Source organism: Lissotriton vulgaris, chromosome 1_2 (assembly GCF_964263255.1).
Source record: "Lissotriton vulgaris chromosome 1_2, aLisVul1.2, whole genome shotgun sequence".
In the NCBI taxonomy this organism is placed as follows: Eukaryota; Metazoa; Chordata; class Amphibia; order Caudata; family Salamandridae; genus Lissotriton; species Lissotriton vulgaris.
The window spans coordinates 226,547,851-226,619,939 of NC_141686.1; the positions used below are offsets into that span (position 1 = coordinate 226,547,851).

At 44.2% G+C, this 72,089-nt stretch overlaps 1 protein-coding gene across 1 annotated transcript; it reads right to left on the bottom strand.

The window, feature by feature from the left end:
• Window positions 1-12,196: 12,196 nt before the first annotated feature.
• On the bottom strand, window positions 12,197-47,300 carry LOC147735096 (olfactory receptor 5J3-like). Its single transcript, XM_086952619.1, has 2 exons — window positions 47,199-47,300; window positions 12,197-13,159 (listed from the first exon to the last, which is right to left on the bottom strand). The coding sequence occupies exons 1-2, from the start codon at window positions 47,298-47,300 to the stop codon at window positions 12,197-12,199; spliced, it is 1,065 nt and encodes a 354-aa protein (XP_086808745.1).
• Window positions 47,301-72,089: the final 24,789 nt, after the last annotated feature.

The window sequence follows — 72,089 nt, forward strand, 5'->3', positions numbered from 1 at the left end:
GGTCACTCCTGAGTGGCATAGACTCTGTCCCCTCGGCTTGCAGGTTCTTCACATCTTGAATCTACCTTTGGTTTTTACTGGACACTTTAATCTTCTCTAGCAGTGGCATCTTTCTGAAGTCTCCCATTGAGCTTGACAACGGTTTCCGATACCACTTCACACATTCACACCTATGCACCTGGCTTCCTTGATGTAGGTATCCTGGTTGCTAAGGTATCCACGGGTGGGGTGGCTCTCCAACCTCTTGTCTTACACTGGATTTCTTCTGGGTCCACTTGAAAGGGTCCTCGTTCTTTAAAATTGCAACAGCAACCTATATATTGATTTGTACGGAGAACACAGTTGTGTTTCTACCCTGCACACAACCTCCATGGGGCTCCTAGACACTCACCTTGGGTGGTTACTTGGGTCCCCAGCACTTCTACGTCCTCTGACTATTGTCTTGACTCGAGTAGTGGTACGCGTACCACTATTTTAGTATAAGGTTTGGTCTCCCGTTGGGGACCACTGTTTATTCTGTGGTACTTACTATTTTCTTTTGAAAAGCATTGTGTATATCCCAGGATAGAAGTTATCTGTATGTGTTAGTGAGTGTCTTAAAATCAATACATATTTTTATAAATCCACTGTGGGGTTCTTTTAAATTTTGTTCTGGTAAAACAAGCTGCTTTACACTCCTTCAGAACTAAACATAGAGCTTTCTATGGTTGTCTAAGAACACTAAAATCAACACAAGGGATGCCTGGATCAGTGTACATCATATACCGAGCCAGCCTCTCACAATAATTATGTGTAATAGTACTGTTGTACTCATTATGCTAGTTCTTTTATGGGAATTGTTATTTAATTTATTAGTATAAGTTTTTGAAATGTGGTTTGCGTAATTATTTTTTGCCACTTTATTGTTACTTATAGAAACTATTAATTTGTTTTGTAGTTAGGCTGATGAATGATAGAAGCATTTTTTATTATTTGATTTTTATTTCTTAATTGTATTAACTAATATATTTTTCAGGTGACATAATTATTTTCTTTTATTGGATATTGAAATATTTTTAGTGGAGGAGTGTGGTTCAGTGATTAGAGCGGCAGACCCTGATGCAGAGGTCTTGCCTGGGACCAGGGTTCAGTTCCTGACCCGGCAGGATCCTGAGCCCAAAAATGTCCATGGACTTGATAATTCTCGCCTCGGTGCTTATGTGGAGAAGTGTGGCTCACTGGTTAGAGGAGGCCTCTAACCAGTGAGCCACACTTCTCCACATAAGCATGGAAGTAGAGGTCATCCCGGGACCAGGGTTCAATTCCCGGCTCGGCGGGGTCTTGAGTCCTAAAATGTCCATGGACTCGACAATTCTTGCTCTGGTGCCTACTCGATTCACAGGTTCACACTCGCCGACTTTGGGCAATAGCTTGCTTAATCTCCACAATGGCCCCTTGCGTTGGGATGCCTGGCTTTCACCTTGCGTATACCCTGCTGGGTGTCTCACAAGGGAATACCAGGACGGGTTCCCTAAGCAAGCGCCTTGATGCCTTCGGGTGATACGTGCGCTATATAAATCGCAATACATACATGCTAATCATGGGGTCCCATGCAGGCAATAGCTTGCTTAATCTTCACTACGGCGGCCCACCCGCTGCGGGATGCCTGGCTTTCACCTTGGGGATGCCCGGTAGGGGTTATCTCACAGGGAAAAAGCCAGGACGGGTTCCCAAGGCAAGCACCTTGATGCCTTCGGGTGATATGTGCGCTATATAAGTCGCAATACATTTACATTAAATGATTAAGATTTGTATTTCTTTATATGTAGTTCCTTTGACGTTCTGCAGTTTCTTTACTGTTGCTTAGATTGGAGTAGGAATCGTAAATCTAACCCCTTATCTACTGTTGTTTAGATAGGCAATAATAAATCTAACCCCCCTGAAATCCAAACCTTTCTCTACTGTTACATAGATTGGAGTGGGAATATTAAATCCAGCCCCTCTGAAATCTGCCATTCCTATTGTTGGGGAAACTGGGCATATATTATTATGTATTTGTATCTTTAATTTTAATATTGTTTTGTTTATATTTATTGTAATGCTTATTTTAGGTTTAATAAATTGTGATTTTTGTACAGTTAATCATTTTACCATTTAATAAATTGGTCTGATTAATTCTTATATTTTACAATGATACTGTTTTTTTTTACTGTGTGTTTAATTGTGTATATACAGTCTATGATTTATACATACAGCTTTAAACATATTATTTTATGGCCCAGATATACTAATTGCTGGCCGGCATTGGCGGCGGTGGTGGCCAAACGCAATCTAGCCAGGTGCTGGGGTGCCCAGTCTATACCAGAGGCGGACAATTAGCAGATAGATCTAGATTGTTGTGGGTTGGCAGAATGTACTATTTATCAAAGCAGAGGCTGCTCAAAGAAATGATGAAAAAGAAAGAGATGAATTTTTGCGGCTGCAAAATATATTAGCATCGAGCCCTTTCAGGGCTACTTAATCCAAAAATTAATAGGCATTGGTTCCATCGTTAGATATAATGATGTAATGAAATGAATACAATGGTAAACATCAACTTTATTTTGGTTAGAATGTTTATTGTAAATTACATGTTCCAAGATGGCGGGACTTTGTTGAACATCAAGTCCATTGTCTATGTCAATGTAACACTGATGACGCTGTCAGCTTGTATCATATTTAAAAATGGCCGCGATGCGTTATGTGGTGCAATAGCAAAAGGCTAAGTGCCGAAACGCATCTTGCTGGTGCTTGAAGGTTTCAAATAAAACACCGGAAACCTCCCCCTCGTGAGTGCTTTCGTCTTTCTTGGCGGCTTACGTTACCGCATTTTGGAAAGGACTTTGGAAGCTTGTATTCTACAACGGATACACCCCTGCTTTGGTAGCACCCGCTCGTGAGTGCAACCGTCTGGTGGTCATTTGGAGCAGTGGATATTGTCTGCTGGCTGCAACGTGGATTTGCCTAAACAACATGGATTGGGAATGTATGTGCACACCGATAACACTGAAAACTGGGAATGTCTAAAATTGTGTTTTTTTCATCATTGAAAACATCTACGGCATTTGAATAACCGGTAAGGTGCCAGTGGCACAACAATACTTCCTTGTACACAAACAGAGCGGAGGGGTTAAGAACAAACTTGAGATTACTATCGGCTTTGCGATAGTGTGAGTATCATGTTTTGCGAAATGGAGCGCAAAGAGGCGGCACTGGGAATGTTCAAAAAGAAACAACCTAATGGTACCAAATACACTGACACTAACAAAAGCAGCGGTAACACAACTACCCTAAATGCAAGGTTGACCACACTGGAGCGCTTGTATGAACGCAAGATAAGAAAATGATGGGAGGCAGTCTCCATGCAAAATTACATTGAGGTCAATCGCGTACCAAGGGGACTCAGGATATATACCATTCCGTCTTATGAAGATCCATATCCGCAAGTGTTAGATGCCTGGGCGGAGCATACAGCAGAGTCCTGCAAAGGCATGTTAGTAATTTTGGTATGGTTTGCGTGGAGCGACCGAGAAAAGGCTTTAGCCTGAATCAAAGACTTTGGAAGATGATTTAACTAAAGAACAAGATCAGGAGACTTTAAAAACAAAAAGAGAATCAATGAAAAAACGATTAGAAAAATATGAACAAGAGATAAAACAATGAAAGGAAGAAAAATTTGACAGTACAAGGAAGGAAAAAAAACAGGCAGGACCGTCGGTGGTGGTACCAGAAACTTCTGAATCCTCAGTCACAGCGGATGAAGACTCTTCCGATGATGTTATGGGTGACCCGTCTCCTTTTCATGAGGAGTTCAAAGTTATGAGGAAGGAGCAATTGGAGGGCGGCAGGGAAAAGCCACCAGAAACAAGAGCAGCAAGAGGAAGACGAGGAGGGGGGCTGGGGCAAGAAACGTCGTAGGATCACCCCCCATGACTCGCAGCAAGAAGACCTACAACAAGAGAAATTGATGGATACAGATAATTTGACTATCATTAACTTAACAACGAAAACATTAACCCAAAAGGAAGAATCAATTTTAAAACTAGGTATTTCATTTTGTCCTTAAAAAAGTTTTGAATTCACCCAAACAAGGATTGATCTATTCAAATTTACAAAAAAGCTTAATTTACACATATCTTTCAAACACAACCAAAATCAATCACAGCGAAACCCATACTGGAATGTGAGAGTAATACCTTGAATGTATTTTCATGCAAAGACCTGGGCGGTATAAAAACTATGGAATAACGAAGAATGGAAGTGAATGAAGGCAGTGACATTGAACTCAGATCCACACAACTGTTGGCAGAAATGGAAATTCAACAAAAAGGAGGGTTGAGTACTTTTAAACCTACATCAGGATTCATACCGCCCTCGAGCATTGATGCTATTGATACCTTTGCAGACGCAGTTATCAAAGATCTCTTACGATTAAGACACGATACACAATACAAAAGTAAACCTAAAAACGTTTCAATGACTCAACAACTAGCCTTGAAGATATTATGCGATGATTCCTCCCTAGTGTGCAAACCCTCAGATAAAGGGGGGATTATTGTGTTAATGACTAAACAATACTATGAGTTGGAAGCTTCACGTCAACTAAGTGATGTTTCTTGTTATGCCAAGATCACTAATCAAGTCTACCAACAAAGTATCATGGATTTTCATGAAATGATTAATAAATGGTACAAAATCGACATGCTAAATGCGTATGAATTTTTGTATTTAAAATGTCTGAATCCAGTAACACCTACGTTTTATCACCTGCCTAAGGTGCATAAAGACAAAAACTTTCCACCAGGGAGACCTATTGTGGCTTATCAAGGGGGTCTCACTGAACATCTTTCTGTTTATATTGATTCCCTTTTGTCTCCCTTTGTCATCTCTCTGAAATCCTACCTCAAGGACACCACCCATTTTCTGAACTGTATGCATAACATCAAATAGCAGGACGGCTTTTGTATGATGGTATTAGATATTACGAGTCTATATACCAGTATAGCCCATGACATTGGTTTAAAAGCTGTGCAAAGTTTTCTGGAGACTAGACCGGTCAGGTTCTATGAACACAACAAAATGCTGATTGAGTTCCTGACGTTTAGTCTCCAGAATAACATCTTTACATTTAATGGTCAACTATATAGACAACTGTTTGGGGTGGCTATGGGTTCTTGCTCCTCCCCCAGTTTCGCGAATTGATTCGTGGGCTGGTGGGAGGAGCGGGTGGCCTGGGCAGACACCAATGACAGTTGGTTCAGGAGAGTCATAACATGGCATCGATACATAGATGATCTTTTCATTATTTTTGAGGGATCCATTGAAGAAGCTGCAATCTATGTAGAAATGTTGAATGACAATGAGGTAAATTTGAGGTTCAGTGGAGAAATTAGCAATTCAAGTGTGAACTATTTGGACTTAACTGTATACATCGAAGATTGACAATTACAAACTAAATTGTTTCGAAAAACAACAGCAGGGAATCCAACACTATTTGCCACAAGTAACCATCCTAAAAAACTAATTAATAACATTCCATATGGGTAGTTATTAAGACTCAAAAGAAACAACTCTGACACTAAAGAATTTCAGAAGTCAGCCAAATGCAGCATTGATTGTTTTAGGACTCGTGGCTATAATGAAGGAGTTCTACAACAAGCCTTAAATAGAGTCAATAACTGAAAACGTGAAGCGCTATTAAAAATTAAACCAAAAATAACTTCGGAGAACAAGAGTTTTAGACTCATAACTACTTTCTCTGATCATGCAGGCGATTTGAAAAGGATCTTGAAAAAACATTGGAGTATCCTATTAACTGGTAACAGTATCAAAGAGGATTTGCCAACTAATCCGCAAATCACTTTTCGTAAACCTAGAGCTTTAAAAGATCATTTGGTACACAGTCACCATGCCACAGAAATTACTAAACCCAAGACATTACAACCATTAAAGGGATTTTATCCCTGTGGCAGGTGCAAAGCTTGCAAAATGAGCAAACGAACTTTGAGTTATAAAATTCCAGGCATTCAGAAACCTAGAAAAATTAACAAATTTATAACCTGCTCGACACCATACGTAATCTACTGTTTAATATGTCCTTGTGGCAGTACGATAAATCCAGTTAAACTCTGCATATTGGAACATATGCTTGCGATCAATAATGTTGATGAAGCGTACCCTGTCGCCAGACATTTTAACAAAGTTCATGGGCACAATAGGGACCTATTGGCCTATTACTGTCTGGACCATATACCCGTACATCCCAGGGGGTGAGATCGCTTACAAAAGTTGAGACGTTTAGAGTCCTGTTACATTATTGATCTTCAAACGTAGAGTCCATTTGGTTTAAATAATCATGAAGAATTAGCTTCACACTTGGGCTAAAACTATTTGTTCTGTTGTTCTTTGGTTTTGCATGATTTAACTTCTGAAATTTGTAAAATGAAAATATTGAAATGCATTGATAGGTTGTTTCTGATTTAATGGATTTATATAACTATTATTCTTTAAAGACCTAACAAGCTGTCATGTATTGTCATTGGATGTTTGACACACAAGCCCATCTATGGGCAAGATTTTGATTAATTTTTGCGGCTGCAAAATATATTAGAATCAAGCCATTTCAGGGCTACTTAATCCAAAAATTAATAGGCATTGGTTCCATCGTTAGATATAATGATGTAATGAAATGAATACAATGGTAAACATCGACTTGATTTTGGTTTGAATGTTTATTGTAAATTACAAGTTCCAAGATGGCGGGACTTTGTTGAACATCAAGTCAATTGTCTATGTCAATGTAACACTGATGACGCTGTCAGCTTGTATCATATTTAAAAATGGCCACAATGCGTTATGTGGTGCAATAGAAAAAGGCTAAGTGCCGAAACGCGTCTTGCTGGTGCTTGAAGGTTTCAAATAAAACACTGGCAACCTCCCCCTCGTGAGTGCTGTCCTCTTTCTTGGCGGCTGACTTTACCGCATTTCGGAAAGGACTTTGGGAGCTTATATATATATAAGAAAAGAAAAAAACAAGTACAAAAAAGCATACAAGGAAATAGAAAAATAAAATACTTATTACATTTATATGAATGTTAATGGTCCAGCTAACAGGTCCTTATTCCTGAGAAGCTGATTTGATCCATATTAACTTGTTTTTTGATATGTTTTTGCACTATTATCACTTTATTATGGACATGGAAGTAAATAAATGTAGAACAGCAGAAGAAGGACTATATAGCCAAATAAGATTTTCATGTGGGTTGAGAAGAGCACATTTAATGAATTGTCTAAGGATAGAAATATGTTTACATTTACATTACAAACTTGCTTTAATTTGCACAACCAATGTTATAATTTATCAATAGATAGTTATCACAAGGGTGTTATTTTTGCATTATTGCAACAATTTCAATCAGGCATTCAAGCACTGAGGCAAAAGCACTTTAATGTAAATAATGTAAATATACGATTGTATAATAGTAGTATTTATTCTATTTTTGTATATAAATTTTTCATAAGGCAATTTTCTATTACAGAGTGATATATATTTTTGTATTTGACCCATAAAGACTAAGCTCAAAAATATCTACCCATTGTAAACTAAAGAGTATTTTACTTTTGTATACAACATAAATCAATTGTGCGTTTGATTTGCCATCCGAAATATAATTGTGATATCTCTGAAAGCAAGTCGAAGCGGAAAGTGTTTCTTCCATGTCTATTTTTAAACCAAGCATGTGACCAATAACTTCTTTTCAACAAGTGGCTGTCTCTTTAAAAGAACGGCTCATGATGTTTGACACTGTCATGTGAACAAGGCTCCTTGGAGCCGAAACGTCATGAAATAAACTGATTTGCACATACTTGGACCGTGTCTGCGTCTTTCTGAGGAGTGGGGAGACGCCTCACCCTGCGGAGATCAAGCGTGGATTTCTTGGATATATATATATATATATATATATATATATATATATATATATATATATATATATATATATATTTTACTCCCCAAACGCCGGTAAACAAGTTGGGCTGTCAAAGGGCGGTCCCGCCAGGCCACCGGCAGGCATGAAATGTATCTCCAAAGTCTTTCTCCGTAATTGTAGAAGAAATGCAGGACACCCAGAGCTTTAGTAAAGGTATTTTATTCCAAGCAGACGGAAAAGGTCTCACGACGCGTTTCACCACTTAAGGCTTGATCACGCTCGCCTCAAATGTGCTGCCAGCCATATTTAAACCCACAACACCACGTGTGAAGACATCCAATGCATAAAATAGACGGACGTGTTGTAATGTGCAAAACAAACTGAACATACTTCCTAATCAGCATTGTAGTACATTAGAGCAACCTTAGTTTCATTGTACTTTCATATCAATAAATAATAACCAACTGATGGCGATTATTTCACAAATCATGGAAAAATCCGTGAAAAAAAGAAGAATTCATGTTTAAATTGCATTGTTAATTTGCAGGAATATGTTCGTTCATATATTATTCATGGTGACAGCAATAAACCACTATTTACACAGAAAAACGCCTGATTAGCAGCATTCCGCCGACGAAATGCAACACTCGCCGTGATTGGTCACATATTAGAAAACAGTGTTCCCATTGGTTGTAGCGTTACCATGGCGCCTGTAAACACCAGCAACGATCTTATGCGAAAAAATGTAAACCAATTAAACGTGGCGTGTCTGTGATCGTATTGCACATATTGTCTAAGACGGGCACAAACCATTCTGAAGTTAATGTGCAGCTAGTCCAAGAAATGACACAATTCAAAATTACACTGACATTATTGAGTTGCAACTTGTCATTGAATACCGCCCAAGTGGGCATGCAGATTAACATCCAAGTATCGCCCCAGTGGGCAAATCAGTAGAAATCCAAGGACAGCATTAAGGTCTTGCCCAATTAGGTAATAGTGTCAAAACAATGTCCATCATAATATCAAAAAGTTCATAGTGTCGTCAATTCGTCCGTTATCATGCATTGAATGAAATCTAAAACAATAGAAAATATAACATTAAAATAGAGTTGAAGACCTGCGACAGTGTACATATCAGATCACATACTTATTCATGCAGATGTATTGCCAATTCTTCACTGTTATTTAACCCTTTGGGATTAAGACAATCGAAGTCCACAATGTATTTTGATTCCAATTTTCTAAGAGACAGTTCCCTATCTCCCCCACGTATACCAAGATCCACTGCATCAATAACCACCATGCGGACTAATTTCTCATTCTGCATATGTTTCTCACAGAAATGTCTTGCTATGGGGTATTGTTTATTGTTGTTATGGATTGCGCGTGGATGTTCTAGGACTCTTTTCTTGGCTTCGTGTTTGGTACTGCCTACATACCATTTGTCACAAGGACAAATTAGTACGTAGATACTGTAGGGCGTAGTGCAGGTTAGATGTTTGCGTATTGTGAATTGTCTGTTAGTGTTGGGGACTTTCAAAGACGTACAGTCAAAACTTTGTTTGCATGCTTTGCATTTGCGACAACATTTAAAGCCACCTCCATTTCGATTGTTGTCACTGACTTTAGAAGTCACATAGTTATGGCTTAACTCATTTTTCAGTGATCTCCCTCTCCGAAAAGTAATTTGGGGATTATCACTGAGATGTTTTTTGAGATGTGTGTCGGTTTGCAAGACATGCCAATGTTTTTTGAAAATGCCACGAACTTGGTTGGCTTGCCCAGAAAAGGTTGTGATGAATCTCACTTTTTGTTCATCTTGTTCCACTACTCTGGGATGCAACAATTCCTCTCTATTTTTTCCTTCAACGCGTTCTTTGGCTCGAAGGATCATTTGTTTGGTATATCCTCGACAAAGAAATCGTTGGCACATGATCTTTTTCTCTTCCTCATAAGCTTCCTGGGTACTGCAGTTACGTTTTGCACGGAGTAGTTCTCCATATGGGATACTACACACCAGATTTCTAGGGTGACAGCTATTGGCATTTAATATGCTGTTGCCCGCAGTTTGTTTACGAAATAGTCTGGTATTGAGTTGTCCATTGGAGACTTCCACTTTTATATCCAGAAATTCGACAGTTTCTTTACTGAAATTGTCGGTGAGGGTTAGATTAAGAGTGTTACAATTCAATTTGCCAATAAATTCGGTCAGAGAAGTTTCATCTCTGCACCAAATGAAAAAAATATCATCTATGTATCTAAGCCACAGGGCAACGTTGTCAAATTCTGCCATCTCCCGGACGACCTGCTCCTCCCACCATCCCATGTACAGATTGGCATAGGATGGCGCATAAGTGTTCTTCATTGTATACATTTCTATATTTTTGATTGCCTATCAGAGAACAGTGAACAAGTGTATGTGAACTGCAGTAAGCTATACATATCTGATGTTATGCATAGCTCATATACCACAAACACATATCAATATCAAAAGTTACCATTACATAAGTGATTAACTCTACATACTTTGTGGTTGGGTTTTTTAGCATTCAGCTGTATTGTACAGTGATTTTTATTTCGGCACGTAATAAGGTAACTCCAATATGGACCTCAGTCCTTCCCAGTGATGCATGGAGGTCTGCAAGGCTCCACTTCATAAACGCCTGGGCAAGTTTCAAAGCCTTATGCCCCGTCAAAACCTAGTTTATGTCTGCCATGGTACGTTTTACCAATCATTCTTTGTTTGCACTGATAGAGTGTCAAGGTGGGAGATCGGTATTAGCAATTTGGCACTGAAGGAGCATTAACTTCATTAGGGGAGTTCAAAAGATGACATGGGCACCCTCCTGTGAAGTGGGAAATGATGGTCTTTGTAGAAACATCTGAGTTCCTGGCAGGGTTGGTGAAGCTACCAGGTGAGTCATAGGCTGCTGTACATACAACCTCTGTCATCAATCCCAACAACTGTAAAGGTGGTACCTAAAATAACCACGCAATGATTGTTATTAAATGACAATCTACTCTGGTAGCCCCAGATGTAAGATAATTCTGGTGTGCTGGTTTTGCATTTATCCATGTCCCAGAAGATGGCCTGATCTTCTCTTCAACCTGGATCTGCACTGAAGATAGCTTTCAGGATGAGTGATTCCCTCCTGGAAATTCGGATCATTCTCCAATTGTTGAATAAACATGGAAGTCTAGGTTTTTGTGCAACAAATACTGGAAGAAATGAGAGTCAACACATCATCATGATGAGCATATTACTGGTAAGCACAATGAAATATCGTTCTCCCTGTCTCCACCTGTGGAACCATATATAGGGAGACAAGGTTGACATGACCTGTTAAAACAGCATGAGACATTGGTCATGAAAGAGGTTGGGTTTTCATGTGAGTCATTGTGTGAAATACCATGACTTGAACACACCTATTTGGCCCTGACATAGTGTAGGCCAATGTGGCCTATCACACTTTCATCCTACCTCACTTGTGTAGAAGGAAGGATTGTATATGCAAGGCAAACCTGGAGATAAAGAGTAAGATAGACAATGTATTGACATTGCTAGAGAATTGTGAGTTGAAAGTTACATATGTTATTCGTGTTGGCACAGAACACATGGAGATAGGCTTGATGTGTTCTGTGACATCCATTTGTAAATAGAAGGTTATGTAAAGAGAAGAGGCTGCAAGTATGGTTGATGAAATGACAATTACATAACTAAATGGCTCGGAAGTGCACATTAGTGCACTGTATTATGGGCAGCCCAGCGTCTATGCTGGTATACCGCCACCATTGGTATTAACAGAGATGCATTTACAACTTAGAAAAATTATTTTGCAGCATTTGTCGAAAAGGTTTTATACCACCTCAACAAAATGGAATGCTTTGCATAGAAATAGGGCCTACATCACCACTGTGGGTGCTTCAATCTCCATCACTTGGCATTTGTTCACTGTAAATGCAGTGGTATTTTACATAATATGCATATTGCCAGGACTCCGTCTGTCAAACCTCATAATGTCCTTTGCTCTTTATTCACTTTTGTTGTCAAGTCTTTTAAATGTAATCTTCCATGATATTTAACAGTTGGTAGCTTCTAAATGTCCAGTTCAAAACAAGCGTATCAATAATGGCAACATACATTTTTCAAGCGTACACATTACCTTTCTTTCAAAAAGTAAGTAGCATTTATGATATTGAAAATATATCCCATGGTAAAGTTAGCTGTGAGGCATCTTCTCTATTGTTTAATCTGTAGCACATCTTAAAGCCTTTTTCAGAGCTCCCTTTATCTCATGGTTCCTCAGTGCATAAATCAAAGGGTTCACTAGAGGGGTGATGACAGTATAGATCACGGACAGTAGCCGGCCTTCGGACATGGCATAACTGGAAACAGGGTGGAAGTAGGTGAAGAACATGGCTCCATAATAGAAAGTAACCACAGTGAGGTGGGACGTGCAGGTAGAAAAAGTCTTGAATCTACTCGTCCTGGAATTGATTCTTAATATTGCAGCAATTATATAGATATAAGAAATAATAGTTATGATAAAACATCCTAGTCCCACGATTACACCAGAAATAAAAATAAGCACAACATTTATGAAGGGGTCAGTGCAAGACAATGTCAAAACTTGAGGAACATCACAGAAAAAATGATTGATTATTCTTGAGCTGCAAAACGATAATCGGCATATGGCGATTGTGTGCTTCAGTGAACAGAGGAAACCACCAACCCAGGATCCAGTAACTAGTTGGCCACACAGCCTCCCATTCATGATGGCTGCATATCTCAAAGGGTGACAGATGGCAACATGGCGGTCATAAGCCATTACACTCAGGAGAAGACATTCTGAGCTGGCCAAAAAAATGAAGAAGGAGAATTGAGCAATGCAACCAGAAAAGGATATGGTCTTTATGCCCAATAAGAGGTTCATGAGCATCTTGGGTACAGTGACTGATGAGCTACATATGTCCATTAAGGAGAGATGAATAAGGAAGAAATACATAGGAATGTGCAGCTGGACTTCCACCCAGATCAGGATAATGATGATGAGATTTCCAAGCAAGATTGCCACGTAAATCAGTAGCAGCCCACAAAAGAGTGGAACCTGAAGTGCAGGCAGGTCCGATATTCCCGAAAGGATGAAGTTATTCTCAGCTGTATAGTTCTTCATTAAAGTAACTCCAGAAATATTTCTCTCTATAGAAAGCTGCATTACAGAAGTACTATTCAAAAAAGAAAATGATTCCATTTAAAAGGTATATATTTTATGTTGAATTTATGAGGTAGATTGCAGTTCTTGGCTGTGATAAAAGACATGTTTCCATATGCATGTTATGTTCTCAGTGTGTCTCCCGTCAAATATGTATAGCAATGAACCTGCAGCCAGTGCATAAATTGCATTTTCTGGGGGATAGTTTTTTGCTGCAAATCTATGTGAAAAAACCCATCCGACAAGAAAAAGAGAGAGAAGTTAAGTACTAATAAATTGATTAGCTAATATCTAGGGTGAATATTTCTAACACTATTCACAAAAGAAGGAAGCCATTGTAATAAAGAGTTAAATAAAATAACATTATCAAGACAGAAAGCCTTCATTGTGAAAGCCCATCATTATGGGAAATAGACAATAAAAGCGCCTTGTTCCTAAGATTTCCATAAAATAGTACAATTTTTCTGCATTCCTTTCCCTTGCCATAATCCACAAATGTACAAATACCACAGCTGTTGTTAACTTTTACATGTCCTGGCAGTCAAAACTCTTACATTTGTTTTTCACTTCATTAAGGCCTACCACTTCATGAGATAACATTAGGTTACCTTATTACATTTAATAACCACAAATGTTTGATTAGGAGCAGGTAGAAATATCATCTTTGATTTTAAGTCACAAACTGCCACTTTTAGAATGTTGACATTGTCCTGCCCAAACGTTTCGATGCCCTTCTACGAGTTTACAGCTGCCTAGGCCTTTAATGTCTTCCCCATTAAGAATGTATAATGGACCCGTCTAACGTCGATAGGTGGGTGAGTGCTGCAAAGCAGCCTAAGCATGTTAGCATGAGAATACCAGCAGCAGCACCATATTCAAGTAGATATATCATAGTCCACCTGTTTGGTTTTCAACAAACATAAATAATTGTTTTTAAAGGCAGCTCATGCATAATTCCAAACAGCCTGTATAATATGTTGTGCATTCTTACTAGCACAGACAGTTATCATATTGTTAAACATTGCAATCAGCTAAGGGAATTTAATTAATTTTAATGGTATAATGTCATTTTAATCATTGCACTTCTTTATGGTAGCTAGTATTCGTATGGGTTGTTGAATATGACTAAATGAGAACACAGTAACATACCTACCAGACAATTTAAGAACTTTGTAAATAACTAGCAGCCCGTCCCAACGTTGTCCGGGTATGAATTGCTACCGGGCAGTAGTATATTGTTTTGTAGGATTTCGTTTTGATAGCATTTCTTATCTGTGACAGGCCTGTGAATCGCTCCGATTCACAGTGCACTGCTGATGCACTTAAGAGTGCGCATTCAGTAGTGTGTGAACTCGAGTTTCCTTACTTTATTTTTCCTTGCAATATTATATAGCGCAAACTCGACAAGATGGCATGAGCACAATTTACATTACAGAAGAACACATTAATTTGTGGTGGACACGGGGAGACAAAGCAATTTGCCTGGAATCACAGGATGTTGACCTGATGCCGAGATTCGAACGTAGCTCCCCAGCTCTAAAGTTCGCAATTCTAGAACTTGTGGTGGGAGGTGTGTCTAAAAGTGTATGTGGGTGCTGGCCATCAATGAGAGAGACCTGTGCATTTTTCAAATCGGTTGTGAAAAAATATAAGTATGTTGCTGGAGAAGTGGGCCGCCGTGCCACCAATGTACTTACCGGGGGAGGGTAAACACCCATTATTCCGCAAGTTTCTTTCCGCAGACCATCACTTTCATTATGAAAGTACCATGACTCCGCAATGCCATTATAATGCATGACATTACATTTTATATGCTTTTAGCACGCATACATTTACAACGAAATTCGTTGTAAATGCATGAATGGTAAAAGCATGTTTTTTTTAATGTTCGGATAAGGTAAGTATAGGTATAGGGGTATATGTTTTGGGGTACTGAGGTATATGTTTTGGGGTGTTTGGGTATTTTAAGGGTTCAGATATAGTTTTGAGTTATGGGTACAGGGGTAGTTTTAGCGTTTAGGGATACGTATGGGTTTTGGGGTACAGGCATATTTTTAGGGTTCAGGGCTAGGTTTGGGTTTTGGGGTATAGGGGTATTTTTAGGGTTCAGGGGTAGTTTGGGGTTTTGGGGTACAGGGGTATTTTAAGGGTTCAGGGCTAGGTTTGGGTTTTGGGGTACATGGGTATTTTTAGGGTTCAGGGCTAGGTTTGGGTTTTGGGGTACAGGGGTATTTTAGTGTTCAGGGGTAGGTTTGGGTTTTGGGGTACAGGGTTATTTTTATGATTCAGGGCTAAGTTTGGGTTTTTGGGGTGCAGTGGTATTTTTAGGGTTCAGGGGTAGGTTTGGGTTTTGGGGTACAGTGGTATTTTAAGGGTTCAGGGCTAGGTTTGGGTTTAGGGGAACAGGGGTATTTTAGGGTTCAGGGGTAGGTTTGGTTTTTGGGGTACAGGGGTATTTTTAGGATTTAGGTATAGTTTTGGTTTTTGCGGTACAGGGTATATTTATAGGGTTAAGATGGGTTAGTGTTTAAGGGTGTTGGGGTATTTTAAGGAGTAAGGTTGGCTTTTGATTAAGGGGTGCAGATGTATTAGAAGGGAGCAGGGTGAACACCCACAGCTGGAATGTACAGAACCTGGGAAGAAAAAACAATGAAATATTTGACACAACCGCTCACACGAAGGGCGGTATGTAAAAACAACAGTTGATGGATAGAATGCAGTACAATGTCATACATTCAGCCCAATACAGAGATCTGGGCCGAAGTCCATCATTTTTTGTACTCCACACCACCTCATGGGAACATTCCAGGCAAACTGCCAAGCCAAGTCTTTCCTAGACCAGACTCAAGCATCCTAGGACCACTTTCTGGCTATCTGCCATCTTCAGCCAGGAAAGCTTGACTCCAGTGGTGTGGAGAGCATGGGACTCACGTCTGAGCATACCCATCACACTCGGGGTGACAAATGCAAAAACAACAGTTGATGGACAGAATGCAGAACAATGTCATACATTCACCCCAGTACAGAGATCTGGGCCTAAATCCATCGTTTGTTTGCACTCCACACCAGCCCAGTTCAGACATGGCCATATGCAAATAAGCCTTGACCCTGTGCCTCATGGGAACAGTCCAGCCCGAAGGGCGGAATGTACCACATGCCCCCAGCATTTGTCACGCCACCTCAGCACAAGCCCACAGCACAATGCAGACACGCCAACAAGGGACTACTTTGCTGGCACGGTTCTTTTACTTTTTAAATGTATATGGTGGGCGTCTGCATAGCCTATGTCCTTCTGCTGCATCTGCCCTTTCCAGCGCTGTATTGGGTGTTGTGATTGGTGCTGTGGTTCCTGAGATTACCCGCCTCAAAGGTTTTTGGCTCTCTCTTTTTTATATTAGTATGGATATGCAGTCATTGATGCGTGGATTGATGTAAACTGCTTAATTATACCCTACCTACAGTGTATTTTTGAAGTACTTGGCTTATAATATTAGTTGTTAATCTCTGTGGTTATGTTAATATCAGAAAAGCTGAATGTGCAATATAAGAGCTCTGGGAATTTCCCAGTGGTGGATGATTAGTAGAGTATGCAGGGCAGTTCTGAGGTGTATCACAAGAGCCCTGTGAATATGTTAAGAACACTGATAACATTGCATCACATACATTGAAATAGTAGTGTCTATTAATTTAATGCTCAGTATAAGAATGTTGATTATGTGTTTTGGTGGATGGTCCAGCACAAGTTAAAATGTCACAATTTATGTAGGTCTAGTATTGTTTTCAGTAATTTAAACCTGAGCTCAACCACTGGTAGCTATGGCACAGAGCAGAAAGGCTTAACTTAAGAAAATGTGCAAAGCATTAACCCCTTCGACGCTGATGACGAGCTGGGATCATCTTTATAATAGTAGAGAATATTCTATTGAACAAAATGACACCAGCACAAAAAATATCCAAAAGGAGTACCAGAGATTTGCATGTTTTAAGTTCTGAGTGAAATTAGCTCCAGAAAGTGTTAAACAACAATTGTTTCACTTGTGCATGACTTGGGTGTGATTTAAGACCAATAGCAATGGAGCATGTGTGGGATACAGAACATATTTTCATCTTAGTCGGAAGTTTTACCTTCTGACTTGGTCTCTAAAATGGAAGAAAAAATCTTCAGTGGTGTATGGCAGCATGGTGTGACCGCGATGAGCTCCACAAGGCTACATAGCCATTGGACCAGCGTCCTGTGAAGCCATTGACATGTGGCGTGAATCCATAGACTTTTGACATGAAAACTCTGAGTGGGAGAAAATCAGATTTGTTCCAAAGGAAGGTCCCTCCCCGGTAAGATACTCGTGGACCCTTTGCCCTGTAAAGATTTTGTGTATTTTTGTGTAGTCACTCTTTGTGAGCTTGGATTCACATTGTTGGCATTCTGATTCTTCCAGTATGGCAAGGCTGCAAGCTGTAGTTGAACAAGGATTTGCCAGGCTGGATACTCTTTCCCGGATTACAGGCTAGAACTGATTTGTTGCTGTAGAAAACATCACAGTAGAAGTAACCTGAATCTTTGTCAGAGCCAGAATGTACCTTCATCAGCAAAGGGTCCAGGGACCTCAGGGATAGAAGTAGGAGGATCAAGACTCAGTGAAGACGGAGCCACCATCAGGATCAAAGTCAGAGTCCACTTCTTTGTGTTGGACACAAGTTGGAGCAGGTCCAACTTTCAGGTCTCCTCACAGCAGGTGCAGTCCTTCTTTTGTTCTTTCACAGGTCCAGTACTGTTCTGATGAGGTTTTCCAGAGGTGCCACATTTGTGTCACACTTGCCTGTGGATAGGAAGGACTCCAGTTGCTGCCTAACCAATAGGGAAAAAGTATCCAGGGTCAACCTACCATGTTATGCAATGGTTCCTATGTGTCCCAGTGCAGTCAGTTCTAACTAACCCAAGATGGCAGATCCTTTCTTCCAGTGTGCAGAGCTACTCTGCACAATCTAGTGATGTGGCCAGGGAAATTAGCAACCCCTCCTCTGTGATCACTCAAAACCAGTACTGAGGGCAGCTACTCTTCCACTGGGATTGGTGCCTGACTGAGTAAAGGAATAGGCGGGCCCAGGTGTTAACCACATCTGCCTGTGACTGGATAGGCTTCTTTAAAGTTATGTTCCTAGGCACAGCCCCAGTTTTTCTCCTGCCAAAGGATCAGTACACCTTCCCACACTCAAAGCTTTATATCAGTTCTGGGAACAAGTTTACACCTCATCAGTGGGCTATTCAGGTCTTGGTGACAGTTGGAGGCTTCTTGAGGCTTTAGCGAGGTAACAGGGAACTTTCTAAGATCATCTGTTCTAAAATAAGTATTACAAATCCGACTTTACCAGTGAATTTACCTTCTAATAAATATGTTCAAAAGATCAAGAATTAACTAAGTGGCTGTCTATAGATGGAGACAGCATTATTAAATGCAATATTGTATTCTAATATTTGCCTGCTGAACAGCTAACCTTGTATAGTGAAATAGCTTTGCTGGCCTTGTCAATCTAGGGACATGTTCAACATTAAAAATGTACATGTACTGCTTTTAAATACCATGCACCCACGCATTATAACCTACTTACGGGGTTAAGCCTAACAAAAGGGGTTAGTTTGACAGTCAAATTTGCAGTTTTAAAACTGCAAAGGCAGGCTACATTATTTGACCTGCAGCCATGTCTACCCTGTCACTGTTGTTGGTTGCATAATAAGTGCTGCAGCCCACAAGTGACAATTAACTTACAAGTCCTGGGAACTCATACCATAAACTAGGTCAAAAATGTAATATGCCAATTAGGAGTACAGCTAATTTCAACATGTTTTAGAGGTCAGAGCACAAGCACAGCGGCCTGGTTAGGCGACTCCCAGTGCACAGAGTTAAAAATGCAAAGTAAAGTGTTATTACAGTTCCTAACATTAACATTATTTAGCCTTTGTTTTTGTAGTGAATTTCAATTATTTTTTTAACATGCTGTGTGTGCTATTGGGTTGGCTGTATGGTTTGGCTTGCAGCCAAGCCCTACACCCAAACCCTATGGGCATTCAAACCACAAGGGCAGCCAACACCCCAACAGGCACAACTGAAGTATGCAGCAAGATGTTGGCCTCAGTGCCCAGCCGGTGGCCAGGCCCTTCATTCAACATCTAACTGTATGCAACAATGGCTGTACGCAGTGGGTGTTTGACTGCATCCACCTGCTTTTCCATGAACTTTAGGGAATGTAACAATATAAATGGGTGACACTTTAAGCAAGGCACACCTTCCAGCTTTGTCACAGGTTCAGAACACCACAAGACAAAAAGAAGGCCTGTAGTCTTTATCAGAGTATCGGTTAGCACATCACCATATATAAAGCAGACCTGTAAGCTTTCTCAAAAAGTCACCACAATAATTTATTGCCACATTGTCCAATTCATTCTTCATTATTTACATATCAATGCTTATTAACAATAATTGTCTCAAAAATCTTTAAATACATATATTTATATGAAATAACCATAAACATATATTGAAACTTTTTTACCACTCTTTATTCCTAAGCCACAAAATGCAGCAATAGGCCCAATCATAAGGGTCCTCGCACTCCAGCTGAAGAGCATAAATCTACAGCACGAGTGATTAATAAATGACAGTAAATACTCTAGGTGAGATGTATTCAATGACCCAGAAGATTTACAGTATGTTTTTACATATTTCTAGGGGGCAGTGCTTATTTAAACTGGTGGGTTATATTGCCCTGCACCAGAACTTAATTAACACCAGCACATATGAGAGCTGCTATGTGGTGAGTGTGTTTGTGTAATCTTGAGATGAGATGAACAATAGTTATTTATACATTCAATATAGATTAAAAACAACTAATTCCTGCTGTCCAAGACATTGATACAGAATGGTGAGAATTGTCACACTTGCAGCATTGTAATGGTTAGTAGTCATGTAAGTACTGACATTGGCAGTACTAATGGGTGGTGCAAGCTGCATGGACATCCTGACGAGAGCCCTGGCCCCTATTGTTTTAAGAAATGAGGCACTAGATGGAGTCTCCAGCCCCCAACAAACATTTCTTTTAAATGGTTTGTTGTTAAGTCTTCTCCTTCTTGGATCACCAAGAGGAACTAAAATATACACAGAAAGCCAGCAAAGACTATTATGGGGCATTCCTCCTGCAGAAGCAATGAATAGGAAATGAGTGACTTCTCAGCTCATTTCGTAACGATTTGGTTAGGTTTTTTTTGTGGGTGCCTAACCTGCTCCCTATATAATGTTGGTGTCTTTTACAAACAGAGGACTGATAAGCGAGTCCTAAAATGGCTTCCACATTTTTTTTGACTGATGCAGCTAATCTGATATTATCTTTTGATTCATCAGGTCTACAGATCCTCAACAGTGTGAAATATGTATACATTTGAAACCCTAATTTTTCTAAAACTACGACTCGGATTAACGTAAAATCACAAATGCCCACTTTCTAGGTAGGTAGTTAATTTCAGACATTTTATCTGTATTGCTGTTAAATTTTGATGTGTAAAATTGCATGTGGGACACACATTTTGGTGCACACCCTTTTTCCCAACCCCTGCATGATGGATCTCCCTGAATATTTACAGAAAGGAGCTAAGGTAGATGAGATATTTTTTGGGAACGTTTTGTGGGGATTCATCAAACAGCACCGAAGTTATAAGCACGCCTAGAAATCATTTTACACTGGAAACATGGTCTTAATTGTAACCAACAAGAAACACTACGATAGGGGAGGACCTTGGGGAAATTTACAGACCTAGCTCTGGATACAATCCCCAAAGAACCTGACAACAACAAAAGGTACCAGGGTGGTCCGGATAAAATCCCAAATGATGAAGGGCGGATCCGTATGGTGACTGATGGGTATTTTCCTCATCCCTTGAGAGTCTTCTGTGCCTGAATCATTTCTGAACCCTGGGTTATCAGGGGACTGTGGTGGATTAGGCGGCTAGCGTATACCTTTGAGCTGTGTTTGGCCTTAATTGTAACCATCCATAACATTAGTAACTGTTAGACCTGGCATCTTTGGGGTGGTTTCCCCTGTCTTTTTGGCCTCTACCTCCTGTTATTTTGATGCTGTGCTGGATTTCGTTTTTGCTAGTTGTGATGCTTTGGACACTCTGCCACTGCTGATCAGTGTCAGTGTTTTTCACTATTGTAAGGCTATCTTGCTCCATAGGCTATCATGGGGGATGCTGGCGAAAGACTGCATTTGCAACTTGAGTAGAGGAGGAGATAGCACCTGGGCCTGAATAGGGCTGTTCCTGCCTTCCACAATGCTGGCTCCACCTTCTGCTGGGCAGCTGACGACCCTGCCCCTAACTCTGAAAGGAAAGGAGAAGCCATGAAAACAAAGTGCTCAAGGAACACCCAGAACTGGTTCAGACCGGGCTCAGGGCCCACTTGCGAAAAGAGAACAAATACTTTTAGGGGTATAAGTACAGGAGCCTTGAAAATTAGATCATCCTGGAATCAAGAAGGAACCTCTGCCAAGGAGAAAGCTGAAACTGAAGAAGGAAGATTGTCTTGCTGTTGCTATGCTGGATTGCCCTGCTGTTGCTTTGCTGCCAAGGAGAGGGGAAGGACTTTGCTTTGTGCTGTGTCCCCTTGCTTCAAGGAATCTCCAAGTGCCTGAGAAGAGCTGGCTCCCTGTTTTTGAAGTCCCAGGAACAAAAGGACTTCACCCCTAGCTTCCCCTGAGCTCTAATGAGGGAGTGCTGTCCTTCCTGGAGTGTGTGGCCCATTTGTGGTGCCTCTGGAAGTTGTACCTGTGTTGGGAACCAGGAAATCACGCTTTAAAGACTTTGCTATGGAAAAGTTATCGCATCGCTCGCTGCGGAGTGCATCCCCGACAGTGCGAGGAAATTCCTACTGCTACGAAGGCCGAGATCATCGCAGCGGCTGTTGCTGCTGCCAGAGCCATCGCATTCTTCGTTTGCGGGACGCACCAGACCGGTGCGGGAAGACTAGCCTCGCTGCGAGTGTCGTCGCAGAGCCTGTCGTCGCTGGGTGACATCGCCGCACCGCTTGCTTGCGGACCGCATCACGTCACTGTGCCATCGCATCGAGGAGCTGCGAGAGAGAGATCACCACTGGATCGCGCAACGTCGCCCCGGAGATCATCGCAGCCCCTACGAGATAGTCGCATCGTACCTTTGCGAGAAAAAACTTCCTACGGAACCTACGCACCAGCTTCTGCTTTTGGAACTATGTCGCATCTAAAGGTACTTTTGGCTTAACATGACGCAACTGTGAACTTTTTACGCAACTGTGGATTATTTTTATCGCAACCTTAAGAACTCTTTCAAAACCATATTCTTGAACTGTGTTTGTTGGATTTTGTCGTTTTGGTCTTGTGTAGTTTAGATTAAATACCTTTATTTTTCTAAACTGTTGTGGAGTCAGTTTGTGGTGTTTTCACTGTGTTACTGTGAGTGTTGGTACAAATACTTTACACATTGCCTTCGGATTAGCCATGACTGCTCGTGCCAAGCTACCTAGAGGGTGAGCAGGGGTTATCTCAGAGGGTTTCCTCCTTACCCTGAATAGAAGCAAGGGTCCTTATTTGGACATTGGATACCTACCTCTATCAACTAGAGACCCCCAGTTCTAACATTAACGTTAACAGGAAATTAAACAATAAAATGTTTATAGACATGTTAAAACAAATTAGTGCACTTAATTTGAATAATACATTTAGCATAAAGAAAAATGTCAAAATTAAAAACAAAAACTGCATTTTACATTCAAAAATACATTCAGCTTCCATTATTCTCCACTAACTAATCTGCCTCCAATTTAACCAAAAATTAGGATACATGTGTGACTTTTAAGAGGTGTCATTGAATTATCCTACTCTAAAATGAGCAAAAGCAGGGACAGTGTTTGACAATCAGATGGGTTGGATTTAATATTCTTACTCAAATCTATGCGAATGATGCCAAAGAGAGGGACAAGGGGGCAGTTTAATGAGGTCCAGCAAACATGTCCCGTAGCGACAGTGTACAAAGAGGATATGAAGTTCCTCAAGGTCTAAGTAAAGATTAGGAATATGTAGGTGAGGGGTAAACGCCACACGGTGGTCGTACCACCTAGGAGGTTTGCAAAAAAAGGGAGGGGGAGTTCCCTTGTTGGAACTAGAGCTCTCACACACCTAGCAAGCTAGGTGTCATGCTGCATCATATGAGCCTGCCCCTCGTCTGGTCGGCGCTGCAATACCTGACGGGCACCCAGTACGGGGCTCTTTGGCGGGGATCTTTTGTTCCTGCCGGTGGGTGCAGTGGGGGTGAGGGGCCTATTATGTGTAGATGTGGGAGCGTGAATTAAAACAGGTCAGTTAGTGCTAGTGGAATTTTATTCTGGAAAGTAAACTGCCTGAGTAAAAACAGGAAGAGTGGCAGTGAACTAGATCTAAGGTTTCTAGCTGTGTATGCTCCACTCTCTAAAGGTCAACATGTTTCATGCTTCAGGCGTCAGGAAGATCAAAGCACTTCATCAAGACCAAATATAACTATCTACACAACATGATAAGTGGAAACCCACATACGGTGTAGTCAGGACGGTACCCTAAACGTGAAAACAGAAGAACAAAGTAAATCAAAGTAAAGAACCTCAGCATAGCGTACAATTTACTCAGATGAGAGGGTGTGTATTCAGGACAAAGTGTTGGTGCACCCATGCTCAATACCGTGTTGGTGGTATAATCAATATCATGCTGCAGCCATGTAGTATTCATGACAGGTACATAAGCTTAAAACTTAATACTGTAAGACATTCATAGTAAAAACTATTGTAAACAAATTGTAAAGCAGTGCAAACAGAACTGGAAGAGGCTCACCACACTTGTAGCCTAAGGGGGTCTGCGACAGAGGCCGATGGTCTATGTGGACACCAATGTGTGTCCTTGGGAGTAAGGGAGGGAAGATAGTAGTACGGATATGGTTAAAAGTACAAACACCTCTGTTCAGAAAGTGGAACAGACCGGCTCTGGAGGTTGGAACTAGCAAAGGGCGGACCAACATGTGGGAGCACCAGTGGTGCACTCGCGGTTCCCTAAAATGCCAGAGGGAGTACCAGTAATGGCCGTGGGGCCCCTAGTAGCGGGAAGCCCCCGGCGACGGGACACTAATGGGGAGTGAACCGCTTGGGGAGACCAGAGTGGAACTGCTGCAAGAGATACCCTCATTTTTCATTGCTTTCTCCTTGGGACCAGTTGAATGTGGTTGCTCTGCGGCCCCCATTAGGTATGTCCTGGGAGAAGAAAAGGGTGCTGGGAGGTGGTGGGTGGGAAACCATGCAGCAGAAGTGATCAGGAGGGAGGGACAATGAGAAAGCAAGGAGAAGGCACTCAAAAAACAGGGGGGAAGGACAAAGAAAGTGGCGAGAAGTGAGGGAAAAGCAAAGTGAAGTCACTCAAAAATTGGGGGAAAAGGAAGGAGAAAGAAGTGAAAAATGAGTCTGACATTAAAGAGTAACCCAGTTAATATGCCAGGTGAGGGTGGGTGACATGGGAAACTGATACAACTTTCTCAATGGTGAGGAACCCCCTCGACATAGGTTACTGTTTTTGTTGTGCTAGCTAGAGTGAGTTGTGAGCATGACAGGTGAGAAAGGGAAAATATTTCCAGTGTCAAGGACATCTTCCAAGAAGAAAGCTAATGCATGATATGTAGATACCATTGACTGAATGAGTACCTTCTAGATTGCCCAAAAAAAGGATGACTCATTCAAGTAGCCACCCTGCACAGACTAATATATGGAAAATGTGTCAAAGTGTCCAAAATACAAATAAACCACACAAAGGGGGAAAAACCACTGTGGCAAGTTAATGAGTCATGATTAAATATGGAGATTAGTAATTAAGAAAAGAGCAATTAATCAAACACCTCTAGAGAAACAGGATGAGAAAAAGAGCAGGGCAAAATTCCAGAAGCATAATCCGGTGGAAAATTCCAGTGTCAAGGAGCAAACATTAGTAACAAAAATGAAAGCAGAGGTACAATAAATGCAACTATAAAAGTGGAATTCATCTTTCAGATAGAACTGACTCATTATTTGTGGTTCCACCAGGAACTTGTATCGCTGGAAAAACCGAACCTGTGTCACAGTGGCATCGGAACGTTAGATAACGTCCCATGGAGAAGCCACCATCATGGAAAGAGCATATTGTAAGGCTTGCCTACACCCTCAGTCTATGACTTCTGAAAGTCATGGAATTCACTTGGAAAGCAAAACAGCTCCTCAGAGCAGTTCTAGAAGTGTAGGCACTCAGCCATGGACTGAGTGCACATCTCAGAATATAGTGTCTGATACCAGAAGCAATGCTCTTAACTGTTGGCCTTCTTAGAGCCTTAGGTGATGTCCTACATCTGGGCACAGATGTAACAGTATGACCCATCTGGAAGCATTTGGCTTATTGGGTTGCCATTAGCCCCGGGCATAAATCTCTACTCTGCTGGCAGAGTTTGTGGAATTCGGGCACTTATGCTCTGTGGAGGGACGCAGAGTACCTGAATTCTGCCTTTTGGGCGTGAAGCAGAGGGTTTGTTTTCATTTTGCGTTTGATTGTTGTTTTGGAACTAAGTTGTGAGTGCCAAGATACTCTTGGGCTGCTTTGAGCTAGCGAGCTCCAGCGAGACATCGCACTCACTTGCACGGCTTCCTTCCAAGAAAGTGCCAATCTAGTGCTGATTACAGCTTTTTTGCACGATGCTCAGCTGAAAGGCGTTTGGGGCTGCCTTCTCCAACTGGCCGTAGGATCAGTTTTTTGTGTGCAAGAAGCTTTTTTCAAACCGGAAGGGGGTGCCCCAGAGACTCTAACTTTCTTTTCCTATCCAGCAGGCTCCTTCCAGTGATTTCTCCCCCCTCCTGGTCACTTTTCATTGGGATTTGGAGCTGGAAGGATCACTCTGCTTGTCTGCTGCCTAAATACCATCTGATTTAAGGACTTTGTATTTGAGAATCCACAATTAAGTTGAAAACCTGGTGTATAAGGGTGTTATTTGTCTGATTGGTGGGCACGCACTAGGTTTTATTAGTACTTTCTTTTGATTTTTAAGAGTTATTGTGATAGGTGGACTTTTTCTTTTTATGTAAAGGAAATATGTTGCACCATTCAGTACATTTTCTTCAGCATTAGTCATGGGTGCATGAAATAACTGTTTCTGTGGTGTCTGTTGAATTGAAACAGCATTTAGGCCATGGATGGCATTCGATTAAATTACAAAATTTGTTTTTTGGGGTATTTCATGTTTTTTTTTCTGTAAACATTTGATAGGTGAGGTCATTATATTGGAAGCCTGTGGAAGATGTGTGCTGTTGTACACTTTCTTAGCCCAGTTAAGTTTCATTTTTGCCATTGCTGAATTAATGCTCTTTTTTCTGAGTTAGCAATCCATGCCTCTTTTGTCTGGCCACTGTGTTAGTTTGTTTGCAATTATTATTTATTATTATTCTGACATTTATTAAGCGCGCGGCTACCCCCAACAGGGGAGTCCCGGCACAGAGGACCGCGAGTGAGCAAAACTTGGGGGATTAGCAGCTGGAGAATAGGAGTGTCTTCAGTTTGCTCCTGAATTGTGATTCTGAATCAGACAGGCGGAGATTGACCTACAGGGCATTCCAGAATCTGGAGGCAACCACTGCGAAAGCTCTGCCACCCTTCCTGGCTAGATGGAATCTGGGGGGGAGCAGAAGACGGAGGTGGCTAGATCTGAGTGCCCGTGATGAATGGACTATCTTCAACCTTCGTCTAAGATATCCATGCCCCTTACCCTTCAGGGCCCTGAAGATAAGTACTAGGGCTTTAAACTGGATATATGCGGCAATAGGTAACCAATGCAGGTTCTTCAGGTGAGGAGAGATCGAGTGACGGTAAGGGACCTTACAGATCAGCCTGGCGGCGGTATTCTGTACGATCTGTAGCAGGTGTAGGAGGTAGGCTGGCACTCCCACATAGAGGCTGTTGGTATAGTCAAGGTGGGAAGTGATGAGTGCATGGATTACCGTTTTCATTGACTCCAAGGGCAGGTAAGGGGAGATTTTTTTTATCATGTGTAATTTGCCGAAGCAAGCCGAGGTAACTTTGTGAATTTGAGTTTTAAAAGACAGTTCATTGTCAATTTGAACACCAAGGTTGCATGCAACTTTGACAGGGGAAGGGGGAGGGTTCAACTCTGAAGGCCACCACTTGCCAGGTAGTAGGGGGGTTGATTGATTAAAAAATAGCACCTTTGTTTTGTTGGTATTAAGTTTTAAAGTGTTGTTAGTCATCCATGTGACAATGTTGGAGAGACATGTTTTAAAATTCTCCAGTCCCTGATCCGAGTGGTCTCTAAAGGAGAAGACAAGCTGAGTGTCGTCAGCATAAGAGACCACTCTGACAGCAAAAGCCTCAATCACCTTAGCCAGGGGTGCAAGATAGACATTGAAAAAGAGAGGACTGAGAGCGGACCCTTGCGGGACACAGCAGCTAAGAGGTTTTTTATCTTTAGACCAGAAGGGTCGACACCATACCTGTTGAGTACGGTCCATCAGAAACGATGTGATCCAGGCCAGAGGGGTGTCACAAATCCCATTATCATGGAGTCTTTCCAGTATTATGGAGTGGGAGACCGTATCGAAAGCTGCGGACAGGCCAAGGAGCACAAACATGGCAACCTCTTCTCTGTCCACACTTTACTTTACGGTCTCTGTGACCTTCAATAGTGCCATCTCCGTGCTATATCCCGAACTAAATCCGGACTTAGAGTCGTGGAGGAGATCATTTGACTCTAAGTAGCCGGAGAGTTGTTCTTGGACGAGTTTTTCTAAAAATGTTTCAGGCTTGGGGAGAAGAGATATTGGGCGGTAGTTTCTATATACTGCCGGGTCCGTCTCTGCCCTGATTTCATGCCTTAATAAAAGACCAGACTGAAGGGAGGCATTCCATAGTATTGCCAGGGGTCGCACTACCGTATGGGCCACGACTGTGAATGCCTGGGTGGGCATGGGGTTCAGCGGGGAACCCGACTTTCATTGCAAAAGAAGATGTGTGCTGTTGAAAACTTTCTTAGCCCAGTTAAGTTTCATTTTTGCCATTGCTGAATTAATGCTCTTTTTTCTGAGTTACCAATCCATGCCTCTTTTGTCTGGCCACTGTGTTAGTGTGTTTTGCAATAGGCCACCATTTGTCTGTGTTTCCCATGCCATGTGGTCAAGGGCCATTTTGTATAGTCAGTGCCCCTAGGCCTGCATGAGTTCTTTGTTTCTGGTCATGCCTCCTTGCTTGCTGTTTAACCTTGTGGTCAGTGGCCATTTTGTGTAGGCAGCCAGTGTGCTTGTGCCATAAGCATCCATGTCTTCTTTGTTAAGGCCATGCCTCCTTGCTATGTATTTGACCATGTGCTCAGTAGCCATTTTGTGTAGACAGGCAGGGACCGATTCACAGAATGAACTTAAGACTCAATCCTAAACTTACTACTATTTTGGTATTCACAGAATGCACTTACTACTTTTGGCATTCACAGAATTAACTTACTACTTTTGGTATTCACAGAAGTTAGGATTTTGTCTTAAGTTAGTCTTAAGACAGACTTAAGACAGACTTAAGACAAAATCCTAACTTAAGTCTGTCTTACGTTTGTCTTAAGTCTGTCTTAAGTTTGTCTAAAGACTAACTTAAGACAAAATCCTAACTTCTGTGAATACCAAAAGTAGTAAGTGCATTCTGTGAATGCCAAAAGTAGTAAGTGCATTCTCTGAATACCAAAATAGTAGTAAGTTTAGGATTGAGTCTTAAGTTCATTCTGTGAATCGGGCCCGCAGTGTGGAGGGGATGTGGCATAAAAGCCAGAGATGCTGACTTAAGAGCCGGTGGGAATCAGGTTCGAGCTTCAACATCTAGTGATTCTGGGCAAATCACGTCCTCTCCCCGTACCTATAATTCAGTGCCTTGAGGCCCTCACAGGTGATTTGTGCGCTTTACAAATCCTGGATTCATCAGTGTGCTTTTGCCATAGGTCTGCATGTATTCTTTGTTCCCCATGCCTTTTTGCTTGTTATTATGACCATGTGGCTGGCGGCCATTTTGAGTCGCCAACCAGTGTGCCTTTGCCGTAGGCCTGCATGTCTTCCTTGTTGTGGCCATGCTTCCTTGTTTGCTGTTTGACCACGTGGTCGGTGGCCATATTGTTCAGGTAGCCAGTGTGCTTTTGCCTTAAGCCTGCATGTGTTCTTTGTTACTTATGCCTTCTTGCTTGTTGATGTGTCCACGTGGCTGGCGGCCATTTTCTGTAGGCAGCTAGTGTGCTTTTGCCATAGGCCTGCATTTCTTTTTTGTTGTGGTCATGCTTCCGTGCTTGCTGTTTGACCATGTAGTCAGTGGCTATTTTGTGTAGCCAGTGTGCTTTTGCCGTAGGTCGGCATGTCTTCTTTGTTCACCATGCCTTCTTGCTCAGTGTTGCTGTTGTTGAACATGTGGCAGCCATTTTGTGCATCCATCCAATGTGCCTTTGCCATAGGCTTGCATGGATGGTTGAGATATCAGTTTAATAAATGCTTGAAGATAATTTCACTTATTTCTGAAAAATATATTTTTATTTTTCAATTTTAGGCTTTTTAATTTTAACTGTTTTTAAATAAATGTTTGTAATTTAATTTAGTTTTTAGTTTTATGTTTTTAACCTTTAAGATTTTAAATTGTTTTGTTTTGTTGTTTCCCATTTTCCTAACACCAGGCATCAACCCCATGGGCCCGATTCACAGAATGAACTTAAGACTCAATCCTAAACTTACTACTATTTTGATATTCACAGAATGCACTTACTACTTTTGGCATTCACAGAATGACCTTACTACTTTTGGTATTCACAGAAGTTAGGATTTTGTCTTAAGTTTGTCTTAAGACAGACTTAAGACAAACTTAAGACAGACTTAAAACAGACTTAAGACAAAATCCTAACTTAACTCTGTCTTAAGTCTGTTTTAAGTCTGTTTTAAGTTTGTCTCAAGACAAACTTGAGACAAAATCCTAACTTCTGTGAATACCAAAAGTAGTAAGTGCATTATGTGAATACCAAAATAGTAGTAAGTTTAGGATTGAGTCTTAAGTTCATTCTGTGAATGCTAAAAGTAGTAAGTGCATTCTGTGAATACCAAAATAGTAGTACGTTTAGGACTGAGTCTCAAGTTCATTCTGTGAATTGGGCCCCATGTCTTCTAAAGGCACACAGCAGAATTCATTGTCTAAGGATTAATCCATTGTCACCTGCACCTCCCTGAGTGCCAGATTCCAACGTGATGAACATAAAGCAAACAGCTACATCTGTATGTTGTTGATGCTCTTTTTTATCCTTCCTGAGTGTATACCATGAAAGTTTATGTTTATGTGATTTTATGAATGGATACACTGTACTGTTAATTATTTATAATGACTTAAGTAGTCACACTAAATGATATTGTTTGTTTGAACTACTAATTAAACTAACAATGCCACATTTCACTGATGTTCTTCTTGTGTGTTTGCTTTCAGGTGCACAAAAGAAGAGACATCACCCACAGTACTACGAGATAAAAGGTCCGTCCATGAAGTGATGCATGACTGAGTACGCAATACTGACATTTCTTCAGCTTGTGAAGCTAAGTGCCACTGCCAACTGCCAGCTGCTTCAAGATGGCCCAAAAAACATGCTGCCAAGAAAGTGGCTCGTAAGAAGAAGAAGCAAATTTCCACCACTGGCGTGCTCACCAGAACCTCTTTTAACAAAAGTGTGCCTGATGCACGGACCTTCAGTGAGCATGCACCACCCAAACTGAAGGCCAGGACCATGTCTACCAGCAAGGAAGTCACTGCAATCATGTCGACGCTGAGCAGTAGTGACTTTGAATTGGATTTGTCCCTTTCACAAAGTAGTACATAATTGTTTCAGTAAACAGAGTAAAGTGGACAGCAGCTGCAGGCAGCAATGTTACATTTGCTGATGTTGGAGCAGAACAGGAGGTCGACCTTCCTTCCGAGCAAAAACGTTCTCTTTTAGAAGCATTGGATCTCAGATCTTCAGCAAGGAAAAAGAAGGGTACCTCTCCACCACCTTTTTCAAGCACCACTTCTGATAATGATGGTAGAGACATGGGGCCCGATTCACAGAATGAACTTAAGACTCAATCCTAAACTTACTACTATTTTGGTATTCAACGAATGCACTTACTACTTTTGTCATTCACAGAATGAAATTACTACTTTTGGAATTCACAGAAGTTAGGATGTTGTCTTATGTTAGTCTTCAAACAGACTTAAGACAAAATCCTAACTTCTGTGAATACCAAAAGTAGTAAGTGCATTCTGTGAATGCCAAAAGTAGTAAGTGCATTCTGTGAATACCAAAATAGTAGTAAGTTTAGGATTGAGGCTTACGTTCATTCTATGAATCGGGCCCATGTAGTGGACCCCAACAGAGTCTATGATACAACAGGAGAGGCAAAGAAAAAAATGTTACTGAAAGACATATACTTATGGAGGTGGATGAGGACAACGAGGCATTCATGGTGGAAGGTGGCACAGAGGAGTCTGACATTGATATTCAATCTGTTCCAAGATATGCAGCACAGGTAGTACAGCCATGAGTTCCCATATTTGCAAAGCCCCAGCTGAGACCTGTACCAACCCCTATCTCAGAAGAAGCAGAGAGGCAAAAAACAACACGCCCACCTACCTCCAGTTCTTCTTCAGGCTTTGGCAGTGACACAGTAAAAAAGTACTCCTCCCCAGTTTGTCCTAAGTTAGTCTTCAAACAGACTTAAGACAAAATCCTAACTTCTGTGAATCCCAAAAGTAGTAAGTTCATTCTGTGAATACCAAAAGTAGTAAGTGCATTCTGTGAATGCCAAAAGTAGTAAGTGCATTCTGTGAATACCAAAATAGTAGTACGTTTAGGATTGAGTCTTAAGTTAATTCTATGAACCGGGCCCATGGAGTGGACCCCGACAGAGTCTATGATACAAAAGGAGAGGCAAAGGTAAAGAAATGTTACTGAAAGGCATATACTTGTGGAAGTGGATGAGGACAACGAGGCATTCATGGTGGAAGGTGATACAGAGGAGTCTGACATTGATATTCAACCTGTTCCAAGAAATGCAGCACAGGTAGTACAGCCATGAGTTCCCATATTTGCAAAGCCCCAGCTGATACCTGTACCAACCCCTATCTCAGGAGCAGCAGAGAGGCAATAAACAACACGCCCACCTACCTCCAGTTCTTCTTCAGGCATTGGCAGTGACCAAGTAAAAAAGTACTCCTCCCCAGTTTGAGACTTTTTACGGTTAGCAAAGAGGGTAGCACATTGCAATATGAAGTATGTGTAGCATGAGTGTTAGTCAAGGTAAGCCTGGTACAAATTAAGGTACTGGAGGGCAAACGACCCGTAGGAAAAAAACACCACACAATCAATTGGGAGGAGCACCTTAAAGACATTTCTGAATGTGGTCATGGTGGTGAGGAGAGCCAGGGAGCATCAGCTACAAGTGTAATCATGGTGTAAGGTGATGATGAGGAAGAAGAAGGTGACATCTTCACACAAAGAAGCCTGTCTTCAGCAGTGTACCATCAGAACAACCCACCTCTGTGACTTCACGATGGCACAAGAAGACTCTGAGTGAGATGGAGACACCACGGCATACAGTGACTGCCCAACAACAAAGCACATTGTGTCTGCCACCACCATCTATCTACTTCTTGAAAGATGCCTGTGTCAGTTGCCCCAGAAAAGAAGAAACTCCACGCTACTATTCTGGGCATGTTTAGGCAGGAGAGGCCCTACGACCAGAACACTCAATGGCATGTTTGTACAATGGAATGCTGGCAAAAACGTTTGAGCTGGACACCTCTCTTTCTTGTGTAAGGAGTGGGATTCTTAGAAATTTGTGGTAGCCATTTGCCCAAAATGGAAGGTGCCAAGTTGAACCTATTTTGCCGGAGTTGCTGTACCAGGACTGCTTCATGATGTTCTGCAGTTGGTTGGACAAGCTATGCAGCAAAGTTTTGGTCAAACCATCCACCTGACGACAGACATGGGGGCCAGTTGTTAGGTGACTGATTACATGTGTATCACTGCACAGTGGATCTCTTTTGCAGGGTAAAGCAAAAGATATCTGCAGAACTTGGCCCTGAAGAAAGTTTTAAGAACATTCAAAGGCATGCAACAACTGCTGTGTTAGCCATGGAAAAATCACGTATTGCTGTAAACATCTTGGAGTAATTTAACAGCAAGATGTATGAATGGCTATGACCCAGAAGTCTCAAAATTAGATTTGTTGCCAAGGACAATGACAGTAACATAGTCAAGGCCATGTCAAATGGAGGCAAAATCAGGGTCCTGTGTTTTGCCCATTGCATCAACCTGGTGGTGCAAGACTTCCTCAAAAAGAAGACGTGGTCAGCAACATACTGACCACCTGCAGTAGAATCTGCACTCATTCCAGCCATTCTTTTATACCCCGGAAACAGTTGCAGATTATTCAGCGTAATAATAGAACACTGGTTAAAGCCAACATAAGAACTTGACCCACTTCATGTTGCAATGTCTGCTTGAGCAGTACAAACAGATCAATGACTATGTCATTCAAAGAGGAGGGGATGCATTTGATAAAGCTATGACCATGGATGAGGACAAATGAGATCTAGTCAAATGTCTGACACAGATGCTAATCCGGTTTCAGGTTTTCACACGAGAAGTTAGCAAATAGGACAGTAGGATGAGCCAGGGTTTTTGCATTTCCTACAGGAGCAGGTAAAGAAGGTGTCCCCTGCTGGTGTGAATGAAAACATAGAAGTGCATGCCTTGGTTGAGACCTTAATCCTTCGCTTGGCTTGTAATAGAAGGCTGAAACATGACATTGTCCACGTTACAAATAAGTTCTGCACGCTTTCATTCCTTTTTCAGAAAGGAATGTTTTAAAATATAAGAGGAGCATCTGGATGATCCAAAAGAGGGATCTGTAGATCAAAATCCTTTATATGCCACAATTATACCATGCTTGAAACACCACAAGAGGACGAGTAGAATGATTTGTCAGAAAGTAAATCAAGTGTGTTAGCTGATCAACTTCTGGTTAAAAAACCTGTGTTTGAGAACAAACTTTACTTCCTGGACAAATTATGCCAGTGCCCCTATAAAACCTTTTTAATATTTCTTGTTAAACTTCTATCTTTGCAAATAAGTAGCTAGTGGAACATTATTTTGTCTCTGATTTGTGCTTCACCACCATGTTTTTAGTTACATATATTGCTGTATTGCAATTGGACCAGTGTGTATTGAAGAAGCCTCTTCAACTCCTTCATAACATTGGGGACCTTGTACGCCCCCCCTTGCATGCCAATTGCCTATCCCTTTTTGCATCACATAGAATTAGAAGGTCGGTCCGAAAGATCCTTGATTTATAAAAGTACCTGCCAATACCAAATTCCAATGTGTGCCTGCATCAAAGAAGAATTCCTCATCCCTAGACTACCCATGCTTGGACTAGAGGAGGCAAAACTGCAGTGATTGCACTTGTGAGCAAGTGATTGTGTGAGTAATGATGATGATTGATGGGTCATGTGGTGGGAGGCAGTGAGGGAGGGTGGGGTTGATCTGTAATGTGGGAACTTGCCTGAAATGATTGATTTGCAATCAGTGCTTAATTTGTGCCAGTGTTTCCGGTGTTTAGCACCAGCACCTACTTTTCAGGGCCGGGTTTACACCAGTCTGCACGACTGTACGTCGTCACATATGATGACATGATGTTATTATAAATCATACTGACTGCTCAGTGGCTCAAAGTCGGCTCAGAGTGGTTCTGGGTCTCCTGAGTCCCAGTGTGCTTCGGTTCAGTCAGTCATTGTGAATGTGAGCCGAACAGTACTGGAGCAAGTCAGCCAGAGCAAAGAAATTGTTGCATTCATCATTAATCATAATAACGATACTCACTCATGGTGTCATCATGGCAGCTCCAGCCCTTAGAACAGTGGACTTTTGTGTCGCTGGTGGTGGGCATGACTCAGGAGCAGTACTGGGCAGGAGTCAGAGAATGATTGGGGTGGATTTGGTTGTGCGCGCTGCACGCAGAATTTCTTCTGCTTTGTCACACCCCTGGCAAACCCTCACCCCCCGAGATAGAGCCAGTCCGCCCACATTGGTGGCAGACAGCACCACCACTAGGCGGCATATCAGTTAATAAAGTGCCCCGCATCCCCGGTCGACCTCGACGAGTGTCACTGTTAGTACTAAGTAGCAGTCAGTCAGTCAGTCAGACATCATCATGCCATGCCACTTGCCACATGCAGCGCAGCCGCAGTCAGTGGTGGCGTGTCTGGCAGGGGGTTAGCTCTGGCAGTCCTGCTCCATTCGATGACGCACTGTTCCTGGCCCTACCCCGGCCCATGGTACACATTTATTTAATTCATCATTTATATCACACAGTTGTGAAAGAAGGGAAGGCCCTGCCCTTGCCCCTTGAGGTATTGTTGTATACTCAAATTTGATGATGATGCATGCTCGCTGCATGCTCCTGAGTCCTGCCTGGGCTCAGCTTGCTTGGCCTAGTAGCGGCCGCCGGCCCTACGTACAAATTATAGCCCCGGCCACCCATGCTACACATTCGCATTAATATATCACAATAGGGACAACGCTGGTTGGTGTTAAGTTGTTAAAAAAGGCCCTGCCTACCCCAAGTGGGCTTCACTACAGGTAACTTGTGACCTCTAAAGGGGCTGGTGCTAGGAGTTAGGGCCAGCCAGGTAATAAATTACTGAGGGAACCTGACCATCATTCCTAAATACACGGAATGGCTGGCTCTCTGGATCCTGGAGATGCTGTTCCAGTTGGTGGCCATATTCGTTAACTGCCATCCCATAATGAGAGTCAACATTTTTCTTCCACACTTGGAACATAAGTACTTGGGCCCGCAATTACAAAGAAACAACCAAACTTTCTTCTTGTGCTCGGGTGAGGTGGGAAGAGGTGGTGGGGGGTTTCACTGTCCAAGAGCGCACAGCTAAGGAGTGCCCAAGGCTGCCTCCACAAGACACATGCTTGGAAGGTGGTTTGCATTGTTACGAATCCGGAGGCCTCGCCACAAAATTTTCCTGGATGACTTTCAGAATGATGTCCGAAGGACGAAGTGAAAAGGGAATGCCTCACAGAAGAGGGGAGGTAAGGGACTTAAGTGCCTCCAAGCACAATGTACTAAGTGGAATGTCTCTTTTTAAAGCTATAGACTGATAATAATGCTAATAGGCAAACTAGAAGGCATATGTATGTTTTTAATTACCCTCATTTAAAGTCGGATTTGTGCAACTCTCGTTCCCTTTTTCCAAATTCTTGTTCAATCTCTTTCCACTTCCTTCCTTCCCCTCTCTGTCTCTAGCACCTGGATGCACACGTTTTGGTAATAGGATGCTTAAAAATTCAGTATTCGTTTATTTTTTGGTTCTGCCATCTCTTTCATTTTTTTCTCTCATGTCACTCTCTTAAATTCTTTCTGACTACTTGAATTGTATGGCTCCCGTCGCCCTTTTCTTGCTCCTAGTTTATTTCGTTTACTATTTGTCTTGCTTTTTTCCTCCTTCTTTAAGATATCTCTTCTTTCATTTGTGCCTTCTTTATGTCCCTTATTGCCTACACTATCAGTATTTTCTCATTTCTTTATCTTCCTGTTCTTTCTTTCATTCATCCTTCCCTTTTCATCTCACTTTATTTCTCTTCTCCCATGTCCCTCTTCTTCTTCACCTGAAGAACCGGGTTTTAGAACCCAGCAGCGCCAGGGGCACGCCCAAAGTCTTCAGGTTCACCTGTCTTAGAATACAGAGACACGGGTCACTTCTTGGTGGCGTCAAAGATCGAATTTATTGGCTGCAACCAGGAACAGAAGTCCACGAAGTACAACACAAGTATATTTATCAGAGACTGCTCAATTTTCGTACAGCGAGACATCCTCTCTTATCCTAAACATCACATTCTGGACAAACACCCACTAGTTACAATTTGTCCAATCATAGGTATCATTGCAAAAGGTATGGCATGACGAGAAACCCACTTTTCAGTTGTCCGGCCCACCATTAATTACACAGGAAAGCCCTACATTCCTTCGTGCTCAAGCCGGAAAACCCTATAATAAAAGACCACAACCCATATCATAAAAGAGGCCATAAAGGAAGAAACAGAAACTGATAAGAAGCAGGATAAGGGGTGTGTGTGCATACCAAACTTTACAATATCCTGTGCTCTGATCCTCAATCTTGATCAGCTATTGGGCAAGGAACTGGCTTAGCAAGGTCAGCTTCAGGCAACGAGGTCAGTTCACTCAGTTCATCCAAAAGTTAGCACAAACTCGAGCTAATGTGTACATGTACTAAAGACTCGTTTGGCCGTAGTCATCGGCCTATGTGAGGGCAACCACAAAATGGCAGCCATACACAAAATGGAACCCACGGTTCAGAATGAAAACCCTAAATACGTAGTGAATCCGTCAGTCTAACATAGCGAAATCACTGGTACTTGCTGTACTCACTAGTTACGGTTCGCTACTATCAAATTCGTAAAGAAACCATGATATTTATAAAACGGGTTCAGAATTCACGGAACCTCAGACCCTCCTTTTGCCCTTACATAGGCAATCACTCAGTCTGTATCTGAATCGATGTCAATATTCATCAGATCATCGGGATGCTGCTGGAGCATCATCCTATTAATCACTACTTCTCTCAAGACAGGTCTCCTTACACACATAGTAGCACAAAGGCCACATATAGCAGGAGCACACCGTACACAGAGACAAAACGAGAAAAGAATCGCTAAAACCATCCCAATGATCATCAGAATCTTTCATCCCCAAGTGGATAACAATTCCCCAAACCATCCAGTCAATGACCAATCTCCTTCGTCCACATGTATAGACTGTAGGAGCATTGTCTTGTATGAAAACGCAACAACTCGACTAGATCAATTGATATACTCCACCTCGATCTGCAAGTATGACATTTAAAGCCATACGATTTTGTAACGTCATAAGGCGATCCGATTGAAGCTCTGCAGTCAAATTACTAAGGGCACCAGCAGTTTCATTTATGGTGGACTCAACCACTCTCGTCAATTGCCGAATATTCCTTCTATTAGCCATAGGTCCCCAAAACGGTAGGAAACCCTTGAGAAAGTCTCCCATTTCTTGTCCCGTGGTATCTTCCTGATCGAAGACACCTCTAACAACTCTCGTTCTGTGGTAATCTGCGGCTGCAGTATATGTAGGGGGTAACAAATACGCAACATAACAGGTTCCTGAAAAATCAGGGGGCAACCATGTATGTGCTCTGTCATAGCAAACAAAATACGTGCCCTTAGCTGCTAAAAATGGTGGGGAAGTCTGGGACGCAAAGACATACGTCCGAGTGCAAACACTCTTCCCTAACTGAGCTCTCGGATTCTTGCCATTACCTTACAAACAAAAATGACCACGATGGGGTACGATCCAAATCGGAGATGACCTTTTCCGTCGCTGCTTTTAACTCAGACTAACACTAAATCCAGTCACGTTCCATCCAATATAAGCTAGTGCCTCATCCTTAGGAATAGTTTCATATATATCGATATCTCTGATCATATCCATTATTCCCTTCACTAAGGCACTATAACTGGAGTTATCTTTCATGGAACGCAGGGGATAGACTTTGGTGGCATAAATAAACATTGTCTGATATGCCCATACAGACCTATTGTAACTGAATAGCAGAACCAAATAGGGAATACCTCTATCCGTAGTATGTGGCATAAGACCACACACCCAACAATTAGTGGTGTTCACTACTAACTGATGTTGATGCAGAAGTTGTACAAAGGAATTATTAACAAACTCTGATCTTCTAATCAATTCATGTTCAGGTAAAGTATGGAAAGAATGCAAAGAAGTAGTAGTAGGAAAAGACATAGGTTGTGAGGTGTGTGCAAACTTCAATTGGGTAGCGAAAACAATCCCACCCACCAAAGTCAACGTCATGCTAAGAAACACTAGAAGACAAGTTCGTAGAAAACATTTTCTACGAATCAATTTACACAATTTTGTCTTAAAGTTCATTTCTGCAACAGCTCTCTCGATCTCAAAAAAACTCCATCCTCTAACCGTGCTGTTCGCGGCAGTTGGTTTTCTTCGCTCGGGTGTACGTCTGTAAGTCCAGGGAACGCCCTAGAACAAATCAGAACCGTTGACTTTGCGTCTACACGGCTTGACACTCCAAGTCTTGATACCGCGACCCTACAGCTGAACCCGGATGGCGGGTCAAAAAAGAAAAATAGAACAAAACAGCTTTTCGGATGAGAGAGTGCAGTTTTCAAAAAACAAAAAGGAATTATTTCTTTATTAGTCCATTGTTTCTTGGTCGCAAATTATAGCGGCCTTTGCCAGGCACTGTCTGATCTCGAAACAACAACTCAGGCTCAGTAGTGTCCAATCTTAGAGACGGAGGCACAGCTGCTTGCAAATATCGTCGTCCTCTCGCTCAGATCTTGTCCCAACCAAACGTGCATCACTAAACGGCACAAATTTCGGCACTTTATCTGTCTCTGAATCACCAAAACCTTCACGGACCCACTGGTTGTACGGCAGAGGTAAAGGCACCCTATTACAATGTACGCCGTGGATCCTGTTCTTCTTGCCGTGGACTCTCACTGACGTTCGTGTCGATAGAAGTACTTGGTGTGGTCCAGTCCAATGGGGCTGATCATTCTTGGTCCGTTGAAAATTACGTACTAAGACCCAATTTCCAGGACCAATGGTATGGCCTGGATCTTCAGATGCTTGTGCAAGGTTATCATGAACCTGTTGATGAAAGACACGCAATTTAGCCGTCAGGTCATACAAGTAATCAACCAACACAGGATATTCAATATCACTAAACTTAGTTGGCCTCGGCACTCCCCACACATTGGCCGGGCGGCCAAACACAATCTCGTACGGACTAAGGCCTATTCGGGAATGCACTGTAGTTCTAGTTGACAAAAGTGCCAACGGCAACGCATCGGGCCATTGGAGACCAGAACTCGCCTGAATCTTGGCTAACTTCAGCTTCAGAGTGCCATTATAGCATTCGACTAAACCAGCTGATTGGAGGTGATTCGCAGCATGAAATTTCTGCCTTATGCCCAAACCCTCACACACTCTCTTCATATTCTGGCCCACAAACTTTCTTCCGTTATCAATCCACACCACCCTTGGCAAACCGAACTTAGGGAAAAATTCCTTGAGCAAGACTTTAGCTGTGGACAAGGCAGTATTATCCTTTAGGGGGGAAGCCTCTACCCATCTTGAAAAGGCACAGACAACCACAAGGACGTATTTTAAATTGTTACATCTCTCCATGTGGATAAAATTCAATTGCAACACCTCAAACGGATACGTCGGAGGCGCAAAGTGACCAGCTGGAGTTGGGGTTACCTTGCCAGGTTTATACATCAGACAAACCATGCAATTCTTGACCAGATTCTCCGCACACTTAGGAATTCCAGCATTCTCCCACACTGGAGCCAACAACTTACAAATCCCTTTCGCACTAATGTGAGCCATTCCATGTGCCATCGTAACCACTGCAAGCACATACGCATCAGGTAACAACCATCGCTTGTGTTCTGACAACTCAATCCAACAACCAGTTGAATCCAACTTTCCCGTACTCTCTCTCCATACACTCAATTCTTTCTCAGTAGCTTCAGCCTGAATTGATTTCACACTCTCAATTGTGTCTTCACACATTCCTCTATCCGGAACCCATCTCGCTGGACCCGCAACATACATTCGGCTCGTCACATCTTTCGCCGTTTCTTTCGCTACTTCATCCGCAAACGCATTACCGCAACCAACGTCAACGGTAACCTCCTTATGTGCACTGCATTTCACAATCGCAACTTGCGTCAGCAACGTAAGTGACTCAAGAAGTTCATTCACCAACTGTCCATTCTGAATCTTCGTACCATGAGAAGTAAGGAATCCACGTTCCTTCCACAAACGCCCCAAACTATGGGCAACACCAAAAGCATATTGACTATCGGTGTACACAGTCATTCTCTTTCCTTTCAACAACACAGACTCTCTCGTCAGTGCAATCAACTCTGCTGCTTGAGCTGAGTTCTGTGGAACACGTGAAGCTTCAACAATCGTATGCAAAGTCGTAACTGCATATGCTGCAGTCGTATCGCCATTTGGAAGCTTAAAGCATGAACCATCGACCCATAAGGTACCATCAGAATTCACAAGAGGAGTATCTTTCAAATCAATTCTACCCTTCGTTTCTTCCTCTGTCCTGAGAAAGCAATCATGCTGTTCCTGAACATCTGTCTCTACAGAAATCGGCAACAACGTAGCTGGATTCAACGTGTTGCATCGCTTTATGTGCACATGACTCGCCAAAAGCGTCAACTCATAACTTGACAACCGTGCACTCGTCAAATGCTCGGTCTTAGTTCTGTTTAATAAAGTATCCACTGCATGTGGAACCATCACAACCAATGTATTATCCATCACCAAACCAGCAGACTGTCGGATAGAAACAGCCGCTGCCGCTGTAGCTCTCATACAACTCGGTAACGCTCTACTACCAGATCCAAAGTGGACGAGAAATACTCACATGGACGCTGCTTGTCACCAAACTGTTGAGTCAAAACTGACAATGCACAACGATTCTCTCGTGAACATAGAGTGTAAAAGGCTTACTGTAGTCGGGAGTACCCAACACAGGAGCAGAACACAATGCATTACGTAATTCAGAAAAACTTTTCTGGCATTTGTCAGACCAAGGAAGAGGATTCGAAGTATCCTTAAGGGTAAGTGCTAACAAAGGTTTTGCAAGTAACGAAAAATTTGGAATCCATTGTCTACAGTACGAGGTAATACCCAAGAAGGTACGCACTTCTCTCTGAGTGGTTGGCACAGTCATTTGCGCAATCGCTTGAATTCGTTCTGGGGTCAACCTTCTTCCCTCCTTCGACAAAAGATGACCTAAGTAGGTCACTTTGTGTCGACAATACTGAAACTTCGAAAGTGACACTTTATGATGAAGGTCAGACAAATGTCGCAACAAAGAAAGAGTAGCTTCTTTACAAGTTTCCTCATCATCAGCAGAAACTAACAAATCGTCCACATACTGAATAAGAGCAGCACCAGCAGGCAAGACAATCGCATGAAGCTGTGTTTTCAAAGCCTGACTATAGATGGAGGGACTTTCACAATAACCTTGAGGTGCGCGCTTAAACCGGAAGCTTCGTCCTCCTAAAGAGATGCCAAAAATATCTCTACTCTCCTCGGCAATTGGGATACTAAAGAAAGCATTCTTCAGATTAATAGCCGAAAACCAAGCAGCTGAAGCAGGGAACATAGTCAGCAAAGCAGTAATGTCCGGAACAACAGGAAACTGTGGCACAACAATCTTATTAACCTCTCGAAGGTCGATCACAAACCTATACACAGGCGGATGAGAAGAGTCAGTATGCTTCAGGACAGGCAAAACAGGACTGTTACACACATTACCTCTCGTTTCTTCAATCACACCTTTCTCAATCAAATCATAAATGATCGCTAAAAGCGCTCTTTCACCATCACTAGAAATCCTATATTGGGCAATACGTGGCAATCTAGCATTCGATTTAAGAGTCACAACATAAGGTGGAATCTTCAAAAGACCCACATGATTAGGACCAGTAGGCCAAAGAGTATCAGGGAGAGAACGCAATTCCAGTGGAAGCCGATCTTTAGACAAATACAACGGAGAGATCACTTTCTTACCTAAGGTAAGCTGTTCTCCAGAAGGAGAACAATGCAGTGTGGCATGCAATCTCTTCAACAAATCCAAACCCAACAAATTCTCACCACAACCTGTCGTTAGAATGAGGTGTGCTTCCAATTCACAAGGCCCAATAGAAAGAGACAAGGGACTAGAAACTAGATTATGAACTGGGGTGCCAGAGAATCCTACCGAAACATTTGTTAAGCCAGACAAAGGTGCACCAGGGAGTTTAGAGTGCATGATAGAACTCTTCGCTGCACCAGTATCCAAAAGAAAAGGCTCTACCACACCTGATGTTACTACTGCAACATAAGGTCCACTCTGGTCTACTGGAACTGACACTACTCCCTCTCTTTGTCCATGGCTGTCCTAGCAATCAGTACAGTCAGCATTCTCTTTTTTTTTTGTAAATTTCTTTTTATTGTTGCATCATACGTATCAGCAAGAAAAGCAGTGTGGCATTCCGGGGGGAGCGTCAACATTCCGCAACCCCCGGTTATACGCAACTTTTGAACACAGTAGCATACGGCATTTATCATGACAAGATCATTTCGTGTCCCATTTTTACATCCCAGACCCCCCCTCCCAACTTCCACAAAGAATATCCCCGGGCAACTGAGAGACCTCTATCCGAGGTCCCCCTTCCCGCCCTCCACCTCCCCCCCCCCCCCAAGCAGCTCGTCCCCCATACCTCACCCCACTCCCGGATCTCAGTGTCTGCCACACCCCACATGGCAGAATCAGCAAAACATTAGTTCGACTCATCCTCCAGGTCCCCCAGGTTCAACAGGTGCAAATCATTCGTACATGAGACCATCTCCGTGGGCCATATCGTACCCCTCACTCCCTCACCTCCACAGTTCACCCCCCTACTCGAGTCCGTGATAGTGCCGCCACTTGGCCCATATTTTTCGAAATTTCCTCGGGCACCCCCTCGCTTTATACGTAACCCTCTCAGCTGCCATGTACATGTCTAGGCCTCGCCTCCAGTCATCCAGATTTGGCCGTCCTGGCGCCCCCCACATTCTAGCTATATCTCTCTTGGCAACTACCAGCGCCAACAACAGAAAGATAAGTGAGTGCCGTGTAACATCCACCTCAGTTGACATGCCCAGGAGTGCCAGCCTAGGGTCCCTGGGAACGTCAACCTCCAGAACTGCTGATAATTCTGTGAAGACCTCATTCCAGTATCCCTGAATCACGGAACAACCCCAAACAATGTGGTAAAAATCACCCTGAGGATGTTGGCACCGCAGGCAGGAGGCATTAGCGGCCCTCCCCATCCGGAAGAGTCGGGTCCTATCAAAGTAGGCCCTGTGGAGAACCTTGAACTGGATGAGGCGAAGCCGTGATTTGATGGCCACTTCCCGAGGGTGCATGAGGATGAGTTCCCAATCCAGGTTTTCAAACGTGCCCACATCACCCTCCCATCTCTCTCTCAAAGCCTGTAGGTCTCCTAGCATATTGTTTGTCAGTGTTTTGTAGATCATGGATACCGCCCCTCTGTGTATCCGCTCCTGGAGCAGGCGTCCCTCAAGTGGTGCATACTGGGGAATGTCAGTAAGGGAGATGTTCTGTGCCCCCCACGCATGTCGTAATTGCAGGTATCGGAAGTATTGTGTGTTATGAAGACCAAAGTCCTGTTGCAGCGCCTGGAAGGTTTTCAGCTCCCCTCTCGCCACGACATCCCCGATCGTAGAAATGCCAATGTCATCCCACTGTTTGAATCCCCTCAGTTTGTGAAGTTCGGTCAGCCAGCTGCAGGACCACAGGGGGGTTTGCCGGGTGGGTCTATTTTGCCATCCCATTTTCACCGTAGCTCTACGCTAAGCATGAGCGAATTTTGCGGATCTCGCGTTCGCGAATTTTGCGGATTTGCGGATTCGCAATCCGCAAAATCCGCGAATTCCCGCGAATTTGCGGATTTTTTTTTTTGTGTTCGCCCGTGTTTCTGCCAGTTCGCGAGGGTTTTGTACACTTTCGCAAATTGCGAACTTACCTGTCGGGTCGCAAGTTTCGCGAACTTGTTGTTTCTACGTGTCCAGCCTGTTTGGGACACTCTTCTTCATCACTGCCACTCTCTGTCACCACTGCCACTCTCTGACTACTCATGCCACCCTCTGGCCCACCCATGCCACCCTCTGTTTCATCACCACACCCTCTGGTTGTCCAGTGTACATTATTTTCGGCAAAGCAAAGCACACCTTCCCTGCCTCAAGTGACCTGAATTAATTTGGGGCTGATTAATGTGTCACAGAATATTTTTTTAGCTGGCACCTGCTTCCTTAGTGCGCCCTGATTAGTGATCTTTTGCACTTGCTAAGTGCTTTCATTGTTGCAAAATTAGTTACAACACCTGCCCTGCCCCAACTGACAATAATGAATTAGGGGCTGATTAATGGATTTTAACTTCCAGCCTGGCTCCTGCTTGTCTCCCTTAGCTGTAATTCAGGACCTTTGTGGCATATGTGTAACTATTCTGAGGTTCAGAGCAGGGTCACATAATAGTTTCAACTGGCAACTGAACTCTGGAGGGGCCCCTCAGGAAGCACTACAGGAAATGGCTACTAATGATGAGCCTGAACTTTTGAACCTGGTAAGTAGTTACTTTCAGTTTTGCTAAAATCGTATTTCTGCAATTTTGCACTTATTCGCGGGGCGCGAACTCACGCGAACAGTGCGAGCAGTGCGAGCAAAATCCGCTGCTCGCGGATTTGCGGATTTTGCGGGAGATTCGCAAATCTCGCGGATTGCGGATTTCCCGAAAATCCGCAAAATCCGCGAGCGGAACGGATTTTCCGCCCATGCCTACTCTACGCCACGCCGTTAGGGTGATTCTAGTCGCCGGGAGAAGCCTACGTCCCCCCTTACCCCCGTAGAGGAAGTGTAGCACCGTCTTTGCGCCCCATTTGGATTTTTCCAGCGCATAGGTCGGGTGATCTGCGGGGGCATGTATCCATTCGTTGACTGGGGCCAGGTGTTCAGCCCAGTAGTATGCCTCTAAGTTGGGCAGCGAGATGCCCCCGCTGTATTGGTGCCGCTGCAAAGTCGTTAGTGCCACTCGCGGTTGTTTCCCCAGCCACAGGAAGGAGCGGAGGTCAGCGTGTATTTTCGGTATAGTTGCAGCTGGCAGCGGGTAATATTCGTTTTGGAGGGCGTATAAGAATTTCGGTAAAAGGATCATTTTATACAGGGCGGCCCTGCCCAGGATGGTGAGTGGGAGTTGTCGCCATCGATCCATTTCCGCCTTCGCGGCCACCAGGATCCTGTCAATGTTAGCGGTATAGGAACGACGGGTGTCTCGGGTGATGAAGACCCCCAGGTATCGAAAGCCCTCTGCGGTGTGCAGGAGCTGTTCGGGCAGGCACTCCCCCCTAGGGGCCCCCTGCGGGTCGTATATGACCGATTTGTGCCAGTTAATGGTATGACCAGCCACTGCCCCGAAGTCTCCCAACTCCTTAAATAGGGCAGGGATAGTCCTAGTCGGATCCGTGATGTACAATAAAACGTCGTCAGCGTAGAGGGAGATTTTCTCCTGGTCCGCGTCCGACTCCCCCCAGTGAAACCCCCTCACGTCCCGGTTACGCCGAATGCGAATCGCCAGGATTTCAATCGTGAGGGTGAAAAGCAGTGGGGATAGCGGGCACCCCTGTCGCGTCCCCCGCTCTATCGCAAACTCCCTGGATAGCCTTCCATTGACCCTCACCTTCGCTCTGGGGTTCGAATATAGCAGCTTCACCCAGCATAAAAACTTGGGCCCTAACCCAAAGCGTTCGAGCGTGCCCATCAAGAAGGGCCAATGTACCGCGTCGAACGCTTTCTCCGCATCCAGGGAGAGGAACCAGTGGGGTTCATCCCTGTCACAGACCTCCTGGAGCCAATTGTGGGTGCGCCGTAGGTTGAGTTTGGTGGCCCTATCCGGGAGAAACCCAGATTGGTCCGGGTGCACTAGATCTGGGATGACCTGTCGTAGGCGCCGCGCCAAAATAGTGGCCAACAGTTTGGTCTCGATATTAAGGAGAGAGATTGGGCGATAGGAGGAGCACTCCTCCCTGGGTTTATCCTCCTTATAGATTGGGACTATGGTGGCTAGGGTCAAATCTGGCGGGAGCCGCCCTGCATCAAACGCCTCGACGAACAACCCCTGCAGGTGGCGCGAGAGGAGGTCTCCCGTCCGTTTGAAAAACTCCGCCGGAAAACCGTTGGGGCCCGGCACCTTCCCGGGCTTCAAAAGCGCCAGCGCCTCCGTAATTTCGTCAAGTGATAAGTCTGCCTCCAGGGTCTCACAATCCTCGGGGGTCAACTGTGGGACTTCCATATCTCCCAGAAAGGCCCGCTCCCCCTAGGTCTCTAGCCCGATAAAAATTTTCGAAGTAGGCCGCGAAGGCCTCTGCCACGGAGTCATCTGTGGACGCCCGCGCGCCCCCTTGGAGCCTGATCTCGTCCACCCACCTAGCAGCTCTCTTCCGCCTACTCAGCCAGGCCATAAGTTTCCCTGATTTGTCACCCACATCATAAAGACGGTGTAGGGTGGCCAATGCCTGCGTGCGTGCCTCGTTCGTTGCCAATTCCCTGTGAAGCTTTTGGGCGTCAAGCAGTTTCCTAAGGTCTATCTCACTCCCCGATCTATGGTAATCAGTCTCTAGAGACAGTATGTTCGCCTCCCCAGTTGCAATTGCCTCATCACGCTTCCTCCGAGCCTCACCCACCCTAGATTGGAAGCGATCCCTCAGGACCGTTTTCATGGCCTCCCACAATGTAACCCTGGACTGAACTGAGCCCTCATTCTCCGCCACATACACTCGGATGTCCGCCCTAATACCCCCCAGAATTTCAGGTGTCTGTATGTCCCATGCCGACATGTGCCAGTGGGCCCGCCTGCCACCCCCATCACGCCCTATGTGTGCAAGCAGAGGGGAGTGATCTGAAATGCCCCTTGCCCTATACTCGGCCTGGTCCCCCAACGATAGCTCCTGCCTCGAGGTGAAGATGTAATCTAACCTTGAAAAGACTTTGTGTGCCCCGGAGAAGAAAGAGTATTCGGTCTGTGTGGGGTGGAGCCATCTCCAGACATCAGTGAGGCCAAGCGTGTGCATCTGACGTGCAAGTGCCGTGTCTGTTGTTACTGCATGGGTGTTGCCGGACCTATCTCGTGCCGTGCACATCACATCGTTGAAATCCCCACCTATAATTTGCACCGTGTCAGCCGTGTGCAGTAGTATGTTAGTGATCTCCAGCCTTGTGCGCGCCTGAAGTTTGGGTGGGGCGTAGACCGACAGTAGCGTGTACCTGCGCCGCCTCCAGGTCCCCTGTACCCCCGCAAACGTCCCCTGGGGATCTAACCATGTGCGCGTGGAGGTGAAAGGGGTCGTTTTCCTAATGAGTATGGCCGTGCCCCGTGAGTCCGTGGTGTACCCCGCATGTGCTAGTACTACGTATTGGCCCCGAGCCAGAAAAGCGCACCTGTTCCCTCTCAAATGCGTTTCCTGTAGGAAGATAATGTCTGGCGCTGCTCGTTTAATGTAGGTCGTGACCAGGCCTCTCTTGATTTTGGAGCCCAGGCCGTTCACGTTCCACGTGAGCACCTTCACCCCGGGCCCGTCTCGGGACGATTCAGTTAGTGTACCTGCCATTGTGTTGCTCGACGTGAGAAGTGTGGCCCTCCCAGACTTCGCTGCTTGGTGTAGAGCTGTCCCCCCCCCCCTCAACAAACCAACACCCCAACATGAGGCAATAACAAACCCAACGTATCCCCCCCACCCCCACCCCACCTCCCTCCCCTTCCAGCTGCGCCCCAACATGAGGCCATACTATCAATGGGAGCAGGTCAGTCGCCCTCCCGCACATCCCTCCCAAAACTCAAACAACAACCAGAGCGAACTCTGGGGAAGGAAGAGTAAAGTACTTGAGGGGTTTCGTGCCAACTTGCGTGCTCCTAGTGCGCCGAGTTGCCGTCTCCATCGAGTCTCAAGGGTAACAATGTTCACGAGTGGGAGTCCTGCGTGTCCGTTGACGGGCCGTGGCCCGATAGTTCCAATTCCATGTGTCGGATCTCCTTGACCAGCGGATGTAAGGATTCCTGCAAAAGTTCCATGTCCTCAGCTCCGGATGAGAGGTCCTCTGACTCCTCCATGTCGTCCCCTTCCGATCTAGCGCCCCTCCGAGGTGCGCTGGTTCTCGCACCCACCGCCGGGTTGGGGGACTCCGATCCACCAGCCCTCCGGTTCTCCGCTCCTCTGGTGCTATACGGAGTCGCTGTGTTCATATTGTGGGTCCGCCGGGAGCGTATTCTCTGGGGCCTGGGTAGTTCCCACCGCGGCTTGCTGCGGGCGGTTTTGTCCATGGCCTCTCGGCTGGCCACCTCCCTACTGTTCAGGATGGGGCGCTCCTCCAGCCACTGCCATGCCTCCTCCGGAGTAGCGAAAAAGAATGTCTTGTCCTTGTAAATCACTTTCAGCTTGGCGGGGAATAGGAGCATGTACCTGATTTGGAGGGATCTCAACTTTGCTTTAACCGCGTCGTACGAGCGGCGCTGCTTCGACACTTCTTGGCTATAGTCGGGGAAGATCATGATCATGGCGTTCTCCAGGCGGATCTCCCCCAAGACTCTGGCTTCTCGCAGGATCAGGTCTCTATCGGCAAAGTTCAGAAAACGGGCAATGACTGGCCGGGGTCGGGCCCCCTCCGGGGGTTTAGCCAAGAGCGCCCTATGCGCCCGTTCGATAACAAAGCAGGACGAAAATGGCGCCGTCGGGAAGGTGGTCTTGAGCCAATTCAGCAAGAAGGCCGCCATGTCTTTGCCCTCGATTCCTTCCCTAAATCCCACAAAACGGAGGTTGTTGCGCCTGGACCTATTTTCCGCATCGTCCACCTTCCACTGAAGGTTGCGGTGGGAAGCCTGGAGTTCCGCCATGTCTCTCCTAAGTGCTGTGATGGCCTCACCATCCTCCTTCAGCCTCTCCTCCGCAGTCGTCACCCTCTCGGACAGGTTTCGAAAGTCCTGGCGGAGCAGAGTCACCTCCGCGCCCACCTCGCCGATCTTGGTCTCCAGCGCCGAGCGCGACGCTTGTATATCCGTCCTGGACGCCTGGATGGCCTCCAGCAGCACCGTCATGTCGGGGCGGGAGCCCGGTGGGTCGGCCGCTGCTCTCGGGGCTGCAAAGTTGTCCATGGGCACCTGTTTCAGCGCCCTGGCGGCCGTGTCCTTCTTCCCCTTCATGGTCCCCCACGTGGACAGAGGGGGGATGGATATTGCAAGAGCCGGATCCCGGGACCCGAGGGGGGTAGACGGGGAGCAAGTGATGGGCGGCTCGACCCGCGCTCAGCCCGCGCTCTCCGCTGGTGCGTCGCACCGGAGGGCGGAGGTCGGGGAGGTGTCCCGGTCAGGGCGGCCTGGGCGTGTCTGGATGTCCGGCCGCTCCCTTGATGTGCCTCTCCCTTCAACTCCCAGCTCTCCACCGTGGCCCGGCTAGGCGTAGCACTCACCGCCCGCCGCCATCTTGGTCCAACGGCTCCCTCGGCCAAATGTCCAGCGCGGGTCCGGAATGTCTCCCCGGGTCAGCGCTTCAGGCGTGGACCAGCCAGGGCGTGTCACAGCATGGTCTGTCTCTTGGTCTGACCCCCGTCAGTTGAGCTGCGGGCAGCGATCTCCCTTTTCTCCGCACCTCGTCGCCGCCATCTTGGCCGCTCTGTCCGCGGCGCAGGCACTCCACGCTCGAAAATCCGAAGTAGGCTCACACAACCACCCGGGTCACCAGTGCGCTGTGAAACGGAGAGGTTTTCCCGTAGGGTGGTGTGATTCTCAGGCTCGATGGCAAGGATTAAAGTCGGATTCTGGGGCAACTCGGCCGGAGCTCCGGCGAGGCACGTCTAGTCAGCCATGCCGTTGGCCACGCCCCCCTACAGTCAGCATTCTCACTCTCAACATAGTAGTCATCAGCATAGTACTGAGTCAACTGACCACACGCAACATTCTGTTGATCAAAACAATTCATAGAATTCTGTGGGGGAAAAGAACGTCCATTCTGGGGGAACACACCACGTCCTCTACCCCTAGGCTCTTAATGAACACCTCAACCTCTCACACCAGACGCACCATTCATACGTTGTAACAGAACCGGACAACTATTCTTGAAGTAGCCAACTGGAATTCGCTGCTGAAAAGACTCGGGCTTCTGCAACCCTCTCTGAAACTGTTGAGGTTGGTGAAACTCACTCTGATTATAATGAGGCGGATACGCCTGTTGCAAAAGAACCTCCGTCTTTAAATCTTTAGTCTTTTTCTCTGCTTTCTCTTTCTCATCTTTTTCCCTATTCTCGTAATATTGTGCAGTAGCCAATATCTGGGCCGACGAAGAAACAGCCCATGCACTCTCGGAGTCTTTCAAATCATTACACAACTCGGGAAGCAAATTATGAACAAACTTATCCACAAACAACCTTTGGCCACCTTCCGTACTCATATCTTGACCACTGTGATCTATGAAAGTCTCTTCAAACCTAGTGAAGAAATCAGACACACTTTCATCTTTCTTCTGCTTACATGCTGCTAACTTATCCCAATTTACTCGAATAGCAGGCATCATCGTCTTCATAAGATTGATAATCCTGCCAGGGAGTTCCGCAACTAAAGGCTCAGGTTTAGCTCCACCAACCTGTCTACCATACGCGGCAACAATATTCGCCCATGTATAACCTAACTCCTGCGCATGATTCTCATGGCGAATCTTCGCCCATAAAGGTTGAGGAACCACGTTACCCAAAAAAATGTCTATGTCAGCTAAATTCATGATGCATGCGTCAACTTTCTGGGACAATTCCTTGTAATATCCAGCTGGATTCTTACGGGGATCAGGTAGAGTCTGTTTAGGAGCCAAAACTTCAGCTCTCTTCCATGGAACATGTACCCATACACGCTGAAATTGAGCCGGTACAGCTTGAATACCCTGATTAACATTAGCCACAACTGCCTCTTTCCATACCGGAGGAACTTCTCTCATTGGATACTGTCTCACTTTTCTCCTAACCGAAGGATCAGGCTCAAACAGTGGCTGAGAAGGAAACTCGCTGCTAAACGCAAGTATCGTCGCAACTGCTTTCTCAACACCAGGACCCACTATCGTCCCTTTCTCAAACTCGGACTGTACATTAAGTAACTCCAATGGGATCTGACCCAACTCACTATCTTCCCATTCCTCCCGGAGGAAAGTACACATAACATTGAAGACATACCTCTGCTTCTGTGCTTCCCACTGTTGAAAGACATCCATAACTGACTCTAAATTATATCTCGAGACATTCAAAATCCATCTATGAGCCAAAAGATCTCACACTGCCCGTTCTTCGGGACTAGGAAGCTGGCTACGTAATTGTTTATGCGCAGAAACAGGGGTACACTCAATGACCCAAAGAAAGGAGACAAAAGACCAGTCACAGTATCAGTCATTCTTTGTCGAACAGAAGGAGAAGCTGTCATAAGGACAGGAGACAAAGTATTGTGAGATGAAACAAACGTAGGAGTAGTAGCAGGAGAAGACAAAAGTACAAGAGAAGAAGAACGAGGAGTTTGAGGCAGAACTGATAGCAAAGTCGGCAGCCCCAGAGGAGGCTGCACCAGAGGAGGAGGAACCAGCTGAGGAGGAGATGGCGGCTGAGCAACAACAAAAGGCGGTACAGCTGGAGGTTGGGAAGGTGCCGTAGCACTCTGCACATAAGGGGGTGGCAATCTCACCAAATGTGACATCAAGGATCCTTTTCACGGTCCTTCGTTGCACCTTGTAGAAGAGGTGGCAAAGCTGGATAACACTTATCGATGGCCATATTATGTTGCCTATGCAACTCCTCAATCACTTGATCTTCTTCATTGTCTTTAAACTGCCTAGCAGCTTGCATTATCGATATACCCTTTTCTCTCTTATCGCTTTTCGCTTGTTTAATTTCTCATTGTTTAGCTTCCTTACGCCAAAGGCGGAAAGAGTCAAACATTGCCGGCCGGGCTTTCTTCCTAAATAGTACAGTTTCCAAATTATTTAAAATCTTGGTATCATAACTACAATGTTGGGGCCATCGTAAGACACCATCATTCCTAGTGTAGCGACCCATACTTGATTAAACGTAATAGGGCCCACGCCATGTTTAGAATAGAGCTCATAAGTCGGAGTTCCAACCGGAGGTATCGGACACAAGTCCTCCAATCGGGAATCCCTGTTACCACCACAACAAAATATCTTTCTGATTCTGCTAAGACCAGGCATCTTCGCTCACTAATCTAGCTTCAAACTTTAAGGGATTACCAAAAACGATAGTCTCGCAAATATACGAGTCCCTCGGCTTTGGTGCTTGCAAGGACCAAATCAAAGACCCGAAGGTACCCAAAAACTAAGGACTGGGAGTGACCCACTTATACTTAACTGAGGTATCAATCACGTCACCAGAAGACCCGTCTATCATCTCGCCATACAAGTCATCACAAAGGGGGGTCCAAGACAGGGCGACAGTCAGGGCAGCAGTCCTTCATAGCCGTCAGGAAAGCGGGAAGCCTCGCAGCAAAAACCTTCAGTCCACGTTCGACATGCCGGGGTCGATGGAGTGGGGGCCCTCTTCCCATTTTTTCCTCACGAAGCTCCTCACGATCTTCAGGCATGGGCCGGTACCACTGAAGTCGAGCACCACGTGGGCGCCAACTGAAGAACCGGGTTTTAGAACCCAGCGGCGCCAGGGGCACGCCCAAAGTCTTCGGGTTCACCTGTCATAGAATACAGAGACACGGGATACTTCATGGTGGCGTCAAAGATCAAATTTATTGACTGAAACCAGGAACAGTAGTCCACGAAGTACAACACAAGTATATTCGTCGGAGACTGCTCAATTTTTGTATGGCGATCCATCCTCTTTTATCCTAAAAATCACATTCTGGCCAAACACCCACTAGTTACAATTTGTCCAATCATAGGTATCATTGCAAAAGGTATCGCATGAGGACAAACCCACTTTTCAGTTGTCCGGCCCACCATTAATTACACAGGAAAGCCCAACATTCCTTCTTGCACAAGCCGGACAAACCCATAATAAAAGACCACAAGCCATATCATAAAAGAGGCCATAAAGGAAGAAACAGAAACAGATAAGAAGCAGGATAAGGGTTGTGTGTGCATACCAAACTTTACAATGTCCTGTGCTCTGATCCTTAATCTTGATCAGCTATCGGGCAAGGAACTGGCTTAGTAAAGGTCAGCTTCAGGCAAAGAGGTCAGTTCACTCGTTTCATCGAAAAGTCAACACGAACTCGAGCTAACATGTACGTGTACTAAAGACTCGTTCGGACGTAGTCATCGGCCTATGTGAGGGCAACCACAAAATGGCTGCCATACACAAAATGGAACCCACGGTTCAGAATGAAATCCCTAAATACGTAGTGAATCCGTCAGTCTAACATAGCAAAATCACTCGTACTTGCCGTACTCACTAGTAACGGTTCGCTACTATCAAATTGGTAACAAAACCATGACATTTATAAAACGGGTTCAGAATTCACGGAACCTCACACCACATTGGCAGATTTTCACTTACATATATCTATCTTCTCTTTTGCATTAGTTTTCAGAATGATACACTGCATGTAAACATTCGAAAGGCACATACAAACCTTCGAGTACACTTGGCCATGCAGCGTAATAGTTATGCCAGCCGCAGCACTTAGTTTGACCACTTCACTCCAGGTCATTATGGACACAGCCTCCAGAACTTTTCACCTTCAAATCGTTGTTTTCAGGAGCGCTAGTCTAAATAGTTAAATGGTAGCAAAAACAAGACTACAGCATGCATTAGTCCAGGACTAGACAGAGTCTACTTAATGAGTTGGAGACGTGCTTTCATGTTCCTGCCTGAAAATCAACTGATACGGTTTACTTGTTAGAGCTGTTTGTTTGTTTAGCTTTTATTTTACTGATGCAGATACAAGACAAGTACGCTGCAATTTGTATTTCAGGATTTTGTTCTGTAATTTTAAAGGGGCCGATTCACAGATCTAGAAAAAGAGGAAGGGGTCCCGTGACCAGAGAACAGAAATTACAAATTTACACCATTTGTATTCAACAATTCAAATAAAGAAAAAACTATTTTCAGGAAGCAAAAAAGAATTTAATTCAAGATTGCATACATCTTAATCAATGGATATCTTACTCATTTTGTACATCCTTTTGATGGGGGTTATGGTATAAGTGATCTGATTCATTCGGTGACAAATCTTATTTTAAGCTTCAAAGACAATATACATGCGGTCCCTGAAAAAACAGGGCCACAGTTCGTGGCTCCAAGAGAGTCCAATTTTATAAATGATAAAGATCGGCCTAACTCCGTTGTAGCCGTGAGTGTCTAAATGGGGGCCGGAGTTGGTCGTGGGTGGTGTAGTCGTCTACGTTTCGACCCAATATAAGTAGGTTTCTCTTCCTTACAGAAGGGTCTTCATCAGGACAAGCAGGGTTGTGGGTGGGCAACCTCCTGCGGAGCAATTGGAAAAGCGAATTAGAAAACCACCAATCCTGTATTTTAATTCATAGGGAGGTGGTTCAAGATAAATAAATCATCTTTAAAGAAGGTGAGACAGCCGTGTTGTCTGTCTCTGTATAAATCCCATAAGTAAGATTGATAAATAGGGACTCACGCTCACCTTTCGCAAAGGGGCGATAGGAATGGACTTGCGGGTGGTGTTTTTTTGGTCCAAGTTGGTAAATAACTCTAAATTTTAAAAGAAGAGACTGGTGTTTTTAAACAGGTCTAACAAGTTGGCAGCTAGTACATTTAAAAACTTTATCAGAGATCTGATCCCCAAGATTTGAGAAGTAAACAGTCATCTTGGGCAGATAACAGTAGGGGGGGGGGGGGGAAGAAAAAAGGGGGGCTGGTGCTAGTCCATCCATTTTATTGTGAGCTTGAATTTTCTCCTGTATTATTACCTTTAAACCCTACAGGGTTTTTCTTAGTTGATTGGTTATGGAAGCAACTAGTAAGTAGTGTGTAAGAGTTCTCCACCTGTAAAAATGGAAAATAAGATATCTGTTGGCTCAGTAAATCCCTGATATGCAGTTATTGGTGGTGTGGCAACAATATTTGTAAAGGTGCTTACCACTATCAACAGTTTTATAATTCCTATTATACAAAGTACAGTAGACCTCATTCAGGCATTAATATTCCTTTTAGGGCTCCCACGATTTAGGGGTAGGGAACCTGAGTATGGAAAGAAATTCATAAAATAAATTATTAATCGTCTGCAGAAGAACAGGCTATTTTAAGTATCTATGCTTCTAAATCCATATCATTACCAGAAAACGGCAGCAGAAGACTTGTTTATCTATTTGACTTTTTTACGGAGAATGCATATATGAATTGTATATACCAATCTAAAAAAGAAGAACGGCTTGAAAATCCACCTGGAAAAGGGAGAGAATTCCTACGTTACTATGAAGCTAAACCGTACCAAAATGCACCTCACATTACATAGGGAACATTAGAAAAGGTAACGTTACCGATAGGGTGGTTCGAGAAATTTGTTTTAGTGCAGTCATTGCGCCATCTTGTGGGAAAGGGGCTTTGTTTGCCTAAAAAGAATGCGGAGATTAGTCCGTGATTCTTGCATAAATCAGGGAGTCGGTACAGTAAGTCTGAAAAGTTGCTTACAGTAAATGCGTTCCTACCTGCTTCGCGTTCTTGAAAGTTCTGGTTAACGAACCGAATCGCCAATTGTGTTTACCGTCTCCTAGGGACCAACAATGAGCACAAATAGTTCAGGGTATTAAACGCGACTCGTTCGCGCCGTTGACAAAGGGAAGGCAGGGTGTGCCTATGGTTACCTGATTTGGCGTCCCGAGTTGGAGATTCAACTAGTCCCAGCGCTACCGCTACCGATATGGATCCTGTCTCGGTAACGCGCGTGTAGGACACTTCCTGGTAGTTCTCAACTGGGGGGGCGGAGCCTCGGAAATTAGAATGGAAACCGAAGAAAGACTCGGTTATAATTTGATGACTTCGAAGGGAAAGTTATCTATTGGGCATATGCTTGTACCATGTTTACATTAGCAAACCACTTATCATATAGCTGAGGAGGCAACAAATCACGCTGTGTGTTTGCGGCAAAGGCAAACGCTACCCAGGTCCCTATTGACTACATTGGGTTCAACCCTGTTTCTTATAACATAGTGATTCACAGATCTAAGTTGAGACAAAATCCTAAACCTACTACTTTTGGTATTCACAGAAGGCAGTTAGTAGTAGTAAAGTTACGACTACTAACTTTACTATTACTAACTGCCTTCTGCGAATACCAAAAGTAGTAAGTTTGGGTTTTTGTCTCGGATTAGCTCTGTGAATCAACCCCAAAGAGTTTTGCAGCACCTTTTTGCAGACATGCTGCAAAGGTGAAATTTTTATCAAGTGCAGAGAAGTCACCAGCCGGCAACTGCAAGATTTTATAACAGAACGATTGCTTTGGGATTAAAATAAGGGGAGTTCTGATTGGAAAGTTTGCACTCAGACTTGGAAGCTCACTTTAAGGTTTGGTTTGCGGGTGGCATGTGGTCTATAATTGCAAGCACGAGCAGCATTCAACAAATCAACACGCACATCTCAATTGCTTGCAAGGCTTCAAGAAAGAAAGAGGAGGCAGGAGGATGGTAGAGCTAAAGTGACCTGAGAGAGGAGAAACAGAAGAAAAGGATATAACAAAAATGGATATGTGGAGAGAGTTCAATAGCATGAGAAAGTGAGCAGGGCTGGTTTAAGAATTTTTAGCAGGGTTGCTTCAGTTCCCCAGTCTGACCCGGCTTCACTTCAGCCACCATCTTACATGGAGACACCCATATTGCGTCTGCCCAGGATCCACTAAATTAACCTTTGCCACCACGTGCTAGTTTACTGAAACTTGCGATTCAGCAAGGCCAGTTGAGGATGTGGGTTGAGACAATAGAGTAAGTGGGTGTAGGGACCGAAGGAAGTGGGTGGACCCGAGGGAAGTGGGTGTGGCTTCCCCAAAAAATTGAGAACCTGCACTTAATATTTTACAAATTTAGCACTGATGCAAGGAAAGTCACAGTCAACAATGTGTGCTAAAAGTGTAGGAAAAACATATAACTTGGCAACCAGTACCCCCCATTTTACAGACAAGCTCGCTATCTCTGGTGGGTAAATGTAATCCCTCAGCCACAACTGCAGACTATGAAGTGAAAAAAAGAACAAGACAATACCTTTGTCTCCCTATGCACCGAGGATGACGAACAACAGAACCTTCATGTATCCATCAGCACTGCCTCAATTTTGCTACAGTTTAGAAAAGCGTTGAAGACGCACCTCTTTAAAGAACGCTACATCACAATGCATTAAATGTCCACAAGTCAGCCCCCTGTCCTATAACTTGCAGACTTTAAGCTTACCTTTGACCATGTACTGGCTAGGTTTGCACTATAGAAATACCAGATACATTAATACATAGGATCAACCCCCTGCCCTTCGCTGACCCACACACGAGAATAAACTAATCACAAACATAATCGAACAAAATGGATACAACTATAAGCAAACCACAGAACAAGAAAAACAACTCTCACATCAAGTGCAGCAACACATCACATATTGTACTATGAAACAATGACAATTAATATCCTAAATACACCAGAAAGAACCAGACGAAAGGCATCAAACCCCGCAGCATCTACTCATGACCTACCTCAACTAGGCCTCCAAAGAGCTACACACAAACGTACCACCCACAATTGATATAAGATCAGATAAACACACTAATTTCCTCCTGAAAATCACCCAAATAACATCGGCTAGCAAAGCCACAACGGAATCCTGGCAAGTGAAGTCAGACCAGCCACCATGCTGCAAGTAGTGAACGAGCACATCGAGCCGGCAGGACCACTGTTAGCATTATTTGGGGGGTATCTAGTCTGAAGATATTTCTGAAAACTAAAGCAAATATGGTGCATTTTACAGCACATTTTACATCATCAAACTGTCAAATCATTGGATGGATGAATGGATGGATGGATGGATGGATGGATGGATGGATGGATGGATGGATGGATGGATGGATGGATGGATGGATGGATGGATGGATGGATGGATGGATGGATGGACAGACGGACGGACGGACGGACAGATGGACGGAAATACGGAGAGATGTTAGAGACAGGGCTGCCTGGCTCAATGAATAAATAATAGGATAAGTGAAAAGTATGGTGATACATTAATTCAAGCATTGATGAAAATGAATAAATATTTATCTGTGTGGAGCAAATGGCCTGAGTGCTCTGACCTCAGGTCGGAGCTAAGGTGTAGCTTCAGCATTAAAACTCACCCTGCCCAAACACCAGTGGTTAATTTGTAAAACAATAAGTGTCAGGACTCAGGACTCTCGTCAGGAGGCAGCTTCGACCAGCCCTTTTCTCCTGTAGAGCTGCCTAACACAGAACCAACAAGCCCTACAAGTGGGGAGATTCTGTAACTTAATTGCAAGAGTCGCCAACTTCGGAGCTGCGGAACAAGGTTCTAGTTTCGACGCCGGCTCGACATCCTCTGATTCTAGGCGGATTACCTAATCTCCCTGTGCCTACCAAAAATGAATGTGTCCTTAACTGGCGCTTAAGCTCCGGTGTTGATGATTAAGTGCAGGTGCTGAGCACTGGATACCAACGGCTCAAATTAAGCACTGCCAAACACTACTACTAGTACTACTAATCCTTAGGAAACTGGATCAGCTTAAATATACAGTGCACTGATTTAGCTGGTCGAGAAATAAAAAAATACTTTAACATGAAATTGGGAGATAGAATGAGATAACCACGTAGTGGTTGAACTTCACAAAAACCTTATGTCAATCCAACTTTTAGCATTTATCGTTCAATGCAAAGGTATTGATTAACACACCAAACCGAAATGCTTGCAAAGATCACTTTACAGAAAATACACTGTTTTGAATTTTGAAGAGTCTTTATCATGTATGTACTGGACAATGCAAGCGAAAGAACACGAAACCCCACACCAACCCTCTAGCGCGTTACCCATGGGGCTCCTGCAGCAGACAGGAACCACCAACATGCAAAAATACATGGGAACGCATCTATGAAAAGTGACACATCGCTGCGAGAAAACAGAGATGTATCACTTTTCATTGCGCCCTCCTTGCGGCACCAATGATGCATAATATTTACAGTATGACGCATCATGTCGCAAGGAGTTACAGATACATCAGTATTTCTGAGGTATCTGTAGGCGCAAAAATGACGCATTTCTGGAGTGTGTCACAAAAGTGACACAACTCCAGTAATGGGTCATTCAACATGGGCAAGTCCCATCTGGGATGCTCTTGAGGCAGGCGTAAGACATTGATGCATTTGCGTCCTAAAAGTGGTGCAATATAATCTTTATAGGTTTTGTTGCGTCAATTCTACGACCCTTTCTTGTGTCTGAATGTCCCCCCTGCATACATTATACCTGGCGCAGGTGTAATGTGGCACAGGGGTTTACAAAGGGAAGCATCTAGGTAGATGCGTCACTTTGTAAATATGGTGCAACAAGGCTCATTTTTTACGCCGCTGGTGTGTCACAAAAAGTGAAGCACCGGCGGGGCAAAAGTGTTGCAAGGGCTCATAAATAAGCCCCATTGTTTTGAAGTGAGCTGCGGCCTGCCTTCCCATGGTTGAAAACTATGGGGCAGATTTACAAGCCCTTATGCGCCGCCGGTGCATCATGTTGCGTGGCACAGCTTGTTAAGGGATATTTACAAGCACAGGTAAAGTCACCCTGCGTGACTTAACCTGTGCTTGTAAATATCACCCCTGTTCACGCAACAACTTGCGTGTTAGCAGCGGGACAAGGGAAATGCGTCAGTTTGCTGCGCCACCATAGGGGTGACGTAGCCAAGCGAAACGAGGAGAAATGTTTTCATTTCTCCTCGTTTTTTCCTCTTTCAATGCGGGCTGCATTCCACAGCATGCATTGAAAGAGGAAAATGCCTGCAGTGGATGTTTTGTGCAGGAAGGGGCCCCTTCCCTCACAAAAAGATCTCCCCATGGCGCAGGCAGCTGTTTCTGCGCCAGCGCAGGGGAGAGCACAGGAATGCGACATATCATTGTAGATATATCGCATTCCTGTGCTCTGAAAGTGCCGCAGCGTGGCGCAGCCAAAGGGCTTGCGTTGCCGCGCTGCGGCACTTTCTTGTAGATCTGCCCCTATTTGTTTAGTGTTGTTTATTTATGAGCACTGCAGGGAGGACAGGTGTCCTGCTGGTCCCGGCTACAAAACCGGCCCCACCTATGACAGGGGGACTCCATCCCCGTGTCATCTTAAGGATTTTGGGGGCATAGTTTACCCATTTTCAGCTAATTAAAACCACATGGCTTCAAAAGATATTGAATAATTCATCACAGTTTGGATTGAATAAATGGACAGAGGGGAAATAGAGAGAAAGGTGACTTTCTGGGGAGTGGAGGGTTAGGGGGCGCGGGACCTCCCCCTCTGCCCACTTGTGAATGGTAAAACCGTCTCTCTCCCACCCTGCCGATATACCCTGAAAACGCACAATGGTGGCAGCGCCAGGCAGGGACTGTTTGCAAGATTTCAGATTTTTTTCTAAATGACAAAAGTCAACGAGAAGCACATCAATACACGTGCAGGGTTTTTCAAGAAATATGAAAACTTGCTTCATTTATGAAAACGTTACTGTTACGTGAATGTTGTGGTTTAAATGTAAAAAAAAAATGCCGAAGTGCGAAGAAACTTAAATATGGGCTGAAAGCGAATTATGCAAAAGTTTGGAAAATCCCTTAGCGAGAAAGTGTAAACCTTCGCTGCCAGTTGTTTTCCTAAATTTCAGGCTGCCTTTTCGAACCTTTGAATGAAAACGTTCAAGATAGTTAACTCTTTTATACAACAGATAACTGACTCCCGCTGTTGTGTCAATTTTGCTATTCTTCGAGGATCTAAAAGGTAAGAGAGTGTGTGGTTTTCTTGCAGACACTCTAATGGCCTTTCATTCCTCGCGCCTGTGCAGATATTGTCATGGGCGCATTTATTTGCACAAGTGCACCAGCATTTCGGTTTTTATGTGCCTAATGCCGGGCTGCCATCCATGCCCTCGGCTGTGATTAGCAAAGGGGCTCATTTTACTGTTTTTTTAGTGCACGTTTTATGGGCTTGTTCCCAACAGACAATAGGGCAAAGAATCGTGTGCTAGTTTAAAACAGCGTTTTTACATCACGAAAAGTTGAATTACAATAAACAGGATAATTTCAATATGTAAAACACGTATCAGACATACTACTTTACAATACTTTCAAAATGTTACTGAACACTATATAAATACATGATTTACATATTAATAGAACACTGAAATGACTAGAATGTATTTTGTCATATTCTGTAGTTTTGTGTAAATGCGGATTTAACCCCTCCCCTGCTGGTGACAGAACCGCTCCGTCATCAGGCGCGGTCGCTGATGACGGAGCGGTTCCGTCACGGCCTGCTCGGCACGCCTGCGTGGCGCGGATTCCCCGCCTGCTCTGGACGTTCCATTGAGTGGGCGGGGCCGTGACAGAACCACTCCGTCATGAGCACAGCGCAACCGCGGCTGGTGACGGAGCGGTTCCGTCAGCAGCATTCGCCCGTCGCGCGGCCGCCCCAACCCCTTAGCACTGCGGCGGAATAGCCGCCGCAGTGAAGGGGTTAAGAGAGAAGACGTAGAAATTAAGTTAAAGTGGAGTGATAGAACCATAGAAGAAGGGGGGGTAGAGATGAATGAAGCAATGAGGCTGGGGTGCTCACTGTGGACTCCGCCGTCTATCGGCACTAAGCACTCTTCAGAAGTAAACGGGACGGCATCCGCCCCTCTGCTGCCTGTTGCTTTCAAAAGCTACTCTGCTTTACTCCCCTGTGCGTAGAAACTATGGGGCATATTTACAAGCCGTGTGCACCACTTTTGCCCCGCCGTTGCGTCACTTCTGTGATGCAGCGGTGGCGTAAAGCTAGCACCATGATGCGGGGGATTTACAACGTGACGCATCTAGGGAGATGCATCATGTTGTAAAGCCCTGAGCCACATGAAACCTGCGTCAGGTTTCAAGTGGGTGTTCTGGCACAGGGGGGAGGGCGTCCGGTGCAGGAACGCCTTGGAAAAGTGCCTGAGTGCAATCTACAAGATTTCACTTTTCTGACCCCGGTGCATCAAGCAGGCATAAGGTGGGATGGGCCATGTGCAAGATAGGCTGGCTTGGCACAGTGCTGGAGTTGCGTCGCGCCAGCGGCACAACACCAGCACTGCACCAAAGTTACGGCAGCAGATGCGACACGCATCTGCATTTCCTTGCGCCATGATGCGCCGCATTGTAAATGCGGCACATCCGTGGTGGCGCAAGGATTGTGATGCATGGTGCAAGTTTCCCGGCGCATCCCTGTTGATTTGCAGGAATGTCCCAGGAATTGTAAATCTGCCCCTAGAATCCTAAATGTGCAGAACTGCATGTAAACGTGCGTCATGAACTTGTTTTCACGGTTTCGACTTACTGATTGTCTGCGCCACAGTTTGAACATATGCGAAACCTTTAATCGAGGCTGAAACAACGAAGGGCAGAAAAGCGAGTGGTCTGTTGCGCCTAGAAACCCTCCATTTCCATCGTCGGTTGGTTCTCGTACTTTAACAAGCAGGACAGCCAGGCAGGGTACAGAGTACAGACGCCCTGCAGAGTGAGGCGAGAGCGCGAGATACGGGAGACGGCCCCAGCATCCCGTGCAGGGCCGAGCATGGCGCGTGGGGGTAGCAGTGCCTGATCGACTATCTCTCCGGCTCGCCACAGTCAGGCTGAAAACACCCAAGAGGAGCGGCTGGCCCCACTGTCCCTCTCACGACACGTCACACGGTGTAAGCAGGAGCCTGACTGACTCGAGTGACCCTCTGATACCGGGTGAAAGAACTTCATCAGCTGTAAGGAAGGCACTTGACTTCAGGGATTTATAGGGTACCGGCTCCCTAAACCTGCGAGAGGGCAGCTGGCTGGAAGTCCCAGCACCATGGGTGGCTCAGGAGGGTCCCCCCTGAGCTTCGCTCCCTCTTCCCCTCTCAGGGATTCTCAGGGAGATGTTTAGACTTTTCTTTCCCCGCTGAATTCCTTGTGTGCACTCTATGTGGGCCTGTTTGTTCTGTAGGAAGTCCCGTTCCTGTTTTACAATTCGTGCCCTTGCATAACCGAAATATGCCAAAAGCAGAGTAGGAGCTTTTGTGAATAAAAAACACGAGCTGGGACAATGACGAGCAGAATCGAAATGATGCGTTGTACATCGAGGACAGTGTGGGGGTTCAGGGCTGGCCGTCTCTGTTTGAAACCAGCATACCCCACCCTGTGGCTCCAGTGAGCTGGAACCTGAGCAGAGAACTCTCTTCACCCATCAACCAAACGAAAATCGTTCGTAGAACAAACACTCAATTAATTGAAACTTCCTGAAAACATTCATAATTTACAGACAAACGTCCAATAAATACTCTTTTATATTCACGTTGGGACATTGCAGTTGTACTAGGAGTGTCAGAGGGTAAAGACTCCAGAAATGTGTGGGTGAGAGCACCCCCCAGGAGCATCAGAAGGACTAACACACTAACAGCCGCCTTCTCTTCTCGAAACATCGGGCCCGATTCACAGAATGAATTTAAGACTCAATCCTAAACTTACTACTATTTTGGCATTCACAGAATGAATTTACTACTTTTGGTATTCACAGAAGTTAGGATGTTGTCTTACGTTTGTCTTAAAACAGACTTAAGACAAAATCCTAACTTCTGTGAATACCAAAAGTAGTAAGTTTAGGATTGAGTCTTAAATTCATTCTGTGAATCGGGCCCTGATGGTGCTCACAGAAGTCAGAATCTAGCAGGGAGGGAGGTATTTGTTTCCCCTATAGTGTCCCTCGAGCTTCTTCTTGCTCCTGGCCCTGCTTAACCACTGACTGATGTTGCGACCTTGGACTCTTTCCTTAACTATGCTCTCGCTAATTCTGTAAGTTAAGTACATTTTATGTCCAACTACACTATTTACTAAACAAGTTTTGAAAATGAGTCAAGAAATCACTGACAGGCTTGATAGGATGTGCTTCATTTTAAACTAATAAGCTCAAAGTTTTGACAAGAAGCCCGCAGCAGATACTATCAGAGGTCGGGAGCGTCGTCTTGATCCAACTCATGTCTCTTTACTTCAGAACCCACACATGACAATATTTTAAAACTGGAAAGTGGGAGATTTTGTATTCTCTCCAATAAAATATATTGCAGTGGGGGAAATTTTAGACAGGAGACAGGCAAAATAAAGCCATTTTTAGCTTAAAAATAGGCAGTCTCCCACCTAAAATAGGTCTGGTGACATGTATGGACACCTTTCATTAATCTCACTTTTGCACATTTGTTTCATTCCTGCTTTCGCCCTTTGTCGCTGTTCACATAGTATTTAAAAGCAGGGCATGTCCTTGCAGTGAGGCCTCAAAGGCCATTTTCACTGTAATAGTGTTGTCTGCTCCATAGGAAAGCATTGGGATACAGTATTACATTAAATATTGTTATCTCTAGCAAGGAAGCAGCTATAAATTCAATTTTTGGACTTTTAAAAATATTTATTACAAACCTAGTTCACTGTTGAAGTTGAATTTGTGAAAAATATTTTGGAAAATATACTTTTATAAAGTTACCTTCTCTCTACCTAAAGCCTCTTAACGGACATTTGTATTAGCCCAACTGTTACCTGCAAGATGAATAGTTACCTTGATGAGGTGTGAATTTGCTCCCAGATTTGAGACAAAAGCATTGGGTGTGGCAAAGTGCTCTGTTTGTGTTGCAGCATGACTCTCTGGGCTGTGCCCAGGAACTAAGTTGACTTCAAAGAGACCTGGGTCCGGGTCACCATGTGCTATATAAATCTCCTAGCATGCCCTAGGCGTACCCTATTACAGGTAAATGTTAGCTGACACCTATGCAGGGTCCTCCTTTTTTCTCCACAGTCAGGCAGGCTAAATTCCCTGTGGAAGAGGAGCTGCCACAGAACTATTTGGAGTGACAACAGAGGAGAGGCTTCTCATATCTCTGGTCACACATCTGGGGTGAGCACACAGTTTCTACACAAGGAGAAAAGGGAAGATGCATTGTGGGATTGTTCGCAGTATTCACACAGGAAAAAATCCAAAAGTGAGTAGGGTTAGCCCTTGGAACCATTTCAAATTCGAAAACATCAAACAGTTATCCTGGTCTTGGGTCGACCAGAATGTGGCCAATAACACAAAAAGGGACTCACTGACTATTGAATTGATCATGCTTAAGGCGTGCAGTTTTATTGACCCCTATTTATATTTTACAGATCCGACTGACAGGAAGCTCTACATTCAGTTTAGATTTGGATCTCTGCCCCTTAACACATTTACAGCTAAATGGTGAATTTCTGCCGCATCGCTACTGATATGCCCAGCTTGCAATCTTTCTATTGCATATGTCCTATTTGCTTGTACCATTTATATTCACCCAAGGCTGACCTGGCTAAAACCAGTCTGCTCTCGGATAGGCACCACAAGACATGTTGAAGTTGTAAGAATGCTGAGATCAGACCATACATAGGCGATTGTTTGCCCGTGCAAATTCCTAGAAAGGGTGTGGTTATTAAGATTCAAAGCTACAACATCACCTTTAACATCTAGAGCTTACATAGCTTTCAAAAGTTCTTAAGGAAGGAACTGTCACCCCCACCCCATGCTGTCTCATATACCAACCTAGAAAAGGTGGTACAAACTTTAGTATACATAGCAGACCCTAGCAAGGTTTTTTGTTGAATGAGTGTGTATACCAAATCCTATCTGTTCCTTATTCGTCCCTTCTGTTTGACCACCAACTCTAGATTAGTAGGTCAAGCATCACTTGAAAGTATCAATTTTGCACAACCTTTTCCTTTTCCTTGGTCTGCTCAACTTAAGTTGCCATGTTTAAACAAAAAGATGTGCCACCAGATAGGTGCCGGGCACAAATTCCCCTTTACCAGAAGCCTAGCTGACTCGTGTTTGGGGCTAGTATCCATACGTCAATTTTTTCACCTTAAAATTTGCCATTCTTTTACCATGAGAAACTGCACAGTGTGCTTTAATTCAAGGTATGTGAAAGAATATGTTGCAGTGGTATGCACCCCCGTAATGTTGCTACTTTGTTAATTATCGTCTTAAGCCTGTACAAATCACTCTATTCACTGTCACCACCTAGCGTTAATGTATACAATTGCATGGCGTGCTATCACTATATGCTTAGATATCTTACTCAAAATCTGAGAACAACACATCAATTTTGCACTTTATACTTTATATTCTGCTCTTTAGAGGCCCTTTGTACCATCTTAGATTGACAGATTTTTAGAAACAAAGTGCTGATGTGTTGCTATCATTTACCCATTTAATTTGTTCTGGCTTAAGACCATTAGGTCAACTTTGCAATCATTTTCAGTGCTTGCACTGTTGCTTGAGGCCCTCCGTGCTCGGCTCTTGCCAGAAAATGTGCAGTGCACCTTAAATAAAGAACTCCTACAGACTAGCTTCATGACTGATTGCTTCTTGTAATGATGTCTTGTCTGATATTTGCTTGTTACAAATGTATTTGCCAGGTTGCATACACTAGTCTGCATATTCTTTTAAGGAAGTTTAATGTTATTTTAAGATGTTTTAAATCTTACAGCTTTTTGATAACTTTTATGGCTTTGAAGCTGAATAAAGTTTGAAATTGGTTAGAAGTTTTCACTGCTAGTTACGGAGGGGCCAGGAATCCCCCCCACTCACAGGCTAGTGCCATACATAAACGTGGCACCTCTAGGCACCCCACCCTCTTCAGAACACTATTGGACCTAAGGAACACAGAATAAGAACTGTGCCTGCTGTGGAGACTCCTGGGGAGACTCGAAGGGCGGGACCTGTTTCCATGTGCACCCAGGACTAAGAATTGGATTCCAAAGGTCAGTTGGCTGTTCTCCAGTTAAGCTGCACGCCACTTAAAGCTACAAGAAGCCCTTTTTCCTGAGGATCCTAGCTGACCAGTCCCAAATGGTTTTGCTATGGGCCCTGCTGGTGGCTTTTTCTGGAGTGATTCTTGACCCCCACTTAATGTTCTTGAGATCCTGAGACCCTTTGCTGTACCAAAGCATTGACAACTCCAATTGTTCTATGGCTTTATACATCCTGTAGTTGGGGGGCCTAATCCACCTTTATCTAGTGATGTGTATAGCTTACCAAGTACTCCTCTTAACATCCTGAGAAACCTGGGACGTGGAAAACTTTTAGACTCAAAAGACCAAAAACGGGCTGAGTCAATCTGGCGAAGGTGCATTGCTGATGGGCTAAATATTCAGGTTGCTCCGACCGAGAGCGTTTCCACAGAAGCAAATCAGATTCAGAGAGACATTGCAGAGAGGGTATTCAGCCTTGTGGAGTATTGTTTGGTTTCAGGCTGCAGCCCTGCCATGCTAGAAGAATCCGAGCTCCTAAACGGTCTGAATGTAAAAATCTGTACTGGGCAAAGGCGCAAAAAATATCCAGCCAGTGAGTGACCTTGCTTGGGCATGTTGTTTGCATTTTTTGCTTCTCCGAGCTCAGAAAAAGTCAACAGCTTAATAAAAACCTCATGTAATATCTATCCTCCTCGTGGAGTCCCTCTCTGCCTCAGCATGTTGCCTTGCCCCTCTGAGGATTTTGGCTTTCATTTCCGAAGGTAAACCTGGTTTCTGTATCCATCTCGTGCTTTGTGATTGGCATTGAAATGCACCTAGGAAACGGTCAAGAGCAAACAGCTCACCGTAGCTGGTGCTGAAATCAATTTGGTGTTATTTGTTTTTTAAACTTTCAAAATTCATATGTCAGGTTTCCCTTGTTGGATTATAAGTCATTTTGTTTATTAATTAATTCACTATTTTTATAAATTGGAGTCAGATTTTTATTGTGTTGTATTTTAGACTTACTTTTAAACAGTTTTGGTTTTTCTAAATCTCAGGCAGGGTAGGGGGCAGAGCTTTCACCTAGCACACTTGCACTTCAAAGGCACTCGACTCAGCTGATAAATAAACAACTTTACCTTAGCCTTTTGTGCCCCCAGACAGATGTTGACTGGGCAGGGAGGTAGGACATTTCAGAAACCTCTGAAGGGTAATGCTCCAGAAGCCTCCCTCACTTCAAAGTGGGTACCACGTACACAATGAGGACCCTCAGGCCCACTCTTCAGAACACTCCTGGACCTGTGGATACTACAGAAGAACAACACCCTGCTGCCCTCCTGCCCTGCTGTAGTGCTGCCTTGCTGCCTTGCTGGCCTGCTACTTGAGGCCTGCCCGATTGCTGAGAAGGAAGACTGGAACTGCATCCTTCATTCCAGGCTGAAGTGACTCCAAAGGTTTTCTGTTAGGAATGGGGAGTTCTAGTTGGCGGAGATAGGTACCTTTGTCCAAACAGGGAACGTTCTTTCTAGTCAGGGTAAGGAGAATACACTTCTAAAATAACCCCTGCTCACACAACTGGTAGCTTGGCACGATAAGACAGGCTTATCTCAGAGCAAATATGTAAAGCATTTGTGAGCACATACAGTGATACAGTGAAAACACTACAAATGGACACCACACCAGTTTAGATAAATAAGTAATTATTATCTAAACAAAACAACAACAAAATATAAAAAATCCACAATACACTAATGAAAATATACCTTTTAAATGGTGGAAATAGTTCAGTTTAAAGCAAATTGTAGATGCAACACTTTTCACACAAAGTATCATGGATGTGTCACGCACACAAACAAAAAGGTTCGCAGGGAAGGTGATACGTCGGTTCCTTACACTTAGGGAAGGTGATGCATTGGTTCCTTGCTCCGGGCGAGGTGATGCATCGGTTCCTTACTACTGCGCAGGGGTGGTGATGCGTTGGTTCCTTACCAGAGAGGAGGTGATGCGTTGGTTTCTTGCTACATTTCCCAACGATGTGACAAACTTAGTGCCTCGATGCAATGCGATGATCTGGGACGATGCGTGTGTTCTTGCAAGTTCTTGCAGCCGCACACAGGGCTTGCGCCGGAACTGATGCAGTGATCTTGGACTTCGGAGATTGGTGCACTCAATGCAGCGTTTGGCGATTTCTGGAGCTGCGGGCAGGTGCTGCGAAGAAGCGAGACTGTCAATACACATCCTAGCAGAGGCACACTGGATATCTAAGCAAGAAAATACCTACTTTCTAAAAGTGGTATTTTCAAACATAGAATGAAAAAATCTCCCTCACTGAAAGATGCATTTTAACATTCTGAGTTCAGGCATACTAAACCTCATTTTCCTGTCTGATTCCCAGGGACAGATGTGCTTATAAGACGTTATAGCCAAACTCCCTGTTCTATCCTATGGGATCAGATAGCCTTACAATAGTAAAACAAATTTAATTGGAAGTATTTTACTATCAGGACATGCCACACACATCAGGGCATGTCCTACCTTTCACATACACTGACCCCTGCCTACAGGGATACCCTGGGCGTCCCTTAGGGGTGTCTAAAATGTAAAAAAAGGGATGGTTAGGGCGTTTGTTTATAACATCTTATAAACATAACTGACCCTGGGAGCAAGATAGAAAAGTTTAGTATGCCTGAATATTAAAGTGCATCTTTTAGTGAAGGTGATTTTTACATTCTGTTTTTGAATATACCACTTTTAGAACGTAGGTATTTTCTTGCCTAACCCTTCAGTGTGCCTCTGCTATGTTTGTGTATTGCATGTCTGGGCTTTGGATGACAGGGGCTGAAGAAGGGCAGTGTCTCCAGAACTCTGATGAGTCAGGGATGGGCTGAATAGACCTGGACTGTATTTTGAGTAGGGCAGGGAGATTCACCTGAATGGGCCTGGTCTGCCTTCAACAATGCTGTCTCCACCTCCTGCCAGGAAGCTGCACCAGTGAAGACAAAACTGGTTTTCGCTGAGTACAGACACTCTCTGTCTTCAGAGAATAAAGGATTCTGTGATGTAAATATTCGGGCACAGACCCTAGAACTTTAGATCACTTCTGGAAAATCAAGAGGAACCCTTGCCAAAGAGAAGAGCCGTATACCCTGAGGAGGAATACTGCCCCTGTGCTGTTTTCTGTCTGGGGTTGGCCAGCATTGGCTGCTTGCTGTTTGCTTTGTCACCTGCTTGAAGAAAAGCTCTCCACGGGCTTGAAACTGAGCTAGCCTCCTTTTCTGAAGTCTCAGGGACACAAAGAATTCATCCCTTTGGTCTCTTGGCATCTGGAACTGCTGTTTCCGCTGCCACAGAAGGAAAATTGCATCACCGAAGAGCGACGCCGTACCTACACGAAGCCATGGGCACCGCTTGTGACGAGCACGACGCACCGCCCGACTTGCACCGGAGCCCGACACCTGCCGATGCCATGAAGCATCATCTCGGAAGTCATCATTGAGCATGTTGCCTGCACCGGAGCCGATGCTCAACATGGGTGACTACCGAATCCATCGCACCATTGTAAGGAATCATCGCCTCATCGCCATCCGTGACGTCACCTCTCCGACACAGTAAGGAATCAACGTTTCACCACCCCTGTGCTGCAGTAAGGAACAGAGGCATCACCTTCCCTGGGGTCCTCGGGGCCTGATCTCGCGCACCTCACGGTCAGCACCGTTCTTTGGGACTATCATCTGTCACAACATCGTAATAACTCCAGGTGGAGTTGCTAGTTACTAGAACCTTTCTTTGAATGAATAACCTAGTATCCAAGGTATTTTTGATACTGCATTATGGATTTTGGTTGTTTGGTCTTGTTTTGGTTTAGATAAAGATTACTTATTTTTCCAAACTGGTGTGATATCCATTTGTAGTGTTTCAATCAATCAATCAATCATAACACTTGTATAGCGCGCTACTCACCCGGAAGGGTCTCAAGGTGCTTCGGGGAAGAGGGCCGCTACTGCTCGAACTGCCAGGTCTTGAGTTGTCTCCTGAAAGCGAGGTGGTCCTGGGTCAGCCGAAGGTGGATGGGGAGGGAGTCCATGTCTTGGCCGCCAGGTAGGAGAAGGATCTGCCTCCGGCGGTGG

Coding starts and splice junctions, on each gene's coding strand:
- LOC147735096 (XM_086952619.1), bottom strand. CDS start 47,300: ATGGAAGTCCCACAGTTGACCCCCGAGGATTGTGAGACCCTGGAGGCA. Junction 13,160..47,198: donor CGCTTTTGAAGCCCGGGAAG/GTGCCGGGCCCC, acceptor TCTGTAATGCAG/CTTTCTATAGAGAGAAATAT.